Genomic DNA, 72089 nt, shown 5'->3' on the forward strand with positions numbered 1-72089 from the left:
TATGTATGTGTTCTGTGCAATATTAAGCAAAAGTAAAGTAAGCAAAAGGTAAGTGAAACTGTACATTCTAACCAAAACAACTAAAGCATAATATTACTAAAATAAAAGTTCTGCAGTAAAACAAAAACAACCGTATTTCATTGAGTTCTGGAGGTTGGAATAGTTCTGTGTGTCAATCTCCCTTCATAACTCTATCAAAATCAGTCTAAAACTCCTCCTCTTGAAGGTCCACTCCGACTGCCTCTTCCCCCACAGCAAGGTCATCTCTACCTGCAACTCTTGATGGCCCCTCACCTAGTGTGAATCCAGCTGCAAAAGTGCTGCCAGGCCCAGTTGGTCTGCCTCCCCCTGAAAAAATTGGACTGTCCCCAGGCCACTACAAGTATGCTAAGAATTCTGGTGGAGTCATGCTTGGATACGGTCCTCGGACATTGTTATAGAGGTACTCATGAAGGTGGAGTTGTCCTCTATGAATGGAAATATTCTGTTGGCAAGTGTGCTCCATTTGCAACCTCAAATACCTCATTTGCTCAAGTAATTCATCATGTATGTTGAGTTGAGGTTGTTGTTCAGGACATGGTGTTTGTTCTACAGCTGCAGGTTGTTCCAACTGTGGCACAATTTCTGCGGGGTTGGTACAAAATTTCTCAATAAATCTCTTGGTAATGGTAGGTCTTATCTTAACACTTAAGTCTACCTCCACCCCTTGTGCTTGACAAAGAGCTGTGATCAAAGCTGGAAATCCTAAAGCACCTTTGCTCTTCTCATTGTTTTTGTTGACTTCATACCGCACAAATTTATGGATTTCCTCAAAGATAATGGTGGCCACATCCAGAGTGAGATCCTATCTCATTATATAAAAAAGAAGATGGCATCTTGGCACATTCAAGTCAGACACATGGCCAATGGGTACAATATTTGACAGTAAGAAAGTCATCCAAACCTGAGCCAAGGTCTTCATATATGTTCGAAGTATTTTGCGAGGATCGCTAGAGGATCCAAGCCGATAGGACCTGTTAGAAATGCAAATCAAGTTGACAACTTCTTCTTCATCAAAAGCTTCTTGACTTCTTCTCCTTCTTGTATAATCACATAATTGACCTTCTACTAGAGGCAACGGATGGCCCAGGAATTCACTAATTGAGGCTCGGTCATAAGTAACCCATCGACCTCTAACCTTGGACCGCCTGTCTCCCAGACCATCTAAAGGATAAGCATTAGCATAAAATTCTCTGACAATTTCAAGGTCAAACTTAGGTAAAGGGTCAGCTAATCTCATCCAATTTCTTCTCAAAAGGCCATTCAAGAAGGGATCATATTCCTCTGGAAGCAAAACCACTTTTCTCTCTGTGATGAAGTACCAATGTTTTATCTCTTCATACCTCTCCTGTCTTTTAGGATCTCTGAACAAATTTCTGATTGGTCTTTCAGGAGAGGGACTGGTTCTTCTCCTCTTTCCTTTGTGGGATCTAGTAGGGGGAAGTCTAGCAGTTGTCTTTGTTCTAGCCATTGTCCTGCAAAGATCAAAATAACCCACTACATGTATCCCAAGTTAGTTGCTGAAATTGAAGTAGCCATTTCTACATATCCAAGTCATGACATGTACAAACACAATGTGTGTATTTCATCAATTTGTGTGTGCATTTCGTCAACTGAGTTAAGCATTTCATCAAACAGTTCATGTACATCTTTAAAATCAATTTTGCATGAATTAATTTGTGCATAAACATTTCTGTGGATGATAAGGTGATGCAATTTTATGTCGAACTCCATAATGCTCCAAACATTTCTGAAGTTGATCATTGCAAAAGTGTGAACCTCCATCACTTATCAATACTCTTGGGGTGCCGAACCTGCAAAATATATTTCTTTTGGGAAATTTGATCACTGTTTTGGCATCAACCTTAGAAGTTGCCACTGCTTCAACCCATTTTGTCACGCAATCAACTGCAACCAAAATATATTCATTGGAGAAAGAAGATGGAAGTGGTTGGTTGGTTCAAACTTGGATAGCCCCGAATAAACCAACCATTCTTGAAAAATGTATCCTTCATTGCAGAAGAACTGAATGCTCAAGCATTTGTGCCAGATTACTTCTTTGAAACCCCAAAAGCAAACGAAATATTTGCGCTTCTCTTCATCACTGACTCCTCCTCTACACTTTGATCACCATCACTTGATGTGTCATCATCGTTGTTCTCCCAGGCAATGTAAGCCTTCCTTTGTTTACTCCTTCTCTTGTCCTATGGATACTTGGAGTCAGCCTTTTGTCTGTTTTCAACTCTAGACACTCCGGTTTGATATGACCATCTTTGCCGCATTCATAGCATGTAACAGTGTTGTTCTTGGAGTTTTTTCTTCCTCCTTTAGAGTAACCTGCATAGTCAATTGCAATAGTTCTACTTTTCATAAATTTGGTAAACTTTTTTACCATCATGTTCATGACTTCTTTTTCAGATATTTCTGCATCAGACTCTACCTCAGATTCAGCCTTTCTTGAGGTTCTTTTGTTGGTATCTTTGAGTGCAATCGATTGCTTCTATTCAATCTCCTCTTCTTTCCTCAATCTATTAAGCTCCAACTCGTGTTCCCTGAGCTTGCCAAACAAAGTAGTCATATTCATGTTAGTTAAATCTTTTGACTCGGATATGGAATTACATTTTTTGCCAACTTCTGTTTAGGCTTTTCCGAATTTTGATGTTGATTTCCTCCTTTTCAAAAGCTTTGTCGAGAGTCATCAGGTGGTTGACTATATGCGTGAACCTTTTTTGCACGTCATATATGGTCTCTCCAACTTTCCTCCTAAACATTTCGTACTCCTGCACCAGGTAATTCTTTCTGGCCCTTTTGACTTCATTTGTTCCCTCATGCGTAACTTCAAGAACTTCCCACATTTCTCTAGTTGTCTTGCATTGGAAAACCCTGAAAAACCCATCCATTATAAGAGTAGAGGCAATAACATTTTGTGCTTATGTCATACTATGCTCTCCTATTTTCCTCTTGAGTCCACTCAGAAAAATTTCAAAACAGTTTTTCCATTAATCACATGAGTGGGTTCAAATGGACCATTCAGAGTAGCATCCCACACACCCTTGTCTACTGACTCAAGAAAGATTTGCATTCTGATTTTCCAAAAAGCATAGTTTTCGCCAGCAAATAGAGGTGGTCTATTTGTGGATGCACCCTCACCAAAAGTCTGAGAAACAAAAGCCATTTCAGGATCAAATAATCGATTATACAAAAAGGTTGATCGATTTTTTTTTTCAAATAATTTTTGAAAACCAGCTTTGGTACCAATTGTTAGAATTGATGAACTTTGTTTCTCAACACCAAGAGTGAGGGTGAATTGGTGTTTTATAAAAATAAACGCTTTTCAAATCTTTTTCGCAAATGGTATGATTCTTTAAATCTTTCTTGCACAATAAGCAATGTGCTTGCAATGAAACAGTATGTGTAATCAATTAATGACAATATGTAATCTATTAATGTAGAGAGATAGAGAGAAGAAAATCAAACTCTGATTTTTATACTGGTTTAGCCTTAATACCTACATCTAGTGTCCTTTCAATCAACCTCTGATTGAAAGTCAATTGCACTATAGAGATATGAGTTTTTACAACATGGCTTTTACAGCAACCAATCCTGTCAAAATGTAAACAACCTCTCTAACTCACTAATCTAATATAGCCAATACAAAAACCTGTAGTAAAAACAATCCTCTCCTGTAGTCACCCCTTTGAGAACCCTCTCAAAGTACAAAGAACATCACGTTCTTCTTCCTGGCCGCACGCACAGGAAACCACAAATCAAAGATTGTGAGTCTTCTTCTCCTGATCAAACAACATCAGCCTCTTTAATCCAGTCAAGTTTGTTTCTCAAGAAATCTTCAAGATAGTAAACCACAAATCAAAGATTGTGAGTCTTCTTCTCCAGATCAAACAACATCAGCCTCTTTAATCCAATCAAGTTTGTTTCTCAAGAAATCTTCAAGATAGTAAACCACTTCAAGTTCTTGTTTCTTGGAGCTTTTGATCACCTCTGTAAAACTTCTCAAACTAATATGAATCAGATATAAAAATGTAAATCTCAATTTTCTTCTTCTCTTATTGAAATTCAATCAATGTGTCAATATATAGTTTAAGTCAATCCTAACGCAATTTAATCGATTAGCCAACTTATGTAATCGGTTACATTTCACATGTGTAACTGAATTACATCTAACTAGGCTCCTTAATTGAATACGCAATTAATAGAATCGATTTTCATTAATTGAATACGCAATTAATAAGTCAGTTTTCAAATCTTAACAAACTTAATTGAATACATAATCCATATAATCGATTAAGCTTCCACACTTAGCAGATTTTTGAAAACTTTTCTTTCCAAAATTCATCACAACACATTTGAAAAAGATATGTGCAAACACACGAGTTTTAATCGATTTACCAATTAATGTAATCGATTCAAAATTTGTTGTTTTGCCACAATTTAAACTCAAGTTGTCTGATGATTGTTAAGACTCCAGCAAGTGTACCGAATCGTATCAACTAATAAACATGGTAAGATCAAGTATCGTTTCCCAAGAGACTCACGGCCTAAACAATTATGTGATTTCTTGATTAAATAAGACTTGAAAACAAAATCTTTTGGTTTAAAATGCAAATACAAAAAAGTAAATATGCATGCAACTTGATCAATTAGACAAAAGTGTAGAGATGAACGGATGAATTTGATATTATGGGATGAATATGTTGTTGGGGTTAGATTTCACCTAGTTTGCTCTCATGTATATACGAATTCTACTTCTTTGTTAATGTCAATGTCACTATCTAAAGTACTTAAAACTCGATTCCTCGGCAAAGAAAGTCTATCCTTAATTACTAGGTCACAATTCCTTGCACTCTAGCAATTAATTCTACAATACCATTAGTAGCTTAAGACAACCAGAACTCATACCCCCATTCCTAAGCAATACTGCTTCTGGGAATAATTCTCCAGAACCTGAATTGTAAGATACCTTCCGGTACTCATGCAAATCATACATCATGCTAATGAATGAGTTAAACAAAGCAAGCATTGAGTGAAGAAGAATTACCCTAACAATTAATGAACGAAGCATATATAATTAAGAATAAATTCAATACATGAGAGTTTACAAAGGTTTACATCATTCCCCAACAACAAATAGAATTTAGTTCACCATTGGCATGGTGAAACTAGATGAATAATGGAAAAGAATTAAAGATAAAACCCTAGAAGTTGAAGATAAGAGCTTCCGCATCCAACTCTACATCTGAGGGGTCAAAGGGTGTGTTTATGCGCCTCTTCTATCAAAAGATACAATCCCTAGAACGTCCAAGTCCTTAAATAGAACATAAAAATAACAGAAAACGGGTCCAAACCCACGAAACTGGAGCTCAGCGCCCCACTTAGGGCGCCCACACGGCGTGTCGAATCATATGACGCTCAAGGTCAGCTCAAAAGGCAAGCAGGCGTGGTGCGACCCAAGGAAGTGGCGCTCAGCGCCCCACAAAGGGCGTCCAGGCGCAAGCCAGAGACTTCCTGCGCTGAGGGCTTCGGAAAAAGGGCATCCAAGCGTAAGACAGTGTACTCCGGCGCTAAGGGCCCCTAAAATGGCGCTCAGCGTTGCTGCGATCCTCCTTTCTGATGCTTTTCCAGCTCTTCCTGAGTTCCAACTCCTTACTACTTTAACTCTTCTTCCAAATCATCTCAATTCCTATTAAAAACAAGGAAATCTAGCATAAAATCATTAAATTCACCTTCAACTCTCTTATTCACACAAAACTATGATTTCAAGCTAGTTTCTAAATCAAAAAGAATGTTTGTAGTATCAAAATTAAGTATCAAATAACGGTAAATTCAATTGTTATCAATGACCTTAATTGATTATCGAAACACTGTAATCGATTAAGTCATGCAGATATGCTTTTGTGCATGTGATTTTTCTATTTCAAAACATATATTGTGCATACACAAATATGATCACTTTTACAAACCCAGTAGTATGCATCAATCAACATAATATGTCAAATGTGATCATCTCAATATGTGCATCTTTCATAATAATAATAATAAACACATATAACATAGTACATACACATGTGTTTTTATTAACAATGTGTTGTCGTCATCAAAAACCAATATCACAGGGATTAGGTTTAGTTATTACAGTGTTCCTCCTATCAACAGAGGAGATGAAGGGTGGCGCGACGGAAGGGAGAAGACACGATATAGGTTGCCATCACAATTAGGGTTCTACGATTTCTGAGTTAGGTTTTTGGATCGTGGTGGCTATGGCGCATTCACGACGGCTCTACGACGACCAGGGTGGCTGGTGATGGTGGCACGATTGTTGGGTGGTGGTCTGATGCGAGATATAGGGTTTTTGCTGTTGAGGAAGTGGACGGGGACAAAGATGCAAGGAAGGAGACGATGCGAGTGAGGGAGAAAAGTTGGGAAGATTGACTCAATGTTTAGAAAATAAAATGACGTGACACTCCACCCCTAGCGAGCTCAGCTTCTTTTTAACTTCTTTTTTTTTAACGCTGTTGGTTTTGAAAACGAAAAATTATAATTTCTTTAAGAAGAATGATCAAAATGTAGGAAAATTTGAAAAAAGACTAAAAACAAAATCGCTTGATAGTTTAGGGATTAAAACCTTATTTAACCATTTTTTTAAAATTAATTACTTTTTTCATTTAACCATTTTTTCTAAATTTAAGTTTTTTAAAAATTCAAATAACTATTTTATTATTTGTTATTATCATAAAAAAAATTAAACACGCATGTATTTTTGTCAAATTATTTTTATTTAACATTATCCGCTTCCTCCAACTAACCTGAAGTTAATTCTTTTCCAGGCCTAACTCAAATCGTAAAGTTTCAAACACTTCTTTTCTTTAAAACTCTCAGATCCGTGAACTTCACGCCAAAATCGAGAAAAAAAGTAAAAGAAAAAATAAATCAGTTAATGATATTAAAATTAATTTACTTACAGACGAAGGAGAGAAAGAAGCCACTGTACTTGTCTTCTCCGTTCGACGGGAGCAGACATTGAAAGATAGAGAGGAATCACCCGCGTTCTCACAATAGTGATACATGGAATTGGTGGAATAGGTAAAACAACAACTAACTATAACAGACCTGAGATTACAGCGGTTCTTGCTTTACCTGAGCCTCCAATCCCATTAAATCCAACACAGAGAACCGAGTTTATGCACAGATCTCTTCACGAACGTACTGAGCATTCTGACTGAAACCTTATCGGAACAGAAACGGTTACGGAAGGAAATTGGGAAATAGAAAAATAAGGGAGAAAGTAGTATTTAAAATGGAGTGAATGAGAGGGCATGGACCTTGTTTTGGGCTTTAAATCAGTGAACCTGACCTCATGATTCGTCAATGCGAAAGGCCAGGGCATCTTTGTGATTGCGTTCTTTTTTGTTCTACTCTCGGTTTTTTCATGCAACTTTACTTGGTATTAAAAAAAATCTAAAATATTATCTTTTACAATTTCAGTTTTTGAAATTTGGAAATACGCTTTGGATTGAGCAACAGATTTTTAGATATGAAGATGTGTTCATAAATCTAAATATATATATATATATATGAATTATGTAATTTGTACTATATTTTTATAGTGTTATTAAAAATATATTTTAATTTATACAATTAACAATATATTTTGAAATTATATAATCTAAAATGAATTGTTGAATTACTTAGTTTAGAATATAATTTTAAGTTAAACAATTCAAAAGTATTATAAATTTATAAAGTATATTCCAAATTATATAATTTAAAATTTATTTTGATTATACAGTCCATAATCAAATTGTATAATCCAATATATATTTTGGATTATATAATCTTAAAATATATTAAACATTGATAAAGAAAAAACACTTTATTTTTATTTTTATGATTCAACATTTCAATACGATACAACATAAATCTTAAAACATGAAGAAAATATGTTTGATAGTTTTGATCATAAAATGTGTGCATATACTTCATTTATAAATGATAAAAAGATCATCTTTCACTTTATTTGATAAGTGAATATTAATTAATCGAATAATAAGTACAGTCCAAAACTTTAAGTTGGCATATATTCACTGTCTATCATTAGGATATCCGTTCCAAATTCAAGCTTCACTTTAATGTCTATAGAGGATGTACTAATAGGTCCTCCCGGACACGCCCGCCCAGTAATCCGGACATCCGCCAAATAGTCTAGGACCGTCCGTCCTTAGAAACCGGAGGACCGTCCAAGGACGTCCGTCCAGGAATCAGGACCGAACGAGCGGCCAACCATCCAAGAAGTGGAGCGTCCGCCCAATGTGGAGCGTCCGCCAGTGTGGAGCGTCCGCCAATGTGGAGCGTCCGCCAGTATGGAGCGTCCGCCAGTGTGGAACGTCCGCCCAAGGTTGGCATGTCCGCCCAATGTGGAGCGTCCGCCAGTGTGGAGCGTCCGCCAAAGTGGAGCGTCCGCCCAATGTGGAGCGTCCGCCAGTGTGGAGCGTCCGCCAGTGTGGAGCGTCCGCCAAAGTGGAGCGTCCGCCAATATGGAGCGTCCGCCAGTGTGGAGCGTCCGCCAAAGTGGAGCGTCCGCCCAATGAGGAGCGTCCGCCAATGTGGTAAGTCCGCCCAATGTGGGGCGTCCGCCCAATGTGGAACGTCCGCCCAAGAGCTGGACGTTCGCCCAAGAAGTAGGACGTTCGCCCAAGGACTGGACGTCCGCCCAAGGATTGGACGTCCGCCCAAGCAAAGGATCGTCCGCCCAAGAGCTGGACGCCCACCCAGGGTAACATCCCTGACCGACCATCATTCCCAACCGACGCACTTCGCTGATTACACGGTTAAATGCTAATGACACATTAAGTCCTTAATGAAGATTAAGGTATTATTGGGCCGTTCCCAGGCCCCCAAAAGGTAAAAGCCCATTACAACTCACTATAAATAAAGGTCTCAGGTATGAACTCTGACCAACTTGATAACGATGCATACACGCATCACAATCGCTCTGTCATATTACTGACTTGAGCGTTGGAGTGTCTTTAGCAGGTACCCGGCCCCCTCCCCAACTGGGAGGGTGGAGCAGCGCCAAGGAGAGGGAGGACGCCCGCCCAGTTTGGAGCTGAAAGCAAAGGATCATCCGCCAGGAGGGAAGGACGCCCGTCCAGCTTGGTGCAGAGAGCGAGCGTCCGGATTGGAGGACGTCCGCCCGGTTTGGAGCACAGAGCAATCGTCCATCTTGGTGCCGCCCGCCAGCGAAGCTTGCTTCGATTCGTGGGATCCAGCTGAAAGTATCCGCCCGTTTCCGACGTTCGTGATCGCTCATCCGCCCGGTTCCAGCGTTCGCCATCAGTCGTCCGCTCGTTCATCTTCGCCGTCCGCCCGTCCGCCATCAACAGTAAGCTCGTGTGTTTTTACAGGGTCCGCCCGGACACCGTCGAAACATTTGGCGCCCACCGTGGGGCCGTGTAACTTCGGTTACCCAAAGGTGACCACGAGAAATGAGCACGGACCACCCCATCACCAGTACTTCATAGCCGCACGACATATGTCCTCGGCCATTCGGCCTCCACATATCTAAGAACGTTCGGCCTCAGCATAGTCTCGGCCGTTCGACCTCCACATATTTAAGAACGTTCGGCCTCAGCATAGTCTCGGCCGTTCGACCTCCTCATATTTAAGAACGTTCGGCCTCAGCATAGTCTCGGCCGTTCGACCTCCTCATATTTAAGGACGCTCGATATCAGCATTGTCTCGGCCGTTCGGCCTTAGCCTATCTTCGGCCGTTCGGCCTCGTCATGATTTCGGCCATTCGGCCTCCACATATTTAAGGACGTTCGGCCTCAGCAGTCTCGGCCGTTCGGCCTCCTCATATTTAAGGACGCTCGGTCTAAGAACTATTTCGGCCGTTCGGCCTCGTCATATTTTCGGCCTCAGCCTATTTCGCCATTCGGCCTCCACCTGATTAAGAGTGTTCGGCCTCAGTACAGTCTCGGCCATTCGGCCTCAACCTTTTCTCGGCCATTTGGCCATAGCATATTTTCGGCCTTACAAGGTACGGACACATCTTTCGTTAAACTTGAAATTCACTATGTTCCCTTCATGGTGCAGGTAACCGGCAACGATGGCGACAAAGCGAAAGACCGTCCGCCCTACCAAACTCCAAGCTGGTGAAAAAGAGTGTTCCAACGAGAACAACTCTCAGCTTGGTTGGGCGACGGAGCGAAAGACCGTCCGCCCTACTAAACTCCAAGCTGGTGAAAAAGAGTGTTCCAACGAGAACAACTCTCAGCTTGGTTGGACGACGGAGCGAAGGACCGTCCACCCCAGTAAGACCAAGCTGGTGAAAAAGAGTGTTCCAACGAGAACAACTCTCAGCTTGGCCGGGCAAGAAAGCGAAAGACCGTCCGCCCCATTAAGACCAAGCTGGTGAAAAAGAGCATTCCAAAGAGAACGACTCTCAGCTTGGTTGGGCAAAAGGACCGTCCACCCCAGTAAGACCAAGCTGGTGAAAAAGAGTGTTCCAACGAGAACAACTCTCAGCTTGGCCGGGCAAGAAAGCAAAGAGCCGGCCGTCCATAACTTAGCCAAATCTGGCATTCAGCGATCAGCCGGCCATCCGTAACTTAGCCAAATCTGGCATTCAGGAATCAGCCGGCCATCCGTAACTTAGCCAAATCTGGCATTCAGGAATCAGCCGGTCATCCGTAACTTAGCCAAATCTGGCATTCAGGAATCAGCCGGCCATCCGTAACTTAGCCAAATCTGGCATTCAGTGATCAGCCGGTCATCCGTAACTTAGCCAAATCTGGCATTCAGGAATAAGCCGGTCATCCGTAACTTAGCCAAATCTGGCATTCAGGAATCAGCCGGCCATCCGTAACTTATCCAAATCTGGCATTCAGGAATCAGCCGGCCATCCGTAACTTAGCCAAATCTGGCATTCAGCGATCAGCCGGCCATCCGTAACTTAGCCAAATCTGGCATTCAGGAATCAGCCGGCCATCCGTAACTTAGCCAAATCTGGCATTCAGGAATCAGCCGACCATCCGTAACTTAGCCAAATCTGGCATTCAGCGATCAGCCGGCCATCCGTAACTTAGCCAAATCTGGCATTTAGGAATCAGCCGGCCATCCGTAACTTAGCCAAATCTGGCATTCAGCGATCAGCCGACCATCCGTAACTTAGCCGAATCTGGCATTTAACACTAATCTGGAGTAGGAGGACGTCAATCAACAATCCGGCCATTTGTCCTCCAAGGTACGCCAAGTCGACCACCACATGGACCCAACAATTCGGGGACCATCCGAAAAATCCCTTCGCACAATCAAATTACGCTCGGGCTTGGGGGGCTTATGTACTGATAAGTCCTCCCAGCATAGACCGAGCGAACGGTTAACAAGGCCGCCCCCCAAAATGGCAATCAGGACCAAGGCCGCTCGAGCGCCACAAGGCCGAGCGTTCACCCCTGTTGAGTACCAAAGTCGAGCACCCACCCTGGACGACTCGCATAACACAAGAACCGGACGTCTATCTAAAGTAGCACGTCCGCCCAAAGATTGAACGAGCGTCCAATCACTCAAAAAGGGACGTCCAAGATGGAACGTCCGTCCAGAGTGAAATGACCGCCCAAAAATGGAAAACAGGACGAGCTTCCAGCCATTTGGACGTCCGCCCTAAGATGGCAATCAAGACGAACGTCCACCCAAGATGGCATGTCCGTTCAAAATGACGAGCGGCCACCCGTGTCAAGCAACAAAGACCGAACGCCCAAATAAACATTAGTCCGAGTTTGCATGGATCCAGCGGTTTTCCAAAAAGACGCCCATCCAGGCACGGACAACCCCTTCGCAGAAAAAAATTATGCTCGGGCTTCGGGGGCTTATGTACTGATAGGTCCTCCCGGCATAAGACACGCCCGCCCAGTAATCCGGACGTCCGCCAAATAGTCTAGGACCGTCCGTCCTTAGAAACCGGACGACCGTCCAAGGACATCCGCCCAGGAATCAGGACCGAACGAGTGGCCAACCATCCGAGAAGTGGAGCGTTCGCCCAATGTGGAGCGTCCGCCAGTGTGGAGCGTCCGCCAATGTGGAGCGTCCGCCAGTGTGGAACGTCCGCCCAAGGTTGGCATGTCCGCCCAATGTGGAGCGTCCGCCAGTGTGGAGCGTCCGCCAAAGTGGAGCGTCCGCCCAATGTGGAGCGTCCGCCAGTGTGGAGCGTCCGCCAGTGTGGAGCGTCCGCCAGTGTGGAGCGTCCGCCAATATGGAGCGTCCGCCAGTGTGGAGCGTCCGCCAAAGTGGAGCGTCCGCCCAATGAGGAGCGTCCGCCAATGTGGTAAGTCCGCCCAATGTGGGGCGTCCGCCCAATGTGGAACGTCCGCCCAAGAGCTGGACGTTCGCCCAAGAAGTAGGACGTTCGCCCAAGGACTGGACGTCCGCCCAAGGATTGGACGTCCGCCCAAGCAAAGGATCGTCCGCCAGTGTGGAGCGTCCGCCAGTGTGGAGCGTCCGCCAAAGTGGAGCGTCCGCCAATATGGAGCGTCCGCCAGTGTGGAGCGTCCGCCAAAGTGGAGAGTCCGCCCAATGAGGAGCGTCCGCCAATGTGGTAAGTCCGCCCAATGTGGGGCGTCCGCCCAATGTGGAACGTCCGCCCAAGAGCTGGACGTTCGCCCAAGAAGTAGGACGTTCGCCCAAGGACTGGACGTCCGCCCAAGGACTGGACGTCCGCCCAAGGATTGGACGTCCGCCCAAGCAAAGGATCGTCCGCCCAAGAGCTGGACGCCCACCCAGTGTAACATCCCTGACCGACCATCATTCCCAACCGACGCACTTCGCTGATTACACGGTTAAATGCTAATGACACATTAAGTCCTTAATGAAGATTAAGGTATTATTGGGCCGTTCCCAGGCCCCCAAAAGGTAAAAGCCCATTACAACTCACTATAAATAAAGGTCTCAAGTATGAACTCTGACCAACTTGATAACGATGCATACACGCATCACAATCGCTCTGTCATATTACTGACTTGAGTGTCGGAGTGTCTTTAGCAGGTACCCGGCCCCCTCCCCAACTGGGAGGGTGGAGCAGCGCCAAGGAGAGGGAGGACGCCCGCCCAGTTTGGAGCTGAAAGCAAAGGATCATCCGCCAGGAGGGAAGGACGCTCGTCCAGCTTGGTGCAGAGAGCGAGCGTCCGGATTGGAGGACGTCCGCCCGGTTTGGAGCACAGAGCAATCGTCCATCTTGGTGCCGCCCGCCAGCGAAGCTTGCTTCGATTCGTGGGATCCAGCTGAAAGTATCCGCCCGTTTCCGACGTTCGTGATCGCTCATCCGCCCGGTTCCAGCGTTTGCCATCAGTCGTCCGCTCGTTCATCTTCGTCGTCCGCCCGTCCGCCATCAACAGTAAACTCGTGTGTTTTTACAGGGTCCGCCCGGACACCGTCGAAACAGAGGATTTGAATTAAAATTGAAATGTACACTAACTTTTTTTTGACACAAACATATGTCAAATTTGACCAACTATATATCTAATATGATGTGAGTTTTTATAACATGTAGAAGTAAACATATATGTAACTTAGAAAGATAAATAGTACTAAATGATGTAACACGTAACACATTTAGTGTTTTTCTACATCAAAGCTCAACAAACGTAGACATCCAAGTGAGTTCAAAGGTACTCAATATGCATAAAAGGGTTACAATGATCACTTTTTCAAAGAATCAATATAAAATCTTTTTTCATGAAGAGCCATTATTTTACAAATGTTAAAACTCTATTCAAATTTCTTTAGGCACTAAAAACTTTGTAAGAAGATTATTTGTGTTCATCCCAACAAACATGTAGAGATAGTCTGATAATTGTATACATCGAAAAACATATTATTCTCTCATGAGAAAAAAATATAATCTTTTAATCACTCAAACGTCGTATTTGTTTTGAATTAGGAGTGAGTTATTAACATAATACTTATTTACGTTAAAAGTGACTTGTGGAAATAAAATTTGAATAAGATCAACCAACAATTACTATAATAGCTGGAAGTGAAAAGAAAACTCAAGTTGCGTTAGGAGAAACTTATTGAAAGAATACTTAACTGAGCTAGAAATAGTTTGTTTAAAAAAATATTCGAATGAAATACTAGGAGTTGTTAGAAGCTTAAAAGATACTTCATCATACTTTATAACATTAGCTACTTAGTAAAATTTGACTAATTAATTAACTTTATCTATGTTATTAAAAAAACTAGTATTAAAATACTTTATTTTCTCTTTTCCCTAAATCTTTTATATTACATGTTATAGTTGTTAATCTAAAAAAATGAAGAAGAAGAAATTAAAATTGAAATTGTAAAAATACCCCATTTGCCATCATATGAGGTATACATATCATCTGACAAAATACTTACAAACAATACAACTGAATATCTAAAATTGTATGAAAACTCAATTCAACCTTTTATTTTTTTTTTGTTATTTCTTATTTTTCACACAAATTATACAATTCAAAATTTATTTCTAAATTACAAATTTTTTAAAACATTTTTTGGAATATGTTTCCAAATTGTGTAATTCAAAAATATATTTTCAAATTTATAAACACATTTCAAATTATTTGATTTATAATACATTTTTGAATTCTCAATTGCAAAAAGTAAAATAAATTGAGGAAAGTTAAACACCTCCATTTTATATACACCCATTAAACACTTGTTTCTTCCTATCTCTAACTTTTTACATCATATATCCTCTAAGCATATTGTTTTCATTCCCTTTTTAAGTTTATATTAAGTGTTGATCACTACTTTTGGTGTACATGGATAATTTTTTGAATAGATTTTCCATATGTAAGCCTAAATATTTCCCACTCATCGTGAATTATTTTTTTCAATATATCCATAAAAAGATTACGGTAGTGGTGAAAGAAAATTCTTTATGACTTATGGTCACACCTAAAAGTGAGAAGGATACAATCATAAAGCAATGTAATGTTAGTGTTAGTATGTATACTAAGTTAAATAATTGATATGAAAATATACTATGCAACTTTCTCAGTATTTTGTACAATTTCTATTTGAAAGCTGTCAACCTTAGATAACTGTCAATAAATTACTCATATAAATAAGTCAGTGTATTTGTGATTAAGTAATTAAATAATACACATATTCATTCATCGATATTTTCTCCCTTCTCTGTTCCCTTTATCTTAGATGATATCATGAGCTATTTTTCTTGACGATCCTCATTCTAATACTTTTTTTATTAGGACATCTTAGCCTATGAAGCTCCGCCATGATTGGAAGTGGCGTAACACAATAATTAATTTAGTGAATAAAGACCATTTTGGAGAACATCCGAAGGTAGGTAGGTACACCAACTTTGAACTTTTAAATAACTTTTTTATTTATTTTATTTAAACACAATTTAACATGATGAAAAATTTATATTATACTAAAATTTATTATTTTAGTGAATTTTTAAATTCTAATCGCTTTCTATTAATTTCTTTTATTTGAACTATTATTTTCCATTTGAATCATATATTTTTTTATTTGTTTTTTTTTCAATTTAAGTTAAATGTGATTTGTTATATATATATATATATATATATATATATATATATATATATATATATATATATATATATATATATATATATATATATATATATATATATATATGTGTGTGTGTGTGTGTTCCGTGTTCTATACTTTTCAATTTAGTTAGATATCCATGTCTGTATCGTGTTTATATCGTCCATGTTTCATAAATCTAAGCAAAGATAACATATTAACCATTTATCTTAATTTAAGATCTAAACTTTCCAAAACTAGTTTTCCATAACACATCTAATGCAATATGAAAAAAAAATTCACAAAATTTCTTTTCAAAATGAACTCTCTCTTCTTCCTCTAGTGGAAAACGAGGTGCAACAATGTTAACACAACGACACCGTCAGTCAACGATGACAGCAAGAATGGCATGGAGCAGTGAAAGAAGGTATTTTAATATTTTTCCCCTAATACGGGTCTGCAAATAGTAGTAATAGAAGTGCAGGAAGAAAAGGCCATATAACTAGGGTCAAGAATTTTCGTCTCCTTAATGGATGATGGTGAGTGAGTTTCAGTCGATAGGGTTGGACAATAACAAGAGGAAATCATGGCATTGATATTTGGTGTTGGAGAGGTAGTAAAATAAAACCTAGATGAAGATCTCATCTAACAAAGTTCAGATATAGTAAAATAAAACTTGGATCGACAAAGAGGAGTAACGATAACATGTATGGTGCAATTGAACAAGGATGTTGACGGCTTACACATTGTTTGGTTGAGAAAATGAAGGGACATGGAAATGATGTGGTGTGAGAAAAGCAGAAAAGAGAAATAACTAAAAAATTACAAAACCAATCTGGAAAGCAAAACAAAAATACCTTTTCCAAAGCGAACATGAAGAGCATCAAGAAATTGCAATTGATTGATACATATGCTACATAGCCTCAAAAACACCTTCATTAAAGGATAACAACTCAAGCCATACGAAGATATTCAAGAAAGAGATGATGACGACGATGATGATGGTGTTTGAGATGACTGATCACCGTTTAATAACCTTCTTTCTTTGAATAGAAATCAAACAAGTAGAACATAAGTATTTATTTGTGAACAGAAGAATGCCAAGAGATTATGACCTCGTCATGAAGCCCTATTTATTTATTCAATGCTCTCCGGTCTTGATGAAAAGAACACAGATTTTAGGTTCAGCCACTTCTGTGAATCCATGTCACAAAAACACCCTCCTGACAGTTCTTGCAGCAGCACGGGATATTAACTGTCTAATCAAGTTGGCTGGCAATTGGAGCAATTGCTGCTGGGATTCTGGTGGGAGCTGGCAACGACAAAGATAGTCATGATTCAGCAGCTATATATGTATATTGAAGAAAGGGACAGTGTGCTTAAGATTAAATAGAAGTAATTATAATAATATTTATATGATTATTTTTTAAAGATTTTAAAAAAGTAGAAGTTGATTCATGTTTGCTGACAATGAAAATATTTTGAGAAGTTGTGATATTACTTTTGATTATAACCAGATTTATGATTCTTTTCCGTTTCCCCATTGTTTTGAATAAACTCCAACAAACACAAAAAACTATAAACAAAAGTGAATATTTTTTAAAATGAAGTGATTATTTGATGAAAAATATTTAAACAAACTGGCCAATATCAAGGAGCAAAATTCCTTGACCTGTGACTTGTCCCGGCTAATGAAAAAACGGGGAAGTGGCTACAATTCTTAAATAAAAATGGTAAGGGCTAGATTTACCTCGAGAATGATAGAAAGAACAGGAAGAATGTCTTGAACGGATTCAACTTGATTTAAAACTGAAGAAAGCTCCTCCATGTACAGTATTTGATTCTTGTCAGGACGCGCCTGTCTGCTTCCCTACATGTCAAGTACAAAAACCATTTACAAGATAAACAGCACAGTAAAATGATTACCCATTTATCATTCCAAGTTTAGTATATTTATTGATGAAAGCCTGACTTACATAGTCATGTATAATAAAACACGTAAAAACCAAAACAGATAATCATATTGCAATTTACAAACCAACAAGAAAACATCAATTCTGAAAATATGTTCGGCATTATGAGGGACGAAACAGGGCATTACTATCCTTGGTATGGTGTAACAAGTTTGCCTTTACGACTTCTCCAGTGCATGTAAAATGAAAATAGAAAAGTATCATGTCTCTTTGAAGATAGCTTAACACATACATCTGCGGAAACCATTAGTCGTGAGGATAAACATGCCCATTAAACAGTGTACTGCACAGAATTTGGAAACCGACTACTTGGGGAAAAGAGTCCAGTCATAGTGCACGATCAAGCTCTTTCACATTCAATCATGGGTTATTCACTCTATCGCATTCAAGACAACCGATGAGAAAACACTCTACAATCATTTAAGTGTGAAAAGTCAAATCAACTCGGGTTGGAACACAAACCGAACAACAAAGGACTTTTTCCTTTGAGAAGTGGGAAGATAAGCACAATAGTGGTTTGATTAAGATTGTCCGTGTTCTAGGCCAACAAGGATGCAACTGGGGTTATATCGAATTATAGAGCAAGGACAGCGACTGTAGGCTTGGTTATTGTGCCAAGAGTAAAAAAGAGCTGACATCCAAATTGAGTTTCCAAAAGAGAGCAAGCTGAAAAAGTGAACAAGTCCCTGCAAGTTAATATTACTGAGGTGGACTTGCTAAAGGAAGAGATCGTGCGATTACAAGTTTGTGAGGCTGAATTCTCTGAGATGGGACAAGCAAAGGGAGGAGCTGTAAACTTGTAGATCAGTAATTTGGGTATCAGGCTATTATTTTCCACACTAATGTTGTGTTTATTTTAAAGGATGATACTGTTCAAGGTGATTTGGGAGGACGAATTAGAGTGATTATTCATGTTCGTTTGAACGAATTTGAGAAGAGGGAAGGGAGGAGATTTGCGGGATGAAAGGCGTGTTTCATGTTCTGTTAGGTTCCTGAGTTGGAAACCTAACTAAGACAACCCAATCACACACACAAACAAGAATTAACACTGTAAAAAGAATGGGTATCTGTATTGATATTCAAAGAAAGTACACAGATAGCGCTAATGGAGGCCTAATCCCCCTCTTATCTCTAACGGAGGCCTAATCCCCCTCACAAGGTTCAAGACCTGTCTGTACTAAGAAAATGACTCCCCCTACAAAATTACCAAAAGGCTTATTTATACTCTCTTTCTCCCCCTAACAGCCTAACAAACTTTCCCGCTCTTTATTTCTATCCTAAATCCATTACCCATCCCATATCCTAACATTACACTCCGCTACAGAACAACCTTGTCCTCAAGATTGGAAACGGGAGGCTTGATCTCATGGCTCCTTTTCATCATCTTGTTACCATATGGAGGAAACCTACTGGCTATGTCCTCCAATTCAAATCAGGAGGCTTGGGTGGTGGCAAATCCTCCTCCAATGATTTCCATTCTTCATCACGGGGAGGGTATTGTAACAGATGGAACAGTGAAAGAGACAGTTTCACCGAACGGTAAAGGAAGCTTGAACCGAACAGCCAAGGACCTCTACACCGAACGACAAAGTGGAAAGGTAGAGGACTCTCACCATAGTTAATTTTCCCCAGTCTAGAGTTAGTTCTCTTATTCGTTTTGCTACCGTCCGTCCTATAATGGTCAATACCGTTTGGTGCCCTATCGGACCGAGCAACTTCATCGTTTTTGGCTAAATAGGGCCTCCAGCCAGGTCTAATTCAGTCTCAGCTCCTTCACTCTCCTCCTCTTCATCCTCCGCCAACCTAACCATCCGTCGACTCCTTTCTGGCCAATAGGGGCCTGGGCCGAACGGTCCCCAACACCTGAAACACCTTACCTCCTTTCTCTGTTTCAGGAATTCTAAGTAAGGCAGATTTCGGGTGTTCCATACTGACCCCATACTCTTGGCAGCTTCCGATCGGCCTGGTTGATTGAAGTCGCATCTCTCGGATACTCTCGATCGGCCTGGGTTATAGCTATTGGTCTCGGACCGTGTCACCTCACCGCTCGTTCGTCCCCCAGACAACTGGTCTTCTATGGCCTCGGACTGCTCGGCCACTACCGATCGGTCTGGGCTATAGCACTTGTCCTCGGACCGTTCAGCGACTCTCTGGAACTCCTCGACATCCCTAGAACTCCTCGACATCCCTTGCGATCCGCATCGCCACCATCCATTCCTACGGTTCATGCTGTCGGACTTGATTCCAAATGTCCTCTTTCAATCCCGCAAGAAAATATCCTAACAGCTGCTCGTCTGGCACCCTCGTTCAACCCGCCAATATCTTGAAGTATTGTACATACTCGTCCACCATCCCCGTCTGTCTCAATGTCATCAACTGCTCAACAATGGTTCCAAACCTTATCACCAGGGCTTCCTTCAAACCATCCCACGAACAATTCTTGGCTTTCTCATTCCAAGCTCTGAACCAGTAGCCAGCGCTCCCCTCCATGCTCATATACGCCAATTGTACCTTCTCCTCTTCCGCTACCCTCTGAATCTTGAAGAATTTCTCTGCTCGAGCAATCCATCCCATCGGGTCGAGCCCTTCGAAAGTGGGTAATTCTACCCGTTTCACCCAATTAGGTGGTTCGTCTCCTGGGTCGTCCTCCAATTCTTCCTCCGAGCTCTCTCTTCTCCTCCGCCGATTGTTATTATTGGACCCCTGACTTCCTTCCGAATTTCGTTCCAGATTTCGCTCCAACCCCTCTACCACTCGTGTCAGCTCTTTTAATTTAAGTCTTGGCGAATGCCCATATTGTCCGCCTTCAATTCTTCTCCCGCAATCTCCAACGCGCGCATCCTTCCTTCAATTCGGTTCTCCAATGCATGTAACTTCCCTTCCATCTTGCTCTCCCTCCGATTTGGATCTGGCAGCTTCTCGATCCGTCAATTCTCCTTTTGATATGGCAGCGCTCTGCTTCTCGATCCGGCAAGTCGGACCAATTTGTTAGGTTCCTGAGTTGGAAACCTAACTAAGACAACCCAATCACACACACAAACAAGAATTAACACTGTAAAAAGAATGGGTATCTGTATTGATATTCAAAGAAAGTACACAGATAGCCCTAATGGAGGCCTAATCCCCCTCACAAGGTTCAAGACCTATTTGTACTAAGAAAATGACTGCCCCCACAAAATTACCAAAAGGCTTATTTATTCTTGTTAGAAGTGGACTTTAAGCCTAACTCAACCCCACAAAACCGGCTTGTAAGGTGAGGTTTGCACCTCACTTACATATTATAAATTGGTCTTATCTCTAGTCGATGTGGGACTTCCAACACACCCCCTTCACGCCAAGGTATAGACATCTCGTGCGTGATAGTAGAAATTGAGTGGTCCAATAACGGTCCGATAGTGGGTGGAATAGAAGAATAGAATGCCCACTTAGAACTCGCTAGGATAGGCTCTAATACCATGTTAGAAATGGACTTTAAGCCTAACTCAACCCTACAAAACCGGCTTGTAAGGTGAGGTTTGCAACTCACTTATATATTATAAATTGGCCTTATCTCTAGTCGATGTGGGACTTCCAACACACACCCTTCACACCGAGGTATAGACATCTCGTGCGTGATAGTAGAAATTGGGTGGTCCGATAACGGCCCGATAGCGGGTGGAATAGAATAATAGAATGCCCACTTAGAACTCGCTAGGATAGGCTCTAACCATGGCTCTGATACCATGTTACAAGTGGACTTTAAGCCTAACTCAACCCCACAAAACCGGCTTGTAAGGTGAGGTTTGCACCTCATTTATATATTATAAATTAGCCTTATCTCTAGTCGATGTGGGACTTCAACTTGAGATTGAAACTGTAAAATAATTCTTGAGGGCTTGATTGATCCCTCTCATAATCTTCTATTTATAAAAATAAATTTATACAAGAGTACATGATAATTAGAGTAACCTTAGACACAATATAATCATGATAGAGTAACCTAGACACAATGTTATCATGATAAATAGGATAACCTAGACACAATATAATCATGATAAATAGAATAATCTTAGACACAATATAATCATGATAAATATGATAATCCTAGATATAATATAATCATGATAAATAGGGTAAATATTCTAACAATACTCTCTTTCTCCCCCTAACAGCCTAACAAACTTTCCCACTCTTTATTTCTATCCTAAATCCATTACCCATTATACCCTGCCACCCCATATCCTAACATGTTCACGGATGGGGAAGAAATTTACAGTGATTCTATATGAAAAACCTATTTTACCCCTCTGCTATCATTCAAAATGAGGCATGGCGTATTCGTTTCCCGTATTTGGTTCCAAGGGAGGTGGAATAGATTCCACCTTATGTAGAAAAAGATGAAGAACTCGTAAGGTTACGAGCATGACGTATTCGGTTCCAACGTAATCGGTTCCAACGTAACCGGTTCCAAAGCTTCCTTATTCGATTCCAATGGTAGGTGCACTTCTTGTTTTGCTGTTTTCATGGCTTCTCACCCATTTACTTTGTGTTGCAAGTGGTACGTGATCTAGGAACGTGGAAGAAGAAGGAACAGGAAGACAACCCAAATTGTGGTGGAGTTGAACTTGCAGAAATGGTGTTGTTGTTGAGTGTTGCTTCCATGAGGGTGTTCGTATTTCCAAAAATGGAAGGAGAAAAAGGATGGAGTTTGAACAAGGAAGAGTCTGCAAATGGCACCAGAAGTAGAACGAACAGAGTGGGTGTAGGCTTTTTTCTCTTCTTAATCTTGAGAGGTAGAATTTATGAATACTTGAATACAACTCAACTCAGTTACTCTCTCTCTTTCATTTTAAAAAATAATTTTTATTTTTTTTCTCCTTATAATAATTTTTACAATTAAATATATTATTAAAAATCATTATTATATATTATTTTTACTACTAAGGATATTTTGGTAATCTTCAATTTTTATTAATTAAACTATTTTTTTATTTTTTACAATGGTTAAATCCTACACTAATTTTTACAAACTTTACTCCCAAATCTACTCTACTCACCTCCAAATCCCTTAAAAAAAACAACAATTAACTTACCCTCAAATCCATCAATTCCCTCTCTCCCAAATCCATCCTTCAATGTGAACACAACTTAAGAACATAATTGCCTACGCAGACTGATAGCCTTTACATTGACTTGCCTACATAATTGTCAGACTATATAACTTTCCACACTGAGAAAATAATTGCCAAATCGCAGGCTTATAGCCTTCACCTTAATTTGCTAATAGAATTATCTCCCTCTGCACATACGAGTGCATGGAGATGCAAGTAGAAAATGCAAGGCTCTTAACAATCAATTGAACCATTTTTAGGTCAGGTTTTCTCGCCTTAAAAATGTTTATGACCCCTGAATCTAAAATGTAACACTTTTCTTTTGGTTTTGATGATTATAAATTACATTAACTTTATGTTTCAACATTTCACAAAAAAAATGTGTTGAGTTCCTAGTTTATTCTGAGAGATAATAAAAATCAGGCAATACATTTTATAAAACTGTATTACCAACTACTATTTGTTGCAGGTGAAATCAATATCCAATGGCGGAAATCAGATTGGTCCAGTCACAAATTGAATTGTGACGCTTGGACCATTTTACTCTTAAGTAGAAAAAGTTGTGTCCTAATTATTAATTATAAGTTTTTGGCTTAAATATTCAATCCAATATTCAACTTTAATATTGTAGCACTGGACTCTTATTGAGTGTTATGCAACTCGTTAAGGAATTAAAACTAAAGAGTTATATATTGTCAACATTTAATTAATATAATTACTTAATCCCCACCCATATTTTTAACAAAAACCTATATTTATCGGTCCCAAATTTGGAGAAAAAAAAATATTTCTTCTGTTTTGCAATAATGAGGCCATTGGACCTATAACTACATGAACCTGTTATTTATTTTAGGAAATACAAAGAGCTAATTCTAAGGAAATAAATCCCTGTAGTTGTGGGATTGTTTTTCAATACACAATCCTAATTTTAAAAGCAAGATACACCTATAATAAAAAATAAAATTATAATAAGGAGAAAATGAAAAACTTCCTAAAATACATAATGAACAGCGTGGTTGTGACAATAAGCTTACTATTCATTGTCTTTAAAGGGCAGTCAGTTAGAAAAGAACAGCACTTTTATAAGATTTTAGTTTGAAATAGATTTTGGTATAGAGGCAAAAGAAGGCTTGGTTGTTGTATTTTTTATTTTTTACACACTTTTTGTTTATAGGGAAGATAATTAGTTTCTAGATTTGATATGATATAATGTGGTATGAAGCCCGAAGGTTTTGACATGAGACATACTGAGGTCCTTGCTTCCCAGGTTTAAAACTTAAGGTAAAATGTCAAGTGGCCCTCAAACTGAAATGCACATGATTATAAAATCCATAGATATAAATCTCTTCAAATAAAATAAAAATCTTACTGTATTGAACTCTTCTTTTCTTCTAGCTCCCAACAGCAATAGCATAAGGCGTTGGAAGGTTCTCAAGTTGGTTATATCTTCATCAGTCAATACAGGGGAATAAAAGAAACCACTGAAGGGAACTCTGGCAGCAGCTGTCTCCAAGGTTGCTAGCCCAAGTGCATCTAAACCCTGAATATCGGTTTAAAAGCAAATTACAAAACTTGCAGTAGGGATGAAAACTAGAAATAATGAATGAAGGATCTAATGATGTCAAAAAAATAAACCAATCACCTGCATGTTTTTTTACCTAAAATGCATGAAAAGACAAATTTAAGTTTTTGCTAACTTGAAAAATTGATAAAAACATGATCAGATGGTATTAAACCATTATTATTGTTTCTTTCCAAGAATCTAGACAACGTACTGATAAACTGACAGTAAAGCAACAAAATACAAAAACAAAACATAAAGCTCAATGCTGGAGCTGAATTTCTATCCCAATGAAGTACTTTAATTTTCTTAGGTCCTTCATTTCAAACTAAACAACAAAATTTTCTTTCAAGATTTATTTCTCATGTTCATTATCTCATGCCATATCATCAACAAAGACCAAGAATAGAGTAAGTTTGTCTTCTGGGGAATGTTTGATGAACAAGGTACGGTCACCTTGGCTTTGTTGATACCTCATGTGTTAGGTTTCTTGTTATATCAAAATAAACAATCACAAACAGAGAAATGATACCTCACTGTGAGACAGCAGTTTATTGAATGGAAAATACTGAAAACAATTAACAACCTCCAAGGGAAAACATTCCCTTCTACACAGGACAGTCCTTGTTCAGAAATAAAACACTCAACAACCATAACTAGTATACGCCCTGTTGTAATTAGAGAAAAACTTACTAAGTATTTTTCTATAATTATTTAGGTATGAGGTGCCTAACTTAGGGGTGCCTAACATAGGAGGTGCCTAACTTAGAGGTGCCTAACTTAAGGAGGTGCCTAACTTTTACTCCTATAAATACATTAGTATGTTGTAATAATATGTATTGAAATAAATATAGTTCTACATGTTTGTCAAGATGGTATCAGAGCTCCCGATCTTGGGAGCTCTGTTTCCGCTGCACTGATAAGCTACCAGCCACCAGCAACCGCAGCTATCCAGCCACTACAACTGTAGCAGAAACTATTGGAATCACTGATAGGACAGAAAGGGACGCCTATCTGCAGCAAACACAACATTGCAAATCTGCAAATCACACTTCTTCTTATTAGCTACCCACTTACTCCGCTCCAGCACCTGTAATACTATTTTGACATGGTCCACGTGTTTCCCCCATGTCGGGCTGTACACTAACATATCGTAAAAAAAAAACCAGCACAAACTTCCGCAAATATGGGTGCAACAAGCCGTTCATGGCGCTCTGAAAAGTGGCCGGCACGTGGGTAAGGCCGAACGGCAACACCAGGAACTCATAGTGACCCTGATGAGTCCTAAAAGAGGTCTTATGAATATCTCCTTCACCCATCCGAATTTGATGATATCCGACCTTTAAGTCAATCTTAGAGAAATATTTAGTCCCCCCTCAACTCATCTAGGAGCTCCTCTATCACTGGAATCGGAAATTTGTCCGGTATAGTCACACGGTTCAGAGCTCTATAATCTACACAGAACCGCCAACTCCCATCCTTCTTTTTGACCATGATGACCGGACTAGAGTAGGGACCAGTACTCAGTCTTATTATCCCAGCTCTCAACATATCTGTCACCTGTCTTTCAACCTCTTCCTTCATGAGGTGAGGATATCTACAGGGCCGAACGTTAATTGGATCCACCCCTTCCTTAAGAGGTATTCGGTGCTCCATATCTCTGTTTGGGGGCAGCCCCTGTACCTCCTGGAAGACACTGGAATGTATCTTCAGAACCTTATCCAACTCTGCCCTCTGTACATCTGTCAACTCCATCTGCCCCTCACTTTCCACCTCCTTCTCGGCTAGACCCAGATCCCAAACCAACGTCGGTGAGGATATCTACAGGGCCGAACGTTAATTGGATCCACCCCTTCCTTAAGAGGTATTTGGTGCTCCATATCTCTGTTTGGGGGCAGCCCCTGTACCTCCTGGAAGACACTGGAATGTATCTTCAGAACCTTATCCAACTCTGCCCTCTGTACATCTGTCAACTCCATCTGCCCCTCACTTTCCACTCCTTCTCGGCTAGACCCAGATCCCAAACCAACGTCCACGTCTCCACATCTGTCAGCTTTAATAAAGCTTTCGGTTCTACTAGTTGCTTGGCTAGCGTTGGATCCCCTTTGATCTTCACCTTCGTACCCTCCTGGTTGTACACCATAGTCATCTCTCTCCAGTTTATCATCACGTCTCCCAACTCAGCCCACCACTCTATGCCCAAAATGATATCCACGCCTCCTAGTTCAAACAAATGGAATTCTTCCTCCACGATCGCCTCCCCCAAACTCATTCGAACCTTCTCACACCACCCACGGGTCAGTTTCTTTTGTCCATCTTCTAGACTCACCTGATAAGGTGGTGTGTCTACTATGGGTAGCTTCAGCTCCTCAACTAATTTCCGGCTAATAAAGTTGTGGCTGGCTGGCTGACGGCCGGCGGGCGGTGGCGGAAAACAACAACTACGGACAGATGCGAGACCGAAACCAAAGCGGGATCGACCCGCTCTAATACCAAGTTGAATATAGTGAAATCTACCTTGTGTTCAATATACACACATGGTCATCTACTTATAATAGAACAAATATAGGCTAAGCCCAAAATACAAATAAGAAATAGTAACAAACTAACTAATAAAGATAAAAGATAAAGATAATATATCTAACAGTCCTATTCAAAACCTCAGTTTGTCCATCAAACTCAGGATGGTATGATGTACTCATCAATAATCTAGTATCTTGAAGATTAAACAATTCCTTCCAGAACAAACTCATAAAGGTGGGATCTCTCTCACTAACGATGGAAGAAGGAATTCCATATAGCTTCACCACCTCCTTTACAAATACTTTGGCTATGGACCTAGCTAAGTAGGGGTGTTTTAAGGGGATAAAATGTCCATACTTACTCAATCGATCAACCACCACCAATATTGCCTCGTACCCATTAGATTTGGGGAGTCCCACAATAAAGTCCATACTTATGTCATCCTAATGGCCTGTGGAATGGACAAAAGTTGTAGCAAACCTTAGGGTGAGGAAGCGAAATACTTGTGTTGTTGGCACACCATGCAAGAAGCTACAAAATCTGTCACATCCCTCTTCATGCCTATCCAATATAGAGTTTGTGCCAATTTCCTATATCTTTTGAAAATTCAAGAATGACCCCATGTTTGTGTTACATGAAATTATGATATTAACCTCCAGATCCATGTGGATTACGCCGAAAGAACCAATCTCCCTTTGTAGTTCAGCTGATTATTCTCCATTGTGAAATTTGGATGAGTTAGGGTTTTTCTCCAAATCGTTGATCTTTTGGAGTATTGGATCATGTTAGTAGAAAATAGGACTGATTTTATTATTTGAAAAATAAAAAATACATTCTCATATCCTCTATTTGTAACAATCTAATTCTCCTAAAAAGGAAAATAGGGAAACAATATAAAATAGAAGATTATACATCTATTTTCTCTAATTAGGAAGAATCTAAAGATATCTTCTCTAATTACAACACTCCCCCTCAAGTTGGTAAGTGAATATTAATCATTCCCAACTTGCCTACAAGATCTTGAAATCTACCCGGAGAAAGCCCTTTTGTAAAAATATCTGCTATTTGAAGTTCTGTAGGAACATGAGTTGTAATCACAAAGCCTTTATCAAGATTATCTTTGATGAAATGTCTGTCAATCTCAATGTGTTTGGTTTTGTCATGTTGTACTGGATTATGGGCTATGCTCATGGTAGACTTATTGTTATAGTGTAGTTGCACCGGGTTATCCACTTTGACTTTAAGATCATCCAAAATGATTTTCATCCAGAGTCTTTCACACATTCCTTGAGCAAGAGCTCGAAATTCAGCTTCTGCACTAGAATGGCATACTCTATCTTGCTTTTTGCTTCTCCATGTTACCAGACTATCTCCAAGAAACACACAATACCCAGAAGTAGATTTTCTGTCAGCATAATAGCCCCTTTCTTGGATTTGACTTCAAGTATTGGAGAATTTTGTCAACTGCTTGCATGTGTCTCTCTCTTGGATCATGTATAAATTGGCTCACTACACTAACAGCATAAGCAATGTCTGATCTTGTGTGTGATAGATAGATCAATTTTCCCACCAATCTCTGATATTGGGTCTTCTCTACAGGATTACTTTCCTTACTTCCAATTATGTGATTCTGTTATATAGTTTGTTATTGTTTCTTATTTGTATTTTGAGCTTAGTCCATATTTCTTTTATTATAAATAGATTGCCCTATATGTGTATTCAACACAAAGGAGATTAATCTCACATATAGTTTTCACTATATTTAACTGAGTTGTTAGGATAAAATAAATAACAGGGATTCCTTCCGCTAAATGAAACAAAACAATAAGACAAAAAGCTCTAATGATAGCAGTGGTGACGTAGGAGTTGCAAGGGTGGCAGTGAGGCAGGTAAGATAGCTCCAACAAAAGCTCTGGACAGCTAAGACAAAGCTATGGCAAAAGTTTCGAAAAGAAATTTGGTGAAGGCAAGTCCAGCGATGATCCGACAACAGTGCAGCTCTAGCATATGGCAGTTGATGGTGGGAAGTAGTGGCATAACCACAAGTTGGGTACACTTCCGACAAATCCAATAATTAAAGGAAATGGGTGCACATTGAGCAACCCTAATAAGAACAGTAGACGGTAAAGGAAAAATGCAAAAGCGAGGCTCCCAAGATCGGAAGCTTTATACCAACTTGAAAGGATTAATTTAAAAGAAAAAAGGATTATTATTCAATTGATTGATTTGAAATAATACATCAACCTCTATATATAAAGAATTCTAATCCTAAAGTAATGATTACAAAGAGACCTCTAGAACCTTCTAACATCTTCTAACAACTTATAGTAGTACACTTAATGTCCAACTAAAAAACAGCTTACAAAAACAACAACAAAGTCTTATCCTTCTAGGTGAGGTAAGCTATTTGGCATGGTTAAAAACCAAACCTCATACAAATCCTACAACAGAAAATCAATAAATTCAGACCATATATCCAACAATGTTGTTTCATATACCTCACTGCTATTTAGTACTAATAAAAAACCAAGAGACTTACTTTAGCAAATTCTTGAACAATTATTTCCCTCACAAATTCACCCTGCAAAGATTTTTGCAAGATCCAATTTAGAGGCGAGAAGTTACAGGTGGCAAAAATTATAACGTTAATCCATATTGAATAATAAGAACCTTTTCTGCCAGCGTAAAAGAAAGAATTTCCTTCATAACCATTCTCGAATCAGTGCCTTCAACTTGTTTTACTATGGCCTTTTCTGTTTTGGCACGGAGAGACTGTCATGAAACTCTATCAGGATGGTTTGAACAAATAAAATTCATCAAGAAACGAGATTTATTAGGAAGGAATATCTTGCCAAAATTGCACAAGGTACTTTGAAGCATTCAGTGATACTAATATCTCCGTAATATAGCTTGATTTAACTCAGTAGGATGATTCTAAAATAGGACCAAACTTTCCCACAGTACATTTGTAATTTAATGCCTGAACCAACATTATATAATACTAAATTGGAAATAAATGACAAAGTTAATAGGAAAGTTTCAACATATAATCTTTTTAATTCTTAAATCCTAAGCAATAACTAACAACTAGCACGACACCTTAGCAGATTTAACGAAAACCCTAATGATAACAATCAAGTACTTTGTTTAAACGGACTAGTGAATGGATGAAAATCCAGCTCTAAGATCAGAACTTAAAAGTATAATTTATATATTCTTTAAATAAGCTCATTTTGTTAATCAATGACCCATACAATTGATCAATGACCCATACAATTGATCAATGACCCATTTAGTTTCTAAACAGGTTTATCAGACTGACTCTAGACGTTATTAATAATAAAAGTATGCCTTCATACCAAAAATAGTAAAAAAAGTAAAGAAATTTAAAAGATAATTTTACCTCTACCAGCAAAGACTCTAGACGGTCTATTCTAAAAACTCCATCCTGGAAAAATTATTATAATTAAAATAATGTGAGAAATGTTAGAAAATATTCCAACACTAATTACAGCAAGTAGAAGCATTGATCATCAAGATGTCAGGTGAGGTACCACAGAGAAATCTTGGACTTCCCTCTTTTATGCTTACCTTGTAAAGAAGATTCTCCAAAGAAGATTTAAGCTGAGGAGAGCCATCAGTAAGTACTTTTCGGGCTATCCAAGGGTAAGTACTACCCAAAACTTTGTACTCAGGGTTAAAGCTGATTGCAATTCCTTCCAGTACAGCAAGGCTAAAGACAAAATATTGTTTAGAATTGTGAACAGACATTATTGGTTGTGTTGTAGTAACCTGTGGAAAGAACTACCTTCTAATGACAAGCGAGAAGTATGAAGGTATTCTAAATTTGAATTTATACCTGGAAGAAAAAAGAACAAAAGAAATGACAGTTTGTCAAAGTCAAATATAGACTAGACAACCAACATCGGGAAGACAAAAAAGCAGCAAGGAACAAAAATGACACTATTTAATATACAGAGAATGTATAAGTAGTATAGGCAAAGGAGAAGTTATTGCTGCATGAGGTGACAGCTGTAACAGTTATAACTCCCAATTATAATCACTTAACTGAAAGGACACCTAACAGCTAAAAGAATAGATCTAAACAACAAAATTGGAGAGTTGATTATTTCTTATGTTCTCCTACAGTCATGAATTATGGTTTTCTGAGTTCAAAATATTTATTTATATTATAATTTAGTACATTGCATCAGTATAGCCTGTTGGATTTGAGTTAAAAAATTGTTTAAACCACAGTTTGCAATTTGAAATAAGTATTGGCCATAAATATCCCTTTTACAGACAACTTTGCAATCTAGATGATATTTGTTAGAATATTGAAAATCAGCAATATGCAGACCTTCCATATAAATATGAATATGGTAGATTCAACAATTATATATCTAATGCGTCAACCATTAACAAAGAGCTTACATGGTGGTTCCTAAGTTTCCTAAAAGGTCTCCAAAGCTGATATTACGAACTCCTTTGGCAACAGCATTTTGGAAGACCCCTATCAAGAACAGATGCAAGTGACAAAATTAACAATTATAATCTCTACAAAGAGGAACATTACCTACAGCATAGTCACAACACAACTGTCTAAAATTCAATTAAACAACAAAGCAAAAAACCTGTCAAAGCCTTTGTAACAGCTTCTTTGTCTGCAGTTGCTGGAAGAAGCCTGATAAAATTTACAAGCATTGATATCTTACTTCAATAAGAATAGTCACTTTAATAACTTCAAGGGAACATAAATAAATATAAATACCCAAGAGTGACAAAGTCCTTAGCCAATGCATCAAAATCACGGTTTACAAGATGTAAACAAGCTTCCATGAATCCATCGCGTAATTCTTGCGTGAACTCACCTGTCATACCAAAATCTAGAGCAGAAGAAGAGAAAGAATACACCATTAAATCAAAGAAATGATCTATTGATTCCAAGAATTTGGCTTGTTTCTATCATTAAATCTCTGAAATAAGACAAATTTGTTTAAGCATTAACCAAAAAGCCAAAGGATTTGAAATATTAAATACTTAATCTTCAATTACCCAAATAAGCTAATTTGCCATCATATGTTCGAAGAAGATTTCCTGGGTGTGGATCTGCATGATAGAACCCACACTCAAGAAGTTGATTGAATGAGCAATAAACTCCTACCTAATCATCAACAAGAAATACAAAACATGATTAGCATGGTAATGCAAAATCTAAGAATTTTACAGATTAGAAAATATAGAATAACGTGCTTTTGATACTAGTTTCATAAATGACCTCAATCAAGTAGAGATCCTTCACTTCAGACAACTTTTTCCCCTGCAATACATAGACTATAGTAAGATAATAAATCGGCCGAGGTCTAAATTGTTTTAGTGGGCAACAAAATAGAATATGTAAAGAAACAATTGCCCCACGGGCCTTAACTTGTTTTCAAGGGAGAGACACTTGAGGCATATATCCAAGAACTAAATGTCAAAACTTGAAATGCACATCACATCATTTAGGAAGGAGTTGACAATATAACCATTTCTCTAGGTACGTATCAAGTGTTCATGCCCAAGTCATCACAAAAGGATATTTAGGATATTTCCTAATGGCAAAGTTGCTCATCTCATTCACAGAGATATGTAATAAAATTAACTATGTATCTTATTTATACAAATACTGAACTATTATAGCCAGAATACAGCAAACAGATGACAAATCATAAAATACCTCAATCCACTCCATAACTAGAACCTTGCGAGTTGTGTATTCCATATACATTAAAGGAACCACCACATCTTGTATGGAACCATATAAATTCCTGTATACACAGAACAGATAAGCAATCAATAACCATAGTAATGGCTAAATAAAAAAACAAGAGGTACATCAAATTTGCATCCCTAGGAAAGACTTCCATTGGGAAAAACCAAGTCTCGTGCTGACTAGAATTAGTGCTAAGTTAGTGTATAAAAGAGGGGGCAACCCTAATCCTATGAACTGGCTTTTACGGATGAATTACCCACATTTTAAGATGGCATCAGACCTGTTATTGGTTTACTAAGTATATTATTATGCACCAAACCCAACAGTGATAGGATATAATAGGTGCAGGATAGAAGTAAACTGATTAGGAATTAGTTGTTAGTTGGTTAGTTAGTTGGGGGGCCTTTATAAGAAGGCAGGGAGGTCTTGTGTCAGAAGGAGCTTTTGATATTAGTTGTCTACAGGAGGTTGTTCCTGTGGAGGGAGAGTGCTCCCTTGAGAGTTGGGTGTGTTTTCTTGATTGCTACCTGAACCAACTAACAACTAATTCCTAATATGTTTATTTCTATCCTGCACCCATTATATCCTATCACATTATATCCTATCAAACAGTGTTGAGTGTAAGAGAGTATATTAAGAAAAACTCTAGTTGCACATTGACTATAGATAATGCCAACACAATGCATATAATTGGAGGCATCCCTTATCCTATGAGCTAACTTTTAAGGGTTCAGGTAGGCCCAAACCCACAGTCTAAGAGCTTATGTAATCATCCTAAAACCAAACTCCTGCAATACCTTTGATCATTTCATCTTCCTAAACCAGAAATCTATATCAAGAGAATAAAATAGAAAAGAGAAAAAAGAGTTTCAACTTATGACACCAAATTTGAGTAGAATATGCGCTAACGTCTATAATTATGACAAGAACCAGACCTTAATCACGTGCTTTCAGACCATACATCAAAATACAATTCAGGAAATACAGTCAAAGTGAAGAGAAAATTATGAGGCCATTTATTAAGAGATAGGATACGAGAGAGCAAGCTTTTGTAGCAATCATTCTGACACATTGCTGAGTTAGCAAATTAATTGTAACAGAATGGGAATTAAACTGAAAAGCAAAGTCAACTATTTTCTCTAATAATACAAACTGAGACCATAAGTAATCTTTTTCAAAAGTCTCATTCACATTCACTTACCTGAACTTGATACCATTGCTTGCTTCGTTATTGTAGTCCATCTCCTGCATTCAAGGTGATTTACCTGTATTCAATTTGAATTTCTAAGAGTTTTATTTTTGAAACATTATATATGAAAATAATAGGTTGATATCATTTTGCCTTACAAAACATTGATCAATATTAGAAATATAAAAAATATCTAAAGATATTAATTAAGAATATTTTAAAGTAATTAGATGATCTCTTAGGATTTATTTTTCTTTTATATTTTGATTTATTTCCTAATTCAATTAGGATCTTCAAAATTATAAGAAAATCTTATTAGAACTAGATTTATTAGAATATGTTGTAAATAGAGGATTATTAGGATAAAAATATCATCAATATCTTCATAGTGATTAAAAGTGTTAGAATGAAATCAGTTGTTACAGATTTCTAAGGAATTAGGTGTTACATAATTTGGGTTTGTAAGCTTCAATAGTCTCTCTGGTTTGAAGCAATCTGCTTAGCTTCGTTTGGTCATTTTAGTTCAATCTTGATACAATTTGGCATGACCAGGTGTGAGGTTGATCATTTTGTCTTTTCTTTTCACTCCTCTTCTGGCAAGTGCGCTTACCTTGTTCTTTATGTTGATGACATTGTCATCACAGGTGACAATGAGACTGGGATTCGACAACTCAAAGAGCACCTTTTACAGCAGTTTCATACTAAAAATTTGACCCTCTAAAATATTTCTTAGGCATTGAAGTTGCTTAATCTGCTTCTAGAATTGTCATTAATCAACAACATAAGTATGCCCTGGACATTATTACTGAAACTACAATGCTTGATTTTCATCCTTGTGATACTCCTATGGATCCCAATATCAAGCTTCTTCCAGGTCAAGGGGAGCCGTTGAAAGACCTGTAAAGATATTGTCGCCTGGTAGGCAAACTCAACTATCTCTCACTATGACCAGACTTGACATCACTTTTGCGATTAGTGTGGTAAGCCAATTTCTGAATGCACCTTGTGATAGCCATTGGGATGTTGTGACACGTATTCTTTGATACATAAAAAATGCTCCAGAACGAGAATTATTGTATGAAGACAAAGGCAGCTAAGATCACTTGTTACTCTGATGCGGATTGTGTGGATCACCATCAGATAGAAGATCCAATCCTAGGTACTGTGTTTTTATTGGAGGAAACCTTATCTCATGGAGAAGCAAGAAGCAAGAAGCAAAATATAGTTGCTTGATCTAGTGTAGAAGCAGAATATTGTGCTATGGCAGCAACCACTTGTGAGCTTATGTGGCTTAGGCAACTACTTCTACAACTAAAACTAGAAGACATCCACGAAACAAGGCTTATTTGTGACAATCAAGTTGCACTTCACATTGCATCAAACCCGATTTTCCATAAAAGAACCAAACACATTGAAATTGATTGTCACTTTGTTAGAGAAAAGGTGCTCTCTAGAGAAATCACTACTAATTTTGTCAACTCTAGCAATCAATTCGCTGACATGTTCAACAAGTTCCTTAGAGGCCCTCGGATTGAGTACATTTGTAACAAGCTTGGTATATATGACATATATGCTCTAGCTTGAGGGAGAGTGTTAGAATGCAATTAGCTATTACAGATTTCTAGAGAATTAGGCATTACATAATTTAGGAAATTAGGATGATTGATTCCTAATTATTAAGAGTATTTATTATAATTGATTTTGTATTATGCTATAAATACATGTTGTGTGGTCTGCACTAGACACAATTCATTCAGAACATATACAATTCCATAAAATGAAAACATCTTTAGAGTTTTCCTATTTATTTCAACATATTTTTATTTCCTTGTTTTAAAGAGTTTGATTATTGCATATAAAGGTGATGAGACTGTGATTGTAATCAACAAAATAGTTCTTTACTTTCTGCCATAGTTCAAATTGGTATCAGAGTTCCCAATCTTGGGAGTCCGATTGCCACAACCATATAAAAAGTTGCCACTATCCATCATAAGCCAGCAAACAACATCAAAAGCACGGACAAGTTTCCAAATCATTACAGAAGACTTCAACATCAATCATTCAACCTCATTAAATTCTTGCTCACTCATTAGTTTACCAAATAGTTTGTTGGGTCTTTCAAATGTGATATATGTCAACTGTCAAAGCCTCATCGTGCCTTCTATCCCATATGTGGTAAAAGAAGTGTTGAGACTTTTAGAATAAATAGTCTTCAATATGATTTATTGTAAGGTGCTATGTGCTTTGTATCAGACCTAGTTCCTAGATGTATCTCTTCAAATTCTCTTCATTTCACTCTCATAAGTTGTATACTAGAAAATGATTTTTAGCAATATCATATAATTTAATAATTGTCATCAGCTTGTGCGGAAAAGTAAGACTAATTTATTATTCTCAATCATAAAAAATACATTCTGATACCCTCTATTTGTAGTAATCTAATTCTCCACAAAAGGAAAATAGGGAAACTAGGAAAGTAAAAATAAAATAAAAGATTATATATCTATTTCCTCTAATTAGGAAGATTCTAAAGATATTATCTCAAATTACAACAGCTTGTATAAAATAAAACTTGTTCTTTAGTCCAAAGACAGTTTTGGCATCTCTTTCAACAAACAATTTTAATCAAACAAAGGGGAAGAAAGAATGATGTAAAATTATTTGACTTTGAAACTGATAGGATAATGATTGTATATGTTAGGAGGATACCTATAAAAGAAATAGGTTGCTAAGGGGGTTGGTGAGTTAGGGAAAAGTTTCTGGTGGAAGCCTTTATATAATTGAAGGGGCCTATTGTGAAGGGAGTTTTTGGATGTTTGCTAGGAGTTTGGACAGGATCTTTTCTATCTTGTGTGAGGGGATGCTGAGTCCTTGGATAATCTTTTGTGTGTATCAATTGAATAGAATCAATAACACAAGGTATTTTCAATATATTCTCCAACCCCATTACGTTTCTTTGGTTCCTTCAAGTAAGAAACCTAACAGAAAAAGTGTTGACTTGGATTTTAACTTCAATTACAACCACAACTTAGAGATAAAAGCTTCAGATATATTGAGGGCCATTTGGTTTGAGAAAATGCTCTATGTTTTCATCTTCAATTTTCAATTTTAAGTTACAAAAATCATTTAGTTTTCAGGTTTATTTCTGTTTCAATAAGTTTGTATAAGAAATAGTGAAAACAATTTCATATTATTGTGTAATATACTGATAGATACCTAAGAAGAGAATAACAGAGGCCTTGTAACGCTAAAGAAGAAAGGACTTTCTAGATTAATGAAGCACGATTAGCAACAAAGGATACTTCCTTGATCCAGAAAGTCCTTTCCTCTTTACACTTTCTAGCCCTCATTCATATTCTTCTTAGTTCTCTACAAAATGCAATCACGCATGCTCTATCTAGAACGTCATTATGGTGAAAATACAAGAAAACAATGCATACCCGGAAAAGACTTGATGCCCACTCATCAACAAGTGCCTGCATATATAGGAATCCATGCTTAATAAACCAATGCAATATAGAACTTCAAAATAACAAACACATGCAGATAGATACAAGATTGAAGGATACAATAAAGGCAATATGAACTATGCCTCACTACCCCCAAAACTGAGTTCACAGAAAAATAAATAACTCCATATCGACTGATCTAGAAGTTGAGGCATCGGTATAACCATTTTGGTGTTAATAGAATCAAAATTCTTACATTCCATAAATTAAACTTAGTCTTATACTACAACTTCACCTGAAGATCTGTATTAAATTTGCCAGCTCTCCGAACCAATCCAGCCATGACACGCAGGATTAATATGTCAAGGGAAATTGCTGCTTGAACTCCTGGTCTTTGGACTTTAACAGCAACAACCTGTCCTGATTTGCGAAGCCTAGCTTGATAAACCTATGCTTCAGAGACAGGTATTCCAAGTTTAAGAAAACAAAATCTAAAATTAAGAAATACATACACGTTCACAGAATATCTGCAATCGTTAGAAAAAACAGGTTGCCAAAATGGCCAAATAAATGAACCTGCCCAAGGGATGCTGCAGCTACAGGCTCAGGTGAAATCTCAGAGAAAAGTTCTACCAAAGATAAACCAAGTTCTTGTTCTATCATACTAAACGCAACTTCAGAGGAAAATGGATTTATTCGATCTTGTAGCAATGAGAGTTCATCTAGATATGATGGTGGTATCAAATCCTACAAGGAAAACTTCGTTCAAATTGCATATCTTAATGACAGTCACTGTAAATTAAAGTGACTGATATTAACAGAAAATGAGCATAAAATTACAGTTCAACATAATTCCCATGTACAAATTAGAAACTGCATTTAAATACTAAATCTTAATTGGTAAACAAATTTGGAATACAATAATAATATTCAAATAATTGACAGAATATAACACCTGTTCAATTCACAAACCTGTAAATCAACCACATCTAACACAAGATCAGATCATCATATGTAATATTTTTGGGTATCTGTGTTTAAGGCCTTGATTCAATATTGAGAAGGTTTGAACTACAAAAAACTTGGGAAACCGGCATTCTAAATGTTTAATTAACTTTCGCTTAATTCTATTTTATTTTCACATTCCCCTTATGTGTGTCCTAAAGGAACTGAAAATATACCCAATGAAAGAAAAAAAGCATCCTTAATGATGTTACATTGCATGTAGTCTTCATCATCAGTGGTAAAAACTAATAGGAATCTTGACTGCTGGTTATGCTGTGTATAGTTTTAATAGTCTTAAACTGCATAATGAGGATGGAAGTGTAACGCTTTTTCGCCAACAAGTAAAACCCAGTTTTCATTAAATTCCTTCACCTATAGTCCTCTTTTAAGTGGCAATTGAAATCTAATAACAGGAAAGAGTTAGAAGAAGGGTCACAGAGATGAGAAAAAACAAAAAGAACATGGACATAAGTTTTAATGTGACAGATAAAAATAAACTTACAGCACGAGATGATATAGCCTGAGCAATTTTGATATATGCCTGCAAGAAAGTAATATAAAATAGCAATTAAGACATAAGATATTTTGGCTTATGGTCATGCTGATTTAACAAAAACAAATACTAAACTAAATTATTATTCATCTTATGCATCAATATAGTATTCATCCATTGTGTCATTAGTAATATTCAAGACTCACTTTAGTCTTTAAAGTCTATATTCCCCCTATACCAACCTAGAATAGGGAAATTTTTCCATACCGAAGAGGATGGAGTAGGAGATGAAGGGAACTTATGGAGATTCCTGGACATTTTAAAGTACTGTTGAGGTGTCACAACAGATAGCTCTAGGATAGAAAAAAAAAAGTTCAAATTTATCAGATTTAAGTAAGCACAGTTCAAATGACATTATCAGAAAGACCTCCTAGTTTAGAGGAGCAATATCTAGGAATTAAAAGATTTGATTCATTCAGTCCGACTATTGAACAAGTTACAAGAGAAAAAAATAAGATTCCGAAGAAAGATAAAGATAAAAGATGGGACAGAGAGGGGAAAAAGGGATGTGGGAAATTATGGTAAAGAAAAATTTGTTAACCCAAAAAGCTGAGGACAAAAAATCCATGACAAAAATAATAAAAACAGATAGGAAACAAATTCACAACTACTGTCACAAAATTTATCAATCTGGAAGAATGAATAGGCCAATAGCATCAATGACCCTTGCCATTACGACCTTTCTCAATCCAAAAATGCCAAAGTTCAAAGACAAAAATGGCAAGTTAAAGAAAAAAAAATCAACCCTACTAAAAAAATAACCAGCATTACATACCGGCCCAAGCTCTACCAATATTTTCCTTAGCTCTGCAGCTCTAACCTGCAAAACGAAAGAACAAATAAATAAATAAAAGTATTTTTTTCCAATACAAGTCACAAATAAAATATCTCAAGAATCTTTACTTAGGCCTTATCTGAATATACTTCTTTGTAAACACTTACAAGAAAAGAAAATAAGAAGATAGAACTAAATAAATTTTTACCATAAACTACAATCAAATTTTGCACTCAACATTTATAAAAGCTCTACTATAACTTATTATGAGAGAAGTTCAATTCATTTTATGTTTTTTTCTACTCTATAACTGCATATGAAAAGTTACTCTAAACATAGTCTTATTCCATAAGTTTCAAAAAGAAACCTCCACCATAAAAAAAATATGCTCAATTCCAGCAACAAAAACCGGTTCATACGGTTCATACAAAGTTTGTTAAGAATTGAATTTTAAGTCTAACTCAACTTCACAAAACCTGTTTATAAGGTAAAATTTGCACTCATTTATATACTCTAAATTGGCTTTATATCTAATTTTACATCCTTTTATACACTCTAAATTTCGCCTATCTCTAGTTGAGGTAATACTTTCACTAAGTCCTACTTTATCACTATAACAACACACCATTTCTTATAAATTTGTATAAAATTCATTACTCCAATAAATGAAAAAACGAAACCACAACCTCCGAACGTGAATTCACAAGCACAACAAAAAGAGCGTTACGAAACCTGAAACATTGTCTCGGAGCGGTCCAAGAGGGTGTCGATGTAACGCAGACCAAACCACTTCCCGAACGCGAGCCCGGTCTGTACCAACCGGCGAGCCACAAGTAGAGGCTTCCGCCCATAAATGGCTGCGATTTTCGGAATCCGGTACTCCGCCAGCGAATCCGCCTCTGTCGCGCTCAGCTCGAACAGGTATCCCGACTTCGCGGTGAACTCGTCGCCGCCGGAGGCCGCGGCAGCGCACTGGACGGCGCGGCGGGGAGCGAAGTGCCTCCGACGAGGACGAAACCGAAGCGAACGGTTCGAAATGAGAGAGGGAAAGGGAGAAAGAGAAAGCACGGGATGGAGTAACATGCTTTCTCTCGTTTGGATTGTTTGTTTGTATTCACAGTTTCAGAGTTCGAGCCGTTCGTTGTTGTGGTTGGAGTGGAGACTGGAAGAATTTTGCATGCAAATTTGGTTTGATGTTTGGTAGTGTCAATATGTATTGAGATATGCGGTTTTGGGATTTTGGTGACCTCAAGTTTCTTTTTCTTTTTCTACTTAACGTTTCTCTTGTGGTCATTGTGATTTCTTCGAGTTTATCCATACAAACCGAAGTATCATACCATTTCTTTATTTTCTGGAAAGAAAAATAAAAAGATAGTGTGATATGATATCCAAAGTGTTTGATCAACTATCTCTGATAAGCTGTCTTATTTTATTTTCTTTGTTCACGTTTTTCTATTGAGGACTTTAATAAAAAAATTTATTAGAAAAAATGAAGAATTCAAAATTAACTTAAAGATTTAAATTATGATTGCATAAAACTCAATTTTACATTTATTATAAAATAAATAAACTTATTTAATTTTAAGTTTTTATAGATTTGAATATTTTTATTAAAAAATTCAATATATTGAATATATTTTATAATTTTAAATTTATTTGTTTTTTATTTTGTTATGAATGGGGTTATATGTTCACTATTTTGATCGTAATTACATCCATATCACGAAATATATAAAAAACTTTTCATAAATTTTACTCTTTCCAATTTAATTTTTGTAAAAAAAAATTATTATATTAAGTGTTAAGAAAATTTACATTTTTGAATTGAGTTTTCGTTATTGATTGAAATAATTTCACTGTTTGATTTTGCAATTTTAAGTAAAATATTATGAATTTGGACAAATAATAAAAATAAGATTTTGAATTGTTGATATATATGTGTGATTAATTGATAGTTGGACGCTCATTAATTCATAATTATCTAACTCTGACGCTAAAAATAGTCAATTCAAAAAATCATTTTAATTAAAAGTTTAATTACGATTAATGATGATTGAATCACAAATAGATCTTAATTAAAAGTTAAATAAGAAAATTATATACAGATGTACAAGATAAGATGGTAAGTTACGTATTTATTATCCTTGTCCTCGAAATTGAATTAAATTTGACATTTGATCACAAGAAGAAAAGGTATTATTGACGACCAAAATTTATAAGAAATGTTAAAAATCTGTTCGTAATGGTTTTTTTTTGAGGAATTATCGATAAACTTAAATTTGTTGATAATATTGCAGTCGATAATATTTATAGGTAAAATTCATCGATAAATATAGGTAAAATTATCAACGGACAAATCTGTCAGTAAAATCTGTCAGTAATTACTGACAAAAAAATTTGACGGTAAATTTGTCAATAAACATCGTAATCTAGTTCATCTTCTTCCTCTTTCCTCCTTCATCTGTTTGATTTTTTTTCATTTTCATGAAATCTGTCACTAACAAAGCATCACGCGAATAACTAGTTCATTTCCAAACAACCAAACAATTAATTCATTTCCAATAATTAAAATTATAGAGAACCATCAAAAAGGAACAAAGATGAGATTTTTTCGCAAGTTGAGGTTTTGTTTAGAGAGTTGTTCTTGCAAAGGTGGAGATTTTCTATGATTCTCATATCTATAAGAGAAAGAGGAGGGAAGAAATATGTCACTAGCGTCGGTGATGTTCCTAATCCCATAATCTACACTATAAAGGCTCACCAAAAAAGTTGAAATGTGAACAATGCTGGTGGTGGTTTGCAATGGTGGCGAGTTGCAGTGGTTGTAGAGAGTAGCGGAGATGATGGGTTGTAATGGTGGCAGGAAGTGGCAGTTACCAGACTTTAAGGGTGGCAGTGCTGGTGCATAGTAGTGTTTTTAGCATAAAGCTAAAGAGAAAATATTTTGATGATGTCTCAAAGTCAAGTCTCAAGTGCTCTTATTGCAAGAAGATCTTCGTGAAAACTTGTTTTGTGTTAAAGCTTTTGTAATTTAGTATATTTATGTATATGATGTGATTTATCTTTGATTATATGTATTGTTTGCCTTAAGTTGCATTGAAATACGTTTTGAATAAGAAAACCTCATTTTATACTCAAGATAAACGATTATCAAATTATAATAATCTATTATATGTAATCAATTATGACTTGCCATAATTGATTATCACGAGCAATTATGAGAATTTTTAAGCAAGTTTTTCACCGATGTGCATTCATTAAATGCATAATCAATTACCATAAGTGAATAATTGATTATCAAACGTTAATGAGTTAACAACATATGTTTGGAGGTATCCTTGAGTGGGATCTCTATAAGGGGGTAACAACAGAGGTGTTTCTAACCTTCAACTTGTTTATTTTCTTTGTTATTGTAACAGTTTGTTGGTTTGTGCTAGTGAAGCGTTAATTCTCGATTGAGATTAACAACTGGATGTAGGATTTCTATGATCCGAATTAGGATACAAATTACCTGTGCAATTTTTTCGAATCCTTACTCTTTTAATTTGTTTAAATTGTTTTAAGGAATTTATATTTATGAGAAAATTATTAAAAGAACTATTTGCGATAAGAAACCAATTCACCCCCCTCTTGGTTTGTTGAACGTCTTAATCATTTCGTTACACCGCTTTGACAATTGATATCATAGGTTGCTTTGATAGTAATTCAAAATGATGGGGCAACATCAAACCTTTGCTGAGGGTTCCTCTATCAATAGACCTCCATTGTTTACCGGAGAAAACTATGCTTTTTGGAAAGTGAGAATGCAAATTTTCATGGAATCTATTGATAGTGAGATTTGGAAAACTGTCACAAATGGTCCTTTGGTTCCTATTGTTTTTATTAACAATTTGCAGGAATCCAAACCGCGAGAACAATGGAATGTTGATGATAGAAAAAGATCTCAACAAGATGTAAGGGCTCGTAACATAATATCATATGCCTTAACTGTTGATGAATTTTACAGGATCTCAACCTATAAGACTGCTCAAAAGATGTGGAAGATGTTGAGAGTCACCCATGAAGGAACTGATGATGCAAGGAGAGCCAGAAGAAATACTCTAATCCAAGAGTACGAGATGTTCCGCATGAAGCAAGGAGAAACTATTCTAGATGTTCAGAAATGCTTCACACATATATTGAATCATCTCATTGGGTTAGGTAAGTCATTTGATAATTATGAATTAAATATAAAAATTCTTAAGTCTTTGGACAAGACTTGGCAACCAAAGGTGATTGCCATCAGCGAGTCACAAAATCTCAACATTATGTCAATGGTTGCAATGTTTGGTAAGTTGAGAGAACATGAACTGGATCTTGGGAGATTGAACAAGGATAAATAAAAAGGAAAGAAAAAAAGACTCTGGCGTTCAAATCTGAGATTGATAAAAGCAAACATCTTAATGAAGAAGACTCTGAAGAAGATGAAGAAAATATGGATCTCTTCATTAAGAAATTTAACAAGTTCATGAAGTTCAAGGGCAAAAGAATATTTAAAAATGAGAAGAAGGAAAATAAGGAATCCTCGTTGTTATGGTTACGGAGAAAAATGACACATAAAGACAGATTGTCCAAACCCAAATAAGGGTGAAGAAAACAGGCCAAAAGAAAGTCTTCAAGAAAAATAAGGCATATATTGCTTGGGAAGAAGATAATGAATCAACAACAAGCTCAAGCAACTTTGATGAATAAGTCAACATATGTTTGATGGCTAATGACATCTTTGAAAATCAAGTAAGTTCCTCTAACGACTCTGAAGATTCAAATTATTGTGAGAGTGAATTACTTGACACATATAAAGAATTATTAATTGAATCAAAGAAATTAGATCATGTTCATAAGAAATTGAAGAAATAATTTAAACAATTAAAATCAAATCATGAAAAAATTCTTGAAGAAAATAAAGATGTGAAAAATAAAATTTTATATTATGAGAAAGGTAAATATACTAAAAATGAAGAATATATTTCATGTTTAAATAAAAAGAAGTCTCTTGATAAACACAAACAACGGTGAAAGTAGTAATAATTCAAAAATTAAAATGCTTATTAAACATGTTTCTAAAAATAATTATAATTACTACGATTATAATTATGGTAATAAAATTAAAAATGTTCCTAAATATAATTATAATTATCATAATTATAATTATAAAAATAAAATCAAATATGTTTCTAATTATAATCAAAATTATTATTATGATTATAATTATAAAAATAGAAATAAAAATAAATATAGAAGAAACCGTAGAGTTTGGATAGAGGAAGGAACTGCTTATAGGAACCCACATGTTGTTACTTATTTCTATTGCATGAAAAATGGTCATACATCAAATATGTAAAATAAAACATTATGGTGTTCAAAATGGAATATATGCATGGATTCTATTATAAAATAACTTGTCTCTAACTTTAAAGGATCCAAATAAGTATTTTTGGGTACCAAAATATTAATTTTCTATTTTGCAGGTTATTTGAAAATTAAGGAAGAAGCTTTTGTGTGTGCACCAAAACTTGGTAAAGTATGGTTTATCAAATTAAGGGAGAGTTTTTAACATGAAAAGAAATATTTGATAATTTTTTTAAAACTCCTTCTCTTTCTTCCTTAAGGTTTCAAATTCAGGGACAATTTAATTTTGTTTAAGTTAGTCAATACGGGGAGTAGTTCTTTACACTCCTTTTATTTATTACTATGATTTCTCAATTTATTGTATTTACTATGTTTTGAGTTATGTCTCATGTTTTCCTTTAATAAAAATTATGACAATTATTATTTACTTGTTTTGCGCTTTTTTTTCTTATATTAAGGGGAGTTTTGTATTAAGTGGGAGAAATTATTTAATCATACATCACACCTTCTTAATAATGATAAAAAAAAGGGGAGAAATATGTTTAAAGGTTTAATTATATTTATCTCTTGTCTACTAATCCCTTTCTTTAAGGTATGTATGAGTTACAAATTCGTATAGGTTACAAAAAACTTTAGTTAAACCCCTTCAGAAGTCCTTATTTATGTGGGTTTTTCCCAGTTAGATCCCCGTTTTATTGGTTTCGCCAATTTAGTCCTTTATAATGAAAATTTGACTTAATTGGCCCTTTGCCGTTAAATTGGCTTAACGGTGTTAAGTTTTTTATGACTTGTGATGTTGATGTGGACAATTTTTGAAACGTGGCTTGCACAAACCCTTATACGTGGCATTTGACAACATTTAACATTTTAAAATTAGGGATTTCTGAATGTAAAATGTAATTAGGGTTTGTTGGTGAATTTTAAATGAACCCTAATTCCTAATCAAATGGGGCAAAGTTATGCCATCAGCTATGCCGCGACGTCGTCACCATAGTCTTGCCACCAACCACTATGCTTATCTCGCCAGACCACCCAAAGCCACCACTTAACCCTAATCCATGCCACACTATCACACCAGCACCATTGTTGTTCATCTTCACTGTCAATGTCGCCGCAGAGACCACCTAACAGCCTCCGAAATTGCCGCAACAGACCTCCATCACAAACACCATCTTCCTTCAGCCTTCTTCAAGAACCTACAAGGAGAGCCATAAACAAAAACGAAGTCTCGCATCACACAACCGCGATTTTCTTATGTCTTTCTTTCTGCTTTTCTTTCTCCTCAAGTTCAATTGATTGAGTTTCATCTTGTGATGTTCTGTTTTACTTTTATGAATATACTATGTAGTACTTTGTTCGTATTTCAATCTTGTTAACTTCTCTTGGCCCTAAGTGAAATTTGGTTGCAGTAAGTTGAGTTGCAGTAAGCCTAAATCCTAATGTTCTGCATTTCATTCAACAAAGTTTAGATTTTTTAGAGTTTAACTGGCAATGATGATTAAAATTGGATTTACGACTGTCATTTACTTCCTTGGTAGTAGATTGATGAATTCTGGTTTTGGGTTCTGAGTAAGTTGTTTTCACTTTCCTTTCATTTTCAAAACAATGTTAAAATTGAAGAATGAGTAAACAAATACAGGAGTAGGACATAATCCCTAATTAAATTTCAATGAACCCTAACTCCTGATTACATTTTACACTTCAGAAATCCCTATTTTTAAAATGTTAAATGTTGTCAAATGTCACGTATAAGGGTCTGTGCAAGCCACGTTTCAAAAACTGTCCACGTCAACAACACAGGTCATCAACAACTTAACCCAGTTAAGCTAATTTAACAGTAGGGGCCCAATTGAGTCAAATTTTCATTATAAAGGACTAAATTGGCGAAACCAATAAAACGGGGATTTAACTGGGAAAAACCCACATAAATAAGGACTTCTGAAGGGGTTTAACCAAAAGCTTTAAATCAAAGTAAATCAAAGAGTTTTTTATCATCATAAAAAATGGGAAGATTGTTAGCATAAAGCTGAAGAGAAAAATGTTTTGATGATGTCTCAAAGTCAAGTCTCAAGTGCTCTTGTTGCAAGAAGATCTTCGTGAAGACTTGTTTTGTGTTAAATTTTTTGTAATTTAGTAGATGTATAGGATGTGGTTTATCTTTGATTCTATGTATTGTTTGCCTTAGGTTATGTTAAAATGCGTTTTGAAAAAGAAAACATCATTTTATACTCAAGATAATCAATTATCAAATTATAAATATCAATTATCAGTAATTAATTATGACTTGCCATAATTGATTATCACGAGCAATTATGATAATTTTTAAGCAAGTCTTTTACCATTGTGCATTCATTAAATGTATAATCAATTACCATAAGTGAATAATTGATTATTAGACATTAATTAGTTAACAACAGATTTTTGGAGGTATTCTTGAGTGAGATCTCTATAAATTAGACTGAGACTCTCATTTTAAAGTACGAAATACAACATACGAAATAAGTGTATTTCAGAAATTCGTATCCACAGTGTGCGATGATAAGTGTTCTAGGGTTTATGTAACCCTTGTGCTATGGCTTTGAAAACTTGACGTGTTGGCACAGAGCGAGAACTTTCACTAGGAGTGTGATTGAATGTTGTTGTTGTTGTTGAGTTGAAAGCATGTCATCCTTTGTGAAGATTCAAAAGAGGTGTTAATCCTTTGTGAATATTCAAAGGAGGTAGTCATCCTTTGTGAAACATTCGGAGGAGGTGTTTGTAAGACCCATGAAAAATATTTAGATTTAATAAATAGTAGTAATTTTTAATTTTTACGGATAAAAATAAAATTTAATAAAATTATGGCAAGAAAAATTAAAATTTATGATAGATAATTATAATAATTTCAGAGGAAGGAGTTTAAAATTTTGAGAATTTATTTTAGAAGATTAAAACAAAAATGAATAGTAAATAGTGAATAGTAAAAAAAAAATAATAATAAAAAAAAAATGAATAGTGTTCAGTGGATAAGGCTTCCTACGGTGCATTGATGAAGCAGATAAGAAGATTTGGTGGTGGATGATTAAAATATTATTTTTTGAATAGTAAAAAAAAAAAAACTAAATAGTGCCAAAATTTTGGCCTATAAATAGAAATCAGAGGAATGGAGTTTTTGGCACCAAGAAGTAGAGAGAATTATGAGAAAAGAAGAAATTAGGAAGTTTTTGGAGTAGGAAGAAATTTTAGAGTAGAGGTTCTGAAGATTTTTCGGGGAAACAAATTCGGAGAAAGAGAAGTCTGGAATAGAGGTAGGGGAGCTAACCTTTCTAAGCTTTTATGTTATGATATAATACTGTTTTATTACTATTCATGTCTTGAAATTCTGTGTGAATACTGTTAATGCTTACTGTACATCTATCTATATTAAATTTATGTGTTAATATTATTTGCTGTTTTGAATCTGTAAATAAGAAATTTGTTAAAACTAGTTGAGGAACACTTTGGCTAAGGAAAGACTTGGTACTTAAGTTGTCCATTGTGACACACCTCTCTTTCCTGGAAGTCTACTCGACAAGCTTTTAACTTAAATCTTGTTGAACAGATTATGTACTGTTAAACTATTGTGCAATATATCTCGTTGGAATGAATTCATGTTATTGTGGTAGATACGAAATTATGAATTTTAATTGTGATGATTGTAATTTATTGGATTTGAATTTATGCGTCTGAACATGATATGAGTATTATGGGGAGATTTCGTAGTGGTATAATATGAGTTGAGGAATGTGAGCATTGTATGAGTCTCGTGGAGAGATTCTGTAATGATGTGGTAATTGTGTATATGTTGATGTTGAGGGTCCTGTAGTTGGAGGTTATCCTGATACTCCGATAATCATCTAGTCTCAAGTAGAGAGGGATGAATTATGTGGTGAGAGGGAGGTCCTGGTCTATGTGCCGGTTTTGGACATAGTGAGGGGACTAACCTTGTGAATGGTATGGAGGACAGGATGTCCTGGTCTATGTGCCGGTTTTGGACATAGTGAGGGGACTAAGAATGACATCACAAGTGCGGAACCTCTCGTTGACCGCTCATCAACATATCGTCGGGATAAGTGTCTATTGGGTACTGTGGTATGAGTGTATATCGAGTGTATCAAAGTAATGAATGAGTATCTATGATGCGATTGTTGTATGATGGTATGAGTGTGTCTGACATAATAATTATGAGGTTTGTTGAGTGCATCAAAGTAAATATGCATGTTTCATAAATGATTGGTTGCATGTTAGCTCACCCTACTTGTTTGTGTTTGTGTTTGGGTATGTGCGATGATCGTATAATTCGTTATACGGGAGTAGATGAAGGAATGTCGTCTCACTCAGTGCCAAGGAAGGGAGATATAGAAGAATAAAGTAGAAGAAATCAAGTTATAGTTTTGTAGTTAAAATTTGAGTTTAAGTGTGAGATTACGGGATGTTACCGTAAATGTAATGCTACAATACATAAATTATGAATTTTCAAGTGTGATAATTTGGGACGTTACATTAGTGGTATCAGAGCAGTTCGTCCTTAGGATGACCCCCGGGTTGTACGTTTAAGTTGCCTTTCAGTGAAGAGGGCTAAGTGACATGATTTGTCATTTGTTTTTAAGTTTAAATCGTAGAGTGAGTGCAACCCACTTAAGGTTTCAAGAACAGAAAAACGTCTTGATAAGAGTAATGATGGTGCACACTCATGACTTTATCAGAGACGAATTTCCTTTCTTAATTCTTAAGGTTTCGGGAGGGAAGAGTTATGGTCTGAGTTTTTTTTGTGTGGTGTGCTCTATAGTGGTAGAGAGATACAAATTCAAGGATAACTTGACCTGTATACCTTTATTAGATTTAAGCAAAACCTTCTGAGACAAGTTTTTCTTTTTCTCGAAGATAGGTAGATGTGGTGTGTTAGAGCTTAGAAGTCAAAACATTAGAGTTTTGGTCTTGAAGTATAGAACCGTCGTTTTTACTTGGAAGTGTTTCAAGAACCGAGCAAAAGGATTAGATATCAATGGTTGTACAATAAGAGTTGAGTTCAAAGGTTGAAATGAGAGGAGTTTTGGGTAAACATTAGTGTGACAAGGTTTGAGAAATCAACTTAATTCTTCATATAAGTGATGCTTGAAGATTGGAAGAAAGAAAATGGTGGAAGATTTGAAGATAAAGTTTAAAAAAAAAGGATAGGAATACTGAAGTAGATTAAGGATAAATCAAGTATTAGACGAAGAAGAGTAGAGGTAGTGTAGGTTGAATTAATATTATTATGAACATGGCAAGATAAGGAAGAAGAAGAGTTTGGAAATAGATAAAAAGAAGGGTTACAAAACTGATGTGATTAAGGAATTTGGAATAATTAAGAAGTTGTAGGTTGTGTTAAAGTAGTTTTCATCAGGTATAGTTATATGGTAATATTCAAACCTCAATGGTGATGTAAAGGATGGGTAAAGATTTATATGTCTCACCTTGATCTCTGACCAGTGATGTGTGTGTGAGTAAACTTGTTTATACTTACTTTTAGTTCGCATAAGATAAAAATTTGAGATTTGGTTAACACTAAATATCCTTGGGATAAGGTTTTGATCTCGGGAAGCACGTTATAATTGAGGTTGTGTTGTGGTTGATGGCCCTGATAAACTCACTAGATGAGAGGTGGGAGTTGCCCTGATAAGCTTTTTGAGTGGTGGGAATTACCCTGATGATCTCTCTAGTTGAGTGGTGGGAAGTAACATGCTTAAATGATTCGGAAGTGTACTTACGTGGAGAAGCTCTTGAATAAAGTGATGGGAAGGGACACGATTTAATACTTGTCAATGAAACTATTGAATAGAGTGGTGGGAAGGGATACTTGGCACAATGGTTTTGTGCTATGACATGTTTTGATGACCCATAAATTCTTTATATCTGTGGGAGTTATTGCAAGTATTAGAGGATTAATTAGTATAACCATTAAACTATATTTTAATGTCAAAGGATGGATTTAACTTATGTGGCATAAGTGGTTTATTTAAATGAGTAGGTGTAGTACTGATAAGGTATGATAGTTGGAAGTTAGTTAGTTTTAAATTCGGCCTTATTGAGATAAAAATAAGTGGTTTCAGACTTTATAATATTGTTGATTGAGTGATCTGCTGAGTCTTATCAGATATACGCAGTTGTTAGGTACTGGGTCACAGACAACATTAAGTTTGTGGATTCATATTAGGATAGGATGTGGGAAGGTATTTTGAGGACAAGGTTTATATTCCTAAGATTTGGAGTTTATAAGTTAATTCTTGAAGAATGTTTTAAGTTAGGCTAGTAATGTTTGCTAGGAAAATAATTAGATGAAGATTGAAGTAATTTGGAATATAATCTTGAAAGAAGCTTGATTATTCTAGTTTTGTTAAGTATTTTAGAAGTGTTTATCAGGGAAAGAAAATAGTGGTTCAACATTTAGTGTGGGTTAAATAAAGGATGAGGATAAGTATTTTAGGGATATTTGACCAATGCAAGTGAAGGATAGACATTGTAGTCTAGGGTATGATCAAAAGGATGGTTTGGTCATGTTCCAATATGTTTTTAGAAGTTTATCGTCTTCAAGAATTGTTAGTTGATTGTTGAACATTAAGTGTAGTTAAGGGTGAAGGCAATATTACCGAGAATTAAATAAGTTCATCAAGGACGAATGAAGGAAATGATGCATGATCTTAAGTATGGAAGGGTTTCTATGGATGTTATAAAGCATACTCAATATAGGTATTATTTTTGGACAAGTTCTTGTTAAGTGGGTATAGAAAAGAAAACATAAGGATTAATTGTTTAGTAATAGTGTTTTGGACTTTGTGTAATCATTAGAGTAATTATAAATTTTACGGAGAATAGAAGTAGAGGGTAAGGTGGAGCAATCTAGTATAATTTTTGGTAGACATAAGTGGCTTTTGGAGGCGTACGATTTCTAAGAGTAGAAACGGTGTTGAGAAAATAGAATGGAAAGTTGTTACGGAAAAAGAATGATTCTTAAAGTTTTGCAGGGTCGTGGAAGTCTTAAATAAGGATCTATAAGGGGAATCACTTTCTGGTTATAGTGGGTATGAAAAGTTTTCTGGAATCTTGTGATTAATAGTTTATGAGTGATGAGTTCTTTTAAAACATTAATGGATTATTTTGAGACTAGTGAGGTATGTTTAATGGTGGTTTTGATGGGGCTAAAAGTGACAAGTAAGAGTGTTCTGAAGGTTTATGATTTTAATTTTTCGTGAGTAGATTTCAATTTGAGATGCTAGAAATTTTATGCATAAAATAAGTAAAGAAATGATTCAGGTTATGAGTGTGAGACTTTTCTAGTGGTTGCAAATGAGTATTAAAATAAAATTTTTGTTGTCGAATTTTTTATATACTATTGGTTTTGTTTTAGACAATGTTTTTATAAAATTTGCATTTTCTTAAGGCTATGTACATTTAGTATGTTCATACATAGTTATATGTTGTAATTATAAATGTGAAAAAAAAAGAAAAATTTTCAAACATTCATTCTATTTAGATGATGATTTTGAATATTGGATCCTCAATACTGTTGGATTATGATACGATTGTTGTTGTTGATAGTATATGATATTTGATAATTAAAATTGAATGTTATCTTTAAGAGGTATAAATGGTCTAAGACATGCGTGTTGTGATTTCAAGGGACAAATATGTGAGATTGAGGTTATTTAAGTAATCTAGTTTCCTAAATTTGTTTTGGTTTTGAAGTTTAATTAAAAAAAAATTGATCTAGAACCAAGGGTAGTTCATTAGAGATTGGAGTACAAAGTTGGAAGTTTGTAAATTGAAGGTTGAGTGATAGGTGATTATTTGTCATAAGTTATTATTATGACTTGTTAGGTTGCAGAAATCAGGTGTGGAAGCTAATGGTTGATTATTTTGGTGTTGTTTTTAGGTGATGAGATTTTGAATTAGAAAATTTTTGCAAAAGGAGGAGATTTGGAGTCTATTGTTAAGTCAGTTATGACTTAGGAATCTTAGTAGGTAGAAGTCGTGTGTTGATCTTGGGAAAAGACCGTTAGAGTTTTCAGTTGGATAATGTTTTCTTGTGGGTGAGTTCAACTACGGATGTGGGGGGACCTATTCACTTGAGGAAATTTTCTCTTAAGTACATTAGTCAACCTTCATTTAGTTTTTAATGTTACTTAACTAAGAAAGTATGTGTTGGATCTTTCTCACATTTTAGAAGTAGATGCGACTACAAACAGAGAAGATATCTCATTAGAAGGGCAACCCATAAGTATAGAAAACCATCAAACAAAACGACTTAGATGAAAGATCATCAACTTAGTTTAGGAAATTAGAATGAGTGAATTTACAAGGAAACTAGAAGATAAGGTGAAATAATCATAACCTTATTTTTATGTTGAATTTTCGAGGTTGAAAATTTTTGTTGTTGGGGAGAATGTAAGACCCACGAAAAATATTTAGATTTAATAAATAGTAATAATTTTTAATTTTTACGGATAAAAATAAAATTTAATAAAATTATGGCAAGAAAAATTAAAATTTATGATAGATAATTATAATAATTTCAGAGGAAGGAGTTTAAAATTTTGAGAATTTATTTTAGAAGATTAAAAAAAAATGAATAGTAAATAGTGAATAGTAAAAAAAAAATAAAAAAAATAATAATAAAAAAAATGAATAGTGTTCAGTGGATAAGGCTTCCTACGGTGCATTGATGAAGCAGATAAGAAGATTTGGTGGTGGATGATTAAAATATTATTTTTTGAATAGTAAAAAAAAAAAAAACTAAATAGTGCCAAAATTTTGGCCTATAAATAGAAATCAGAGGAATGAAGTTTTTGGCACCAAGAAGTAGAGAGAATTATGAGAAAAGAAGAAATTAGGAAGTTTTTGGAGTAGGAAGAAATTTTAGAGTAGAGGTTCTGAAGATTTTTCGGGGAAACAAATTCGGAGAAAGAGAAGTCTGGAATAGAGGTAGGGGAGCTAACCTTTCTAAGCTTTTATGTTATGATATAATACTGTTTTATTACTATTCATGTCTTGAAATTCTGTGTGAATACTGTTAATGCTTACTGTACATCTATCTATATTAAATTTATGTGTTAATATTATTTGCTGTTTTGAATCTGTAAATAAGAAATTTGTTAAAACTAGTTGAGGAACACTTTGGCTAAGGAAAGACTTGGTACTTAAGTTGTCCATTGTGACACACCTCTCTTTCCTGGAAGTCTACTCGACAAGCTTTTAACTTAAATCTTGTTGAACAGATTATGTACTGTTAAACTATTGTGCAATATATCTCGTTGGAATGAATTCATGTTATTGTGGTAGATACGAAATTATGAATTTTAATTGTGATGATTGTAATTTATTGGATTTGAATTTATGCGTCTGAACATGATATGAGTATTATGGGGAGATTTCGTAGTGGTATAATATGAGTTGAGGAATGTGAGCATTGTATGAGTCTCGTGGAGAGATTCTGTAATGATGTGGTAATTGTGTATATGTTGATGTTGAGGGTCCTGTAGTTGGAGGTTATCCTGATACTCCGATAATCATCTAGTCTCAAGTAGAGAGGGATGAATTATGTGGTGAGAGGGAGGTCCTGGTCTATGTGCCGGTTTTGGACATAGTGAGGGGACTAACCTTGTGAATGGTATGGAGGACAGGATGTCCTGGTCTATGTGCCGGTTTTGGACATAGTGAGGGGACTAAGAATGACATCACAAGTGCGGAACCTCTCGTTGACCGCTCATCAACATATCGTCGGGATAAGTGTCTATTGGGTACTGTGGTATGAGTGTATATCGAGTGTATCAAAGTAATGAATGAGTATCTATGATGCGATTGTTGTATGATGGTATGAGTGTGTCTGACATAATAATTATGAGGTTTGTTGAGTGCATCAAAGTAAATATGCATGTTTCATAAATGATTGGTTGCATGTTAGCTCACCCTACTTGTTTGTGTTTGTGTTTGGGTATGTGCGATGATCGTATAATTCGTTATACGGGAGTAGATGAAGGAATGTCGTCTCACTCAGTGCCAAGGAAGGGAGATATAGAAGAATAAAGTAGAAGAAATCAAGTTATAGTTTTGTAGTTAAAATTTGAGTTTAAGTGTGAGATTACGGGATGTTACCGTAAATGTAATGCTACAATACATAAATTATGAATTTTCAAGTGTGATAATTTGGGACGTTACAGTGTTCATCCTTTTAGGTTGTAGGGAAAGTGAGTTTCATCTCTTGGGGTAACAAGAGAGGTGTTCTAACCTTCAACTTGTTTATTTTCTTTGTGATTGTAACAGTTTGTTGGTTTGTGCTAGTGAAGAGTTAATTCTCAGTTGAGATTAATAATTGGATGTAAGATCTTTATGATCCGAACTATGATAAAAATTATATGTGCAATTTTCTCTCATCTTTACTCTTTTAATTTGTTTAAATTGTTTTAAGGAATTTATATTTACGAGAAAATTATTAAAAAAACGATTTGCAATAAGAAACCAATTCACCGCTTCTTGGTTTGTTGAACGCATTAATCATTTTGCTGCACCGCTCTGACAAGTGTGACGACAAGACTCTAAGAAGAAATGAACATGAAAAATGACAGGAAATTTGCACTGAAATTTGCCATATTTATTGACATTGGTCGTGAAATTTGGACGAAAAATTTGTTGTTCTTTTTATTGACGGATTTATCGACAGTTTTTTCTGTTTGTAATGCATGTTTCATTTATCGATGAACTTTTTGTCCATAATACATATCTCATTTACTGACAAAAAAATATGTCGGTAATACATTTTCATTTATTGACATATTTTTTCGTTGATAATGAATCTGTCGATAATTAAAAATTCAAAATATATTGATAAAATCTATTGGTAATTTAAATCAACGAATTTATTTCTGTTGATAATTTCATGAAATTTTTAGTAAGGCAAACAAACTTTGATTTATTCGTCAAAGTGAAACCCGTCGTTCCCATTAAATCAACATGAAAATGGAAACACGAAGTTATCACTCCCATCCATCTAAACACAAAACTCATTCAAATATTACGACAATTTTCATGCCCACATCAATCAGCCTCACGTTCTTGCTCCCAGACTTGGTCACCTTGGGAACTGTGACGGTGAGGACGTCGTGCTCGAGCTTGCAGGCAAAACCGCCGCAGGAAGGTGGCGCAGTTCCTCTCGCTGCGATGCCACACTTGTCGTTTTGGTCCGCCTTCTCCTTCGCCCTCTGGCCGGTCATCTATAGGATCTACTCTTCTCCACTTCCACCTTGAGGTTCTATTTCTTCACCCCTACCATGGTGATGACCCCACAACTCGCTCAGCTTGCACAAAAGGGACCTCGCGAATCGGAATCCGCGAGACACCAACGCACACACCCCTATCACGCACGCCATAACCGCTGTCTCCTTTTCCTTACCCTTCATTTTTATGCTCTTGCCACAGTATTTCGAAGTGGTGATTTTTGTGCTCTTATCCACTAAAGGGTTAACCTCTTAGGCTTTGTCCTCTTAGGCTTTGTTCAATTTAGGGAGAGCAATGGGATGAATTTGAGAATATTTAAAGATAAATTTTTGTTGTTTATTTGAGTGGATTTGGAGGTAAGTGAGAGTGAATTTGGAAGTAAATTTTTTTAATTTATCACATCAATCAAATTCTACTCTAATTCTCACAAACTTCATTTCCAAATCCACTCTCACTCACCTCCAATTCCACTCAAATAAACAACAAAAAATTTACTTTCAAATTCTCTTAAATTCATTCAATCACTCTCTTCAAATCTATTTAAATTCATTCAAACAAACAAAGTGTTAGCGAACTCGAATCTATTCAAATTAATGACTCGCTAAAGTTCCGTTTTCATAATCGATCACCTACCAATATAAACAAATATGTGAAAGTCTTGTTAATTGGAGAATACAAAACTTTGTAATAGAACACCAAGAAAGATCAAAAGCCTTGAAAACCGAAAACTTCACCATTTACAAAACAATTCTTGAATAATAATTAATTTTTAAAAATAAAAATGTTATTTACTATAATAAATAATTTAGATACTGATGTATAAACTTAAACTTTTTTTTATATCTAAATAGTCACTATATAATACATATCTAAAAATATATTGACAATATAGACTGATATATAATTAACCTATGAGTCTTTAATCATGTCTTTAATTTTGTGCAAAATGAGATTTAGTTAAGATAAAGGCTAAAACATTAGCATAATATTAGATGAAGTTAACCAAGTAATTAGATACATGAATGGGAAATGTTTTTTTAACAACTTTTTCTGATAACATTTTAACAATGTGACTTGTGATTGGTTCATTTTAAATATTTTGTTTAAAAATAAATTCAATTGGACCAATAGAATAATGACATGTGTTCGTTGTAAAAAAAATTATTATAAAAAAGTTGTTAATATATGAAGGTCCTAAACACAATATAAATAACACAATAAATAAAGTAAATTAATTATATTTCATTATTATTGGATTTAGTGTTATCTAACAAGTTGACTTAAACGTGTTAAAGTATCTCTTAATTTCTTTAATAGTCAAAATCTTGATAGCTAATTTTGAAATTAATTTAAAATATAATTCACAAACCAATAATAATTTTTTATTCATAATAAAGATTATTTTAGATACTAAAAATTTTAAGTTTATAAATTGATATTTAAATTAATTATTATAATAACTGTTTCAGATGTGAGGTTAATGTCAACTGTTCAGTCTTTTACGTGTCATCCAAAGTCTGAGTTTTGTTTGGTAAGAGTCTCTTGTGTGTCCAAACTGCTTAGATGATATCTGCCAAAGATACTTTGATATCAAAGTCAAATAAATTTGAGTAAAATGGTTTAAAGTTGATCTATTTGGTCTTGTTCAAATTGTTTAGTCTAATGAACTGTCGTTCAATCTATCGCATAAACGTACAGACTTAATGACTTGTCGTATGATTGATTAATCATTGTAATTTGTTACTGACTTGATGATTAACTGTCAAAGTTATAGTATATCCAACATTTACACAATAATTTTTATCTATATAATTGATTGTTATTTAACTTTTTTTATAGTGTACTAAGAAATATCAAGATAGAGAAACTAGGATAATGATACTTTGACAATATTTTAACATCATCTACATGTCATTCTGTGATTGATGCATGTTGATGTTTATGATTATTATTATTAATTGTGGAGTAATTTTGAACCAATCACAGAATGACACGTAAATGATATTAAAATATTATTAAAAATATTGTCAGAGTATCATTATCCATTAAACTATAGCATGCACCTAATCTTGAACTAGAGAATTGGCAATGTCATCACAGTTAGTGTGACGAAAAGTGATGTTTCAGTTGTTGTTGTAAGAGCCCACAATTTAGATGAGAGCAACAAAGAGGAATGGTCTTGCCCATTCATCTTCTATCCCAAAAAGATGAAGAAGAGACAACATAGATAGATATAATAACCAATAAATCATTTTAATTTTTGAATTTGTTATAAGTAATTGAACTAGTTTTTACTATTAATAGTGCAGCTTTCAAATCATATACACTGTTAATTAATTTGGTTTTTAGCACTAGAAAAACTAACACTACAAAAAAAAAAATCATTATCTACAATAAAAATATATAAATTACTTACAAAATTCGTAAGTAATACAGTGAAAAAAAATTTATAAATAAATTAACCGTAACAAATATTACCTACATTTTTTACTTAAGATAATGACTTTTCTTAATTATAATCTACCCATAGATAATTTATTTAACATAAATTTAATATAATTAAATTTATGTCAAATAATATAAAAACTATAAATTATCATTAAAATTAATTTTTAAAATTATAATTATAAGATAAATTGATCTCTATGTGTAAGTATTTATTTTAATGATACAAATCTCTTTTTTTTAAGAGTTATTTCACCTTAGGATAAAAATGATTGAATCATGAAAGTTATAAGATATAGAGTACTCATACTTTCAATTAAGGATATCATAGTCACGAATCATTAGAATTGAAAATAAAATTAATTAAAAAATTTTAATTTTAAGTATTATTCTATTTATTTATTTATTAAATTTCGAAAAATAAGTTTATTCATAAAGTACATCTTTTAAGAACTTTTTATTTTTGATAATTTTGAATCACTGATTTGTTTGATTATTACAATTGATGATTTCCTCTTCAAATATCTCATGATAATATTAAAAATATTAAATTTTGTTTATAGAGACTCACGTTTAAGTAGATATTTTTTATACACAGACTGAAAATCAGTTAGTATCAATACTTTAATAAAGTACATGTTTATCATTCGTGTAATTATGCACCGGTTTCCCGTCCTATCTGCATGATGGTGGCTTTGTGGAGGACACGTAAGCAAGGGTGCTACGTGCTGAAATTTTCCTACTATTGTTTGCAGGTTGGCAAGCATTTTCTTGTTACCAGAAATTGCATGTGGATTCTTCTTTTAACATGCTTTTAAATAACTCAACCTTATCACGAAATTAAAATTTATCCATATATAAAATTTTGGTGTACTTTATATTCTGAATTTTAAAAATAATAAATATAATTGTTTAAAAAAAATTAACCTAGGTTACAAGAATTACATTCCTTTTATTTTAAAATTTGAAGATGAAAATATATTAAAGTTTAATTAATTTTAATTTTATATCTGTAACATGCCAAAAATACAACAATAAACTATATAATAGAATAATTACATTTAATAATATTTCAGTTCAGTCTTACATTAAAGTAGAGCGAACGCTCATGGCCGAACGACCTTACATAAAAGAGTTATAAAAGTAATTAAACAGGTTAAGAAAGTTTAACCGAACGGTTTATAAAACTCATACCGAACGATCAAAATGAAATCAAAAGGGAAGGTGATCGAACGACCACCTTTCTATACTAAACTACTGACCGAACGTCCTATTGTTCGGTCTTTACTTCTACCTCTACCAAATTTTCTTCTTCCAGCAGCTCGTCTCCTTTTGCTCACATCCATGCGGATGATCATTGCAATGACAAGGACGGACGTACGAAACAAGACATGACAAGAAAAACACAGAGTAAGCTTATGTAATTTAATTCATGCATAAACATACATTTCAACCAATTCAACACACAAGGTACATTTCATCATACATATACGAAGCCTATTACTAGACTGACTGTCCGGACTGTATGAAATCTGTGTAGGTACAGGCGTTCGTGCACCCAGGTGATGTAGTAATTGGGATGCCCTCAACAGCTGCCACCCGAGGTTAGCCCTATCTGTCCAAAGTAACCCTAAGAACTAGGACCTCCTGCCGTTCCCCCACATGACCTACCCTCCTCTACGTGAAGACGAGTACTCACGGAACATCAGGATGAACCACCAGCTTAGCATACCCACAGTCATACTTTACAAATTCCAATATTCATACATGAGTCGTTCCTCCCCGGAACGCTCATCCATAATTCACAACATTTCCATATCACATTTTCTTCATCTTTCATTAATAAACATCTCATTGAACCAACTTGTACAAAGATTCATGAGGATTCCAAATAACGGACGTTCAAACCGAACTCAGAACGAGACCGAACACAGAGCGAGACCGAGAGATCTCAAATTCAAGAATGGATTTAAGATTAAAGGGTTGATATCGGGTTGAGGAAGATAACGAGTACAATCATAAATCGCCATAAACTAATGGAACGAACGTCCATTACACCATTGAGCCAATTAGGTGAACTGACTCTTGAGAATTTCAATTAAACATCAAAAGACCAGACCAAGAACGAAGACTCCAGAATGAAACCCATGACTAAGGATATTTCAAGACATTCAAAACTAATGCTTATAATGATTCACATGAAGAAACCGAACACTTGTGAATACTTAGATTAATTGAATTTAGTATTAAGAAATCCCAATGTCAGTCAAAGACTGAACACTATAGTGAGCGAGCCCTAGAGAGCTTGAACGAACGCTCGTATTAGGAAGTTTAACTTAAGGAGATAGAACGAGTGCCTGGTGTAAGAACAAACACTTGTTTAGGACGAACACTTGGTATGAGACCAAATGCTACTAAACTAAAAGAGAAGAGGCTTGATAATTATACCTAGATACTATTGGGATAGTGTTTACGAATAACTACAATATATAACTACAATATATAATTACAATATATATATATTTATAACAGGACACCGAGACACAACTATACTTGGTCGAACGCTCAAGGATAGTGACTCGAAATGCAGACGCTCATCCTCAAATAGGATTCTTTCCAAATGAAAGAATCCACCACTAACCAAATTCACTAGAAAACCGAACGGTCAAGGACCGTTCAATAACGAACGTACACTTTCTTAGGGAAAATTCATATCAGGATCATTTATATTCCAACTCATTCCTTAACATATATATTCATAACTTTATACATTCATATCAAAATCAATTTGCATACTTCATACAATCCATAACTCAGTAAATAATCATATTCATACTTTATATACATTCAATCACTCAACAACATGCATTAATTATCAACGAACGTACAACGAACATACAATTAAATTAAATAAGCTTCCCTTACCTCTGAGCATGAACGAACGTCCTAAAGGCAGATTTTGGTTCGCCTGACTACAAATCTTTCTACTCTCAACGCTCAACAACTCTTCAAACTAAACCAAACAACATAAAATTAATAATGGTTCAAACCAGATGACAACATGCAACCAGAACTTTGTTTGCATGTACCAAAAAACGATCGGCTAAGATAAAGAAACTTACCGGTTTCAGAACTCGAAACTGTTCGGTTCAAAATGAAGTTCTGGACGCCGGAAGTGTTTCTACGGTGCCTGAACGGTGATCAGAGAAGAGAAATGGTGAGTTTTGGTAGAGAGAAGGGAGAGCTTTTTAGAGAGAAGGAGGAGAAAATGAGAAATTCAGAGTTTTGGGGAAGAAGGGTGCATGCAAAAAGAGTGGGACAGAAGTTTCAGAAAAATCAGTTTTGCTTCCCACGTCAAAACGAACGTCCGCTCATCTGCTGACACCTGCCTTCCATTATCTGATTTCCAAATCCTCGTTGCTTGACACCTGGCGTCCGTTCAAAGGGATTTTGGGTGCGTTTTTAATGAGGTCTGACAATATCAAAATTCATAAATTAAAAACATATTTAATTTTACAAAAAGTATACAAATGAAAAATATATAATGAAAAGAAATGTTAAATAAAAGGGATGATCTAAATGAAATAGAGTATTAGTAAGCGATTGTGAAGGATAAATACTTTTTTTATATCATTAAATTTATGGTAAATAAATATTTATATTAAAATAAATTATATTTTGTTTAGAATTTCCAAATTATACTAGTAGTTTTTAACAGCACAAAAGTGTACTGTAAAATATCTAAATTGTTTTATGATAGTGTTTGGTACGACTGTCGCGGTCATACAAATTTGATACACGAAATTAATGCAGTATAGTCTAGGATTTGACTCCTAGGTCGTCTCTCGAGGACCAATTTATGGTTCAGTTTCAGATCAAACACGTAGTGGGAGGGGTTTGTAAAAGTTTTTGGATGCAGAAAAATAAAATTTAAATTAAAAGTGAAAATTTAAATATAAAACTGAACGTAAATTAACTAGTGCAGTAAAAAAAATAAAGCTGAGAACCATCAATCACAATTTGAAAACATAAATTGAAAATGAAATATTTTGGCATAATTAAAATTTGCAACTTGAAAACCGATCAGGAAATTGGGTGAATTAAATGAGCAAAAATGATATTTGCAGTGAATTGGAAAATGACAGAGATTGGATTCAAGATTTAAACATTCAATGGAATTGTAAACAAAAGGTAATTTGCAGATGAAAATCAACAACATCAACTAAGAAACAGAGTCCAAAAATTCTTCACTGAAATAAAACCAAATTCATTACTGGACATCACTGGAAACAAAACCCCTAAACCTCCCAAGGGGAGGGGGAAAATGAACTTCAGAACAGAAACGTAAATGGTACTTCCTAATCTACTCCTAAAATCTGATGCCTTGCTTCTCTGCTGGACATGACTGGTGCGTCTACCGTGAAGTGCCATGCCTCTAGATCAACTTCCATGAATCACCATGCTGCTGCCAACGTGCTGTACGTTGCTTGCTGGACATGCTCCAAGCTGAGGCACCTTGTATCTTTTTTCAGCCGTAACAAGTTCTTCACCTTCTCTTTGCTAGCGTGGAAGTCCAGCCCTTTCATGTGTACCACTTCAAGCTAGAATAAAATATTCTTTTGTGGCCAACATCTTTTCTCTCATCTCCAAACGTGAACTTCTTTCCTTCATCGTGACCCCTAATGTCATCCTTTATGCTCTTATAATAATATTTCCTTTCTTAGTGGCAGCCCTATGCATTCTACATTTTGAATTGGACCGCATGAATTTTGCCAAGCCCTCACTAAATGCATTTCAATAAAACCGTGAGTGGTGGCCCCATGATTTCCCTTTCTCTTTTAGCAATATTCTTCAAGCAATTGGACATGCAAAACTGAGCAAGGGATCCCATGTGTCCAATTATTGAATTGAGAAATCAGTAAGTGAGCTCCTTGTTCCGTGAGTTTCTTTTCCAAATCTAAGATCCACAATTAAATGCTTAAAGAAACCTGCACAAGTCGTGACCAACTTCAATAGAATTCAACATTTATTTTTTTATTTGCTTTCACTAAACCGTGAATGGGTGTGTGGAGTGTATATTTCCCAAACCAATTTTACTTCTTAAAAATTCTAAGAAGTGAGATATTTCTAAATGTCCCAAAATATAATTCCAAAATTTTATCTGCAATTGATAATGTAAATAATTACTTTCAAACAATTCAAATTAATTAAAATAAGAATTTCTGATTAAATTGAGCGTAATTAGCAAAAACAGAAAAATACTGGACAAATAAGCACAATTCCCCGATTAATTTTAGCACAATAAACTAACTGAAGTGAAGAAAATAATGATTCATCAGTGTTAAACAAGCAAGTTAATAGAATAACCATTCTTAACTTTAAGAAAATTAGTCTGTACTTAAAGGAGATTCAACTGAATAAAACGTAAGACAATCATTGGTATAATTTAGCTTTTATTTTAACATATAACTATATTATATTTCAAATTATTTATAAATAAATAAATTTTTGTTTCTAATTATTATTATTATTATTATTAATATTATTATTATTATTATTATTATCCATCCCATTATATAACAATATTTTCTTTTTTCTCAAGTAACTGCTTTTTAAAATTAAAATAATTAATTTATCAATTGACCGTGTTCAAAATTTAACTATTTTTTAAATTTTTAGAAATTTAAGTACATTTTAAAATGATTAAATATATTTTTAATTTTTAATTTTTAGTAAAAATTGAAATTAGTTAAAATTTTGAATCAATTTAATTTTCATCTTTAGAACGGTATAGATTTAGTCATTTTAACAAAATTTTATTAACTTATTTGATGTTTCAAATACATTTTCCAATTAACATTGAAGTGAAAATTTGTTAAACGATGTAAACAACTCAAATCTAACAAAATTTAGTTAAAAAAACTAAATTCATGTATTTTTAAATTTAAACGACTAAATTGAGTTAAAGTTTTGAAGAATACCTATTTTCAATTTTCAATGATAGTTAAGAAACAAAAAATATATTTAACCCTTTTAAAATTAAAATAAATATTTATAGAAAAATTATCTATAAAATAAATGAAAATTATCCTTTATTATAAAAACTATTTATATTTAATGATTATAATCTTATTCTTTTTTTTTATATGTTGATGTGGCTATTTCTTACAAATATATAATAATATATATAATATATATGATAATTATACTAAAGAAGCTTATGTTATGTGAGAAAATAATACTCAAATTATTCTTAAAGTAGTTTATTTCTCAAAATTTTATAACAATTTTTAAAAAAATTATATTTAAAAAGATAAATTTGTTAAGGAATATCAATAAACTATAAAAAAATATATATCAAATTATCAAATATTATATCATTAACACGTGGGTCATATACTTTATTATATAAATTCATAAGTTTTATTTGTAAATTATATTCACTAGATATATTTTTAAAATTACAAATAATATATTTTCCTAAAACAATATTATTTTCTTTCCAATTTCAATGCTATAAAAAGTGTTAAATTATTTTCATTAATTATATTTGAAATCAAATGATTAATTAATCTATATTATCAATCCTTTTATCTTAGATGCTACAATTTAGACACTACATTTTTTATAATGTTAATTCATTCGTTCAAAATAAAAAATAATAATTTATATTACTAACTCTTAATTATTAAAGTTGACTCAATTTTATTATTTTTTTTCTACTCATTCGACGTACTCACATCATCTATGTATAGGAATATCTTCCATTTGTAAATATATACTTTAAGATTAAATGAAGATTTTCTTTGAAATATTACACGGTTTAGGAGTTTTTGGTTCTTATCTCTTTCTCAAGTGGTAAATCTTTTTATAATTATGTTTTATATGTTAATTCTTAGATGGACAAGTTCTTACTTCTTTTTTATCTTAATCCATTTTTACTTTCATTTATTTACTTGTTAATGTTTTTCCTTTTCATTTTAATGAATGTCACAAGCCATTACCATGGTTACGTGCTTTTTACACCTTTTTGAGTTGAACAAGATTCCAACCTTAAAATGTTTATATCAATCTTTTCGTCCATTCTATTATGATCTTGAATGTTTTACTCTTAAATCATCTAACAAGGTATTGGTCATAGGTTGGATCTTGCCATCATCAATGTGAATGATTAATCTTCATTGGTTGTAGGTCTTTTCACAAATCAAAGTCATGAACAAAAGAAATCACCACAATAGCTACTCAAATGTATCAAATGCAACGAAAAATGCAGACACAACTATATTTATAGACATATTCTCAGAAACAACAATAGGTACATGATGGAATCCGTTTAGGGAACTAAATGGAGATCCATGAATGGAGCATAAACTTAAACTAAAGCTAAGAGATTGAAAGAAGAAGAAAGACTTTCAAGCTTGTTCTTGCTTTCCCTTAAGTCTTAGAAGACATTGAACCTCTCAAAAAGAGCCATGGTCAATGAAGATGGAAGAAGATGATGGAGCTTGAAGGATTCTACTCTTATGGAGGATCAAATTTTAGTCTTTTTCTTTATCTTAAAACACTTTTTGTAAATATGTAATATAACTCATATTTAGGTCTTGTATTTGGCCAAGACACTTTGTTTAGCTTTGTTTTAGACGCTTAATAGCTTTTACAGTAAAGTAGCACACCATAAACCTTGATATAGGTGAATATGCACTTAAAATGGGTCATAGGAAGCCTTTGGAACATGTCAACATCAAGGAAGGCTCCTAGACATTGAACTTGAACGGTAGTTAGGGGGGAAGACGCCCATTCCTCCCCTCTTGCCATAGGAAGCTTTTAGTTCCTTTCTAGTGCATTGGATGCTAGCCTACTCCTTCACCTATAAAATGAGAGACAACCTTGTATAATTTTTTAGAACTATTTTGAATGTTAGAGTTTCTTTTCCAAATTTGCATGTCTCCTTCTCCTTAGTTCTCACTCTAAGAAATGTCTTTCTCTAGACTTCTTCTTAACTTCTCCTTCATGGTTGGCCTCACCTCCTAGAAGGACTTCTACCAAGATCATACAACACCAACATCTTCATCTCTTCATCTCTATTTGCTTCCTCTACTATCATTGGTCATATGGAGTCCATCATTTGAAGAAGTTTCATCAACCAAATTGGAAGATCATCTTATGTTGAAGAAGCATCCTCAAAGCAACCTCCATTAGTACAACTACAAGTATAAATGGAGGCACAAATACAATAGGTGCAAGCTTAGTTAAAGATATAAGCAGATATGTAGTCACAAATGCAAGCTCAAATGCAAGCATAAGTAGAAATACAAACACTTTTACAACAAGTGCAAGCACAAATGGAGTTTTTCAAGACAAATATTTATTGCATTAAAAATATCATCACCACTATCAATAAAATGCAAGGAGAATAAGAAAATGAAAGGTCATGGCATTGTTTCTTTTTTGTTTTAATCATGTTAACAAGTGTGATGCTAAAAGTCTACTTTTATTTTGTTCTTGACTTCGAGTGTTTTGAATATGGTAAAATTTAACATATTTCTTACCAATTGTTTGGCTAAACTTATTACATTTTTTATTTAATATTTTATATATATATATATATATATATATATATATATATATATATATATATATATATATATATATATATATATATATATATATATATATATATATATGACATACATTTGATGAGTACAAATAAGAGTATGCAACTTTTTAGTGGGTTTATCTAACACAATTTGTTACAATTTTGCTAAGAATTAACTAAGGAGAAGTTGTTACAATTTGTTATAGATTCACTAGATGGTAGCTAGGAAATATTTGCTATATATTTATTAGGAAATAACTTGGGATTGTTTGCTACAAATTTATTAGGAAAAATAGCTATAGATGTGCTAAGAAATAACAAACAAATTTTATAGCTAACCTATGAGGGTATTAGTATGCTTTCTTTACTTGATTTGTGAGGTGTTTTGGGCGGGATCACTATTGAAATTGTAAGGAAATAATGAGATAATAGTTCCTCGTTAATTAGCTACCTATATTTAATTAGTGACAAAAAAATCTTTGGTATTTTCTTATTAATCCTTTGTAGAATGATTTTATGAAGGATATTAACTAGACATTGTTTCGTTACAAATACGTTATTTTATTGTGATGTAGGAACATTGACTTTTTGCTTGTCATGTAATGTGATAACTTACTATCTAAGTATTATTACAAAGATTTCCTTGGTACGATTAAGCATATTGCATCAAGAATTATTTTACTTTTTGGGATCAAGATAAATGTAGATAATTTCTTATTAGGTACTGCGGGCTTAGACACAACACTTTTATTTTTTTTATAGATGATGCATGTTTTTTTGTTTCCTCATTTTCAAAGTTTAATCTTATCTTATATGAAGGTTTTCAAGACGATCTTATTAAAATATTCAATCTCTTCTATCCTTTTGTAGTAGAGAATATGACTTTTCTCATATTCAAATTCTCTAAAATTTGGTCATCTGATTTTAGGAAATGGTTATTTAAAGACAATATTTTCTCTTAAAACTTTAACTTTTGAAAAGAGAGATTCATTTTTATGTTTTTCTTTTTTTAAAAATTTAACTAAGACTATCTCTTCTTCAAATTTTTAATCCCTTTATTTAGTTTTAAAATTTTCTTAAATAAGTCTTTTCTTCTTTTGAGGTGAAATTGTTAATTAAATAGACTAATATTTAAGACTCCAACTTGTTTTTTTAAAGCCTTAGGTCTCTATTTTTTTTTTCTATTTTCTATGAGGTTTAGAAAGAAAAGATGAATTGAAATGAAGCTCATGACATGCTTCTATAACAAAATACAAATTAGAGTACTTTATCTTCAAAATCATCATATAATTGATCAAACAATGTACTTTCTTAGAGATCTAAATTTATTCAATATGGTTTTGAAATTTATTAAACATGCTTTGTAATTTTTTTTCATTTCCCTCCCTATTAAAGAGTTCATCTTAATGTGTGAGTGAATTGAGCTTATTTCTATTTTGCACCCTTGAACATGTGTACCTTCAAGTACTTTTTTTCTAACAATGCATTACAAAGATTGAAGTTGAGTAGGTATCAATGCTTTTGCTCATTTGTCGATATAATAGGCTCACCATCTTTTTGTATTGGAATATATCTATCATTAGGGGTGCTCAATGGTTTGGGAGGCCTAACACAAACTTAAAAATAAAGTTTTTTTATTTACTAAATAAAATAATTTATGTTAAAATGTAGCATAATTTCATTTAAAATTTATTTTTTGAACTTTATGAGACTTTTTTTTAGGTCTAAAGCAATTAGTACTAAAGAAATTTTTTGAAGTCTTTTTCTTGGAGGCCTAAAGTAAAGGTTTTACCTGTTTAGGTCTTAAACTGACCCTATCTATCATTCTCCACCACATTCACTGTGTCAATGTAGCAAGACTCTAAGAATACAACCATTTATTAAACGAAGACAAAATCAAAAAATTTAGTTTACAAAACGAATTATATAACTCTAGCTTCTTATTGTAAATAGAAATATGTAATCTTTATTAGATCCAAATAAATATTTTCACAAATACTTTTTCTAAATTATAAATAGTTTAATTTTTTTTTATTTAAGGAGAAACTTTTGTAAATTTAATTAAAAGTAACCATTTTAAGGAAAATGTTGTAGTGAGGTTCTACCTCATATCCAAATTTAATTTCAAAGGTCAATTTTTTAAATATATTATTTAATAATTTTCTTAGTAAATTATGGTGGTCATTCATTTGTATTTCTTTCAAAAAAAAATTATTATCTTGATAAATGAAGGAAAAATTGATATTAATTATTTTAGTATTACGAGTGAATATTTAAGTGTTTAATATAATATCATGTTATATCGCTATTTTTTGGTAAGATGTGAGAGTAAATGATAATAGTCTCTTCCTCAAACAAGGTTAAGCCAAAACAAGAATACGAGCCTATGGTGGGGAATGGTGTGGAAGTTGGTGATGGATGATAAGATATGTCACGATTTTGGTGTGTTTGTGGTGGGATGGAAGTAATTGATGATTTTCTTGAGAGATTGAACCAACTCTAGAGAAGGGTGGCTAGAGGAGACTACATGGGATTCTTTAGCCTTAACTTAAGAAAATATATGGTTGCACAAATATTTTGGCAACATAACATTATAATTATCTAAGTGATTTTACATGGGGAATATACCTCTATTTATAGGATAAGGTGTCTCCAAAATGTGTGGACACAAAACCCTAAAAATGCTACCTCAGTGCAAATCCTAAAAACATTTCTATCTTAGTGAAGAAGAGAAGGACATGTGACCACTAACTTTTATAAAAAGTCTTCACTGCTAGAGTGTTATATGGCCATTACTCTAGCAAAAGCTTCTCTACTAGAATTGTGACACATGGCTACTTTTCCTAATATGGGATGCCCCCTCCTTACGTTGTCCACCGAGTTAGGTTAAAAGCTTAATCATTCAAGATTAACTTAATTTAGGCACAAATTGGGTGACCAAAAACCTTATATCAGTTGGTCTTTAATATAAGGCCTAAAAGGAAATCCTACAATACTTGACCCTTAATACAAGGCCTAAATATTCCTAGTTTATTAAAGATGCACCATGGTGGCTTAAGAGAAAAAGCATCACCTTACATAGATGACTCTAGCACTGCTTGAATGTTCTTAGGTCATGGCTAGGGGTATGCCATCATCCCTCCCTCTTAAAAAGAATTTCATTTCAAATCTTCAAGTTGTCATGTGAACATCCTTCCTCCCTTTGGAGATGTTTGACTTTCTTTCCCCGGGATCAAATACCCTTCTACAAAAAACAAGAGACAAAGTAAGTGTTATTAGAGTAATCACCCAAAGGATGTATCTCTCAAGGACCATACACCTTTGATCAAATGAATGATCAAAGCAATGGAGTTTAGGGACATTTTTATTTAAGCTCTTGTTTGTCTTATGTTGAATGCATGTGCTTTTGGAGTGACTTCCCTTTTCAACACAAGGTCTTATTTGGTCTTGTCTTTATATTCTACTCTTATAATATGGAAATAAAACTTCTTTTGAATCTACACACAACCCTTTGGTCCTTAATATGAGTATTTTTTTTTGTTGGAGCACTTATTGGACTTGTGTGTCTTACTTTGACACTTTGAACATTTGATTTCAATTTTTTGTGTGTAAGTGTCATCCTTTTCTTTTACTCTCTTCTTTCTCATTTGTACTTGGTCCTCTTCCACTTGAGAAAGTATAAGAGGATGAAGTACAAACTTTCTATCCTTATAGGTGAAGGTTACCTCGTTGGTATAACAATGGTGTATGGTTTCATTTTCAAAAAACCAAGACCTTCCCAACAAGATGTGACAAACTTCCATAGGTACTATGTCACATAGCAAATTATCCTCATAATTTCCTATGGAAAAATTAACCTCCACTTATTGGTTAGCTATAATGTCCTTACCATCCTTAAGCAATTAGAGTTTATAAGGTTGTGGATGGGGCAACATAAGCCACTATCCACAATGAGAGAACATGTATTTTCTAAAACTTGATATCTTGTGTGAAAGATGTTCTCTCTTTGGGTTAGTTATTAGGGACTAGGTTAGTTATGCAGAGTTCTTCTTATCATAAGAAGATCCTCATTGCAAGGGTAGGCATGCTCACTTTTGTTCTTACATTCATTCTCACACTTACTAGGGCTCTTTTGATATTGAATACTATACACATCAATACCCCTTAAAATCATGGTCCTTTTGGTGGGGCATTGGGATGAAATGTGACCTCTACCAAGAAACTTAAATTTTTTTTAATTAGTGTGCATGTGTGATGATATTCCCTCCCTTGGTTTTTCTTTTCCTTTCTCCTTCCCTAGGTTCCTAGAGGATTCTTCTTCTACCACTTGTTTTCCCTTTCTCTTGTAGTCTTTCTTAACATACGAGCTTAAGTGGCCAATTTTCAAACTTTTTCTCAAATGTTGTTGCTATACTTGTATGAAAATTTGTACCAAATCATTAAGATCTTGGTAGGGAAACAAATCCATTTTATCTCTAATGTCAAGATTGAGACTACTTAGAAATCTAGAGATGGTGATTCCTTCTTCTTCCTTAATTCCCACCCTCAACAAGTAGAGTTCCATCTTTTGCCTATACTACTCCACACTAATGCTTCTTTGTTTGAGCCTTTGGAGTTTGTCCATAAGCTCCCTATGATAGTCAGAAGGTATGTATCTTTTTCTTAAGTCACTTTTCAAGTCATTCTAATATTGGACTTGAGGAAAATTAGAGAGTCTTCTTTCTCTTACTAGGGAAGTCCGAGAAGTCCACCCAATACATGACATTTCCTTGAAAGCTTAAGGTGGCTAAGGTAACTTTCCTTTCCTTTATTATTTGATGGAACTAAAAAGGTGTTTCCACTTTCATCTCCCCATCCAGGTATGCCTCTACACCATCTTTCCCATGGAAATGAGGAAGGTCTACTCT

At 34.9% G+C, this 72089-nt stretch overlaps 1 protein-coding gene across 1 annotated transcript; it reads right to left on the reverse strand.

Moving 5' to 3' along the window:
* Positions 1-16307: 16307 nt before the first annotated feature.
* On the reverse strand, positions 16308-40738 carry LOC108345799 (uncharacterized aarF domain-containing protein kinase At1g71810, chloroplastic). The gene is made up of 21 exons (XM_017584560.2): positions 40218-40738; positions 39486-39530; positions 38660-38698; positions 37729-37899; positions 37448-37600; positions 37144-37179; positions 33716-33759; positions 32479-32569; positions 32038-32079; positions 31815-31923; positions 31531-31645; positions 31394-31443; positions 31194-31272; positions 30568-30618; positions 30351-30492; positions 30163-30207; positions 29430-29531; positions 29299-29340; positions 24045-24215; positions 17363-17482; positions 16308-16924 (listed from the first exon to the last, which is right to left on the reverse strand). Exons 1-21 carry the CDS (start codon positions 40566-40568, stop codon positions 16820-16822), a joined length of 2103 nt encoding a protein of 700 aa, XP_017440049.1. The 5' UTR covers positions 40569-40738; the 3' UTR covers positions 16308-16819.
* Positions 40739-72089: the final 31351 nt, after the last annotated feature.

Source organism: Vigna angularis, chromosome 8 (genome assembly GCF_016808095.1).
Source record: "Vigna angularis cultivar LongXiaoDou No.4 chromosome 8, ASM1680809v1, whole genome shotgun sequence".
NCBI lineage: Eukaryota > Viridiplantae > Streptophyta > Magnoliopsida > Fabales > Fabaceae > Vigna > Vigna angularis.

What these genes read in the sequence shown, in the direction of transcription:
- LOC108345799 (XM_017584560.2), bottom strand. Translation starts at nt 40,568, where the DNA reads ATGTTACTCCATCCCGTGCTTTCTCTTTCTCCCTTTCCCTCTCTCATT. An exon ending in GCTCCGAGACAATGTTTCAG is followed by an intron (nt 39,531 to 40,217) that starts GTTTCGTAACGC and finishes TTCGTTTTGCAG; the next exon opens with GTTAGAGCTGCAGAGCTAAG. An exon ending in TAGTTATGGAGTGGATTGAG is followed by an intron (nt 32,080 to 32,478) that starts GTATTTTATGAT and finishes TATGTATTGCAG; the next exon opens with GGGAAAAAGTTGTCTGAAGT.